The sequence below is a fragment of the Alosa alosa genome, chromosome 10 (genome assembly GCF_017589495.1).
Source record: "Alosa alosa isolate M-15738 ecotype Scorff River chromosome 10, AALO_Geno_1.1, whole genome shotgun sequence".
Classification (NCBI taxonomy): Eukaryota; Metazoa; Chordata; class Actinopteri; order Clupeiformes; family Clupeidae; genus Alosa; species Alosa alosa.
This window is the reverse complement of record NC_063198.1, coordinates 13,964,576-14,035,502: the sequence shown is the minus strand read 5'-3', so window position 1 is coordinate 14,035,502 and position 70,927 is coordinate 13,964,576. Positions and strand designations below refer to the sequence as shown.

The 70,927-nt window shown below is 42.8% G+C and overlaps 5 protein-coding genes across 9 annotated transcripts; 3 read left to right on the top strand and 2 right to left on the bottom strand.

Moving 5' to 3' along the window:
• Positions 1-12,870: 12,870 nt before the first annotated feature.
• Positions 12,871-17,468, top strand: gpr37l1a (G protein-coupled receptor 37 like 1a). Its single transcript, XM_048253790.1, has 2 exons — positions 12,871-13,873; positions 14,513-17,468. Exons 1-2 carry the CDS (start codon positions 13,208-13,210, stop codon positions 15,464-15,466), a joined length of 1,620 nt encoding a protein of 539 aa, XP_048109747.1. The 5' UTR covers positions 12,871-13,207; the 3' UTR covers positions 15,467-17,468.
• Positions 17,469-21,659: 4,191 nt separating this feature from the next.
• On the bottom strand, positions 21,660-34,638 carry arl8a (ADP-ribosylation factor-like 8A). The gene is made up of 7 exons (XM_048254387.1): positions 34,177-34,638; positions 30,912-30,992; positions 28,626-28,699; positions 28,010-28,103; positions 26,418-26,485; positions 26,249-26,319; positions 21,660-25,961 (listed from the first exon to the last, which is right to left on the bottom strand). The coding sequence occupies exons 1-7, from the start codon at positions 34,297-34,299 to the stop codon at positions 25,912-25,914; spliced, it is 561 nt and encodes a 186-aa protein (XP_048110344.1). The 5' UTR covers positions 34,300-34,638; the 3' UTR covers positions 21,660-25,911.
• A 672-nt stretch (positions 34,639-35,310) lies between these two features.
• On the top strand, positions 35,311-42,430 carry c10h6orf89 (chromosome 10 C6orf89 homolog). 3 transcript variants are annotated; one of them, XM_048254385.1, is made up of 8 exons: positions 35,311-35,369; positions 35,871-36,388; positions 36,670-36,835; positions 38,484-38,632; positions 40,008-40,159; positions 40,396-40,531; positions 40,874-40,997; positions 41,120-42,430. In XM_048254385.1, exons 2-8 carry the CDS (start codon positions 36,200-36,202, stop codon positions 41,200-41,202), a joined length of 999 nt encoding a protein of 332 aa, XP_048110342.1. In that variant the 5' UTR covers positions 35,311-35,369; positions 35,871-36,199; the 3' UTR covers positions 41,203-42,430. The 3 variants fall into 3 exon arrangements, with proteins under 3 accessions (XP_048110342.1, XP_048110341.1, XP_048110343.1); XM_048254386.1 differs by having other exon boundaries at positions 35,329-35,435; XM_048254384.1 differs by having other exon boundaries at positions 35,320-36,388.
• Positions 42,431-42,731: 301 nt separating this feature from the next.
• Positions 42,732-52,933, top strand: znf76 (zinc finger protein 76). Of its 3 annotated transcripts, none has more exons than XM_048255775.1 (14): positions 42,732-42,793; positions 45,011-45,110; positions 45,427-45,510; positions 45,755-45,832; positions 46,482-46,672; positions 47,098-47,169; positions 47,369-47,485; positions 47,689-47,890; positions 48,193-48,372; positions 48,714-48,911; positions 50,378-50,484; positions 51,015-51,176; positions 51,378-51,488; positions 52,001-52,933. In XM_048255775.1, exons 2-14 carry the CDS (start codon positions 45,038-45,040, stop codon positions 52,103-52,105), a joined length of 1,680 nt encoding a protein of 559 aa, XP_048111732.1. In that variant the 5' UTR covers positions 42,732-42,793; positions 45,011-45,037; the 3' UTR covers positions 52,106-52,933. The 3 variants fall into 3 exon arrangements, with proteins under 3 accessions (XP_048111732.1, XP_048111731.1, XP_048111733.1); XM_048255774.1 differs by lacking the exon at positions 42,732-42,793 and adding an exon at positions 42,811-43,001; XM_048255776.1 differs by lacking the exon at positions 42,732-42,793 and adding an exon at positions 42,812-43,001 and having other exon boundaries at positions 50,381-50,484.
• Positions 52,934-64,881: 11,948 nt separating this feature from the next.
• On the bottom strand, positions 64,882-67,574 carry btg2 (B-cell translocation gene 2). The gene is made up of 2 exons (XM_048254275.1): positions 67,115-67,574; positions 64,882-66,387 (listed from the first exon to the last, which is right to left on the bottom strand). The coding sequence occupies exons 1-2, from the start codon at positions 67,260-67,262 to the stop codon at positions 66,017-66,019; spliced, it is 519 nt and encodes a 172-aa protein (XP_048110232.1). The 5' UTR covers positions 67,263-67,574; the 3' UTR covers positions 64,882-66,016.
• Positions 67,575-70,927: the final 3,353 nt, after the last annotated feature.

Below are 70,927 nucleotides of genomic sequence, written 5' to 3'. Positions count from 1 at the left end.
GAACGATCAAAAGCTAACATACATGGAAGCTGGGGTAAAAAAAACAGATAGCGGGATCTGCTTTGGATAGTAGTAACGATCAAAAGCCAACATACATGGAAGCGACTTCAGGCCGATACCCCTGCGACATTATTATATGGGAGGATTCCATGCTGATCTGAAACAGACATCGGGCAGATGTAGCCTGTGTGTGCTGTCTGGGTGGTAGTTTACTTACAAGACGATTTATGCAGACAGTATCTTCACGAAGTTTAGATTTATGCAGACAGTATCTTCACGAAGTTTAGCGTTTGCAGCCATCTTGAATTTAGTCACGATAAGTCTAGCGATAAGTAAGAATGAACAGGTATGATAAGGGATCAGATTCCAAAAATAATTCCGTGGAAATGCATGGATTCCAGTTGCTGCTACTGGAAGAAACTGGAATCCATGCATTTCCACTGAATTATTTTTAGACTAGACTAAATTCAAGATGGCTGCAAACGCTAAACTTCATAAAGATACTGTCTGTATAAATCGTCTTGTAAGTAAACTACCAGTGCTTTTTTTTCTCAATGTCTCGTTTTAAATGTCACGGCCCTCGGAAGTCTACCAATGAAGTGTGGAGCTACATTGAGCCTCGTAAATGGTGTAAAACAGTGATTTATTTGCATGGCTAGCCCGATGCCGAAGCACCTCCATTGAAAAAGCTGTTGGTAGCATCGGCTAACTAGCGCCAGATTTTGGAGTGCAGGGGACAAGCCAAGATGGGCTATGAGACATACGTTCACACTCGGTATCATGTTTCAACACACTTTAGGTCAATATCACACCAGAATTCTCCTTTAAGCTGTGCTGGTCTCACAGGAGCCAAATATGACATCACTGCTTCATACTAACAAGGAATCACAGACTGGAGACAAGACATGCAAGCCCAATCAAAAACACAAACACAAAAAAGGCTAAGCTCTAGGAGTTCTCTGGCTAAACACTGCCCACTCTAAGGGGCAAATTCTGCAGGCTTGGTTGTACTGAAGACTTTTATTTGTATTATTTAACATCTGTCGGACAGTGAAGGCAAAACACAATGGCGTTCTTCTGCATTGCAAGCTTGTGCACAGACAATTGGGCCTCAGATAGTTCAACCTATGTGCCAAGACAAGAAGGTATTTTCTTGGTAATAGACCATGCAATTGGTTTGCGGGAAATAATAAGTGAATAATGAGGAAGCTATGTCCCCTGTCAAATTGATGTCAATACCAGGATGGGAATGTATAAACAGTCAGATCAATTACTGTATTTTCATGTCATGCCAGTCTATCAGGAAATAGGCTGTCTGAAATGTCTTTGGCAAACTGCATGACATACTGCAGAAAACCACAAATCCAAAGGAATGCATGTCCCTATTATCATGTTCATAAACTGGCCTTTTGCTGTAGGCCTACTAAGTAACCTCTTTTTGTTACATTTAAAGTGCGGACTGAATGTATCACCCTGAGTGAACAAATCAGTTTGCGAAATCAAGAAACTTGCTAATTACAAATACATCCAAAAGTGTACCCAACTGAGATTATTTAAAATAGATTGCTATATAATATTTCAGAAAAATACAAAGCCACAACGCCAGTGCAGTGTTACATGAACTTGTATGACCTGTGCCGTGTTGATGATAGTGTTCCTTTGTTACTAGTGTAACCTACCATCATGTTGCTTGCTTGTGTAGGCCATTGGCTCCCAAAGACTGGGTCGGCAGGAGATTTTATTTGGGTCGCCAGCACAATTTATGTTGTGTAATAGGCCTAGCTTATACCATTTAACCAGGAAAGCCATCAGTTTTCTATTGGGATGTAGTTTGTTTACCACAGTGACGGCCCTAGAATAGCTCTGAAACTGGGGGCGAACGTGTCGCAGAGGGGGCAGCGTGCATCTCACCGTACCGATCAACTTGCACGACACTTCATTTTGTCGTGTTGCATAGATGTCGCGCTGCCTCCCCACGTTCAGTCGTGTGTGGGCGTTTTGTTTAAAATGTCAGTTACCAGCTCATACTCAGTTCGTTTTAACGTATCTTAAGTGTTTTTCCACAAATGGACCACAATTTTAGGCATGTACTTAACAGTATACAACACATTAATAATACATTAATGAACTGTAAAATTATTTACAGTAAAACAGTGAAATTTACAGTTTAACTAATTTTTTTTATAGTTCTACCATTGCCTTTACAGTTCAACCACGAATATATCATAACTTGACTATGAACTCTCCCATTACTATGAACTTCATGGTCGCACGTCTGATGCAGACTTTAAAGTTTACAGTTAATAAGTAAAGATGATGGTTGACTGCAATTCAGTTTATAGTCAGACTGTGGTCTTCATAATTATGAGGTTTACTATGAAGTTTACAGTTCAACTAAACATTTTCAACTTCAAAAGTAAATCACATTTCTGGGATAATACCATAGACTGTATGAAATAAAACATGAATTCCCTCTTTGTATATCCTTCACATTCCTGTGCTACCTCTACTTTTAAGCCTATGTGTGGTCATCAAATAGACTGCTATGTTTACTTACTCACATGTTACTTGTATCGACTAAAGTTTAACAACATGACAGAAAAATGAACTTTTGATTAAAGAACAGTGTCATCCATTATCGCTCATCATGAACACATCAAAATCGGTCATGGCACTGTTAATAAATACTTCATGGTTGAACTGTAAAAAAAACATAAGTCGACAGTGTTACTATGAACTATCATAGTGAATTTTACAGTAAAACCATCAAATTACCACAAACAAATCAATGAGAATACCAGCACTCTTTTTATGGAAGCCATAGCTATGTAGCTATGACACCATGTGTGCAGGAAGACCATCTTACTCAATTTAGCTCTAATATTCTCAGGGTCCTTGACTCTATAGCACCTGCCAAGGTTAAAAGTAAACCTAAAACACCATGGAGGAATATCACAACAGTAGCAAATCAGAAGAGAGAATGTAGGAAAGCTGAACGTAAATGGAGAAATACTAAGCTTGAGTTATGTAGGGCCAGGCAATCTTCATTAATTGTAACATTATGAACACATTAATAACTCCCGTGCTCTTTTTGCCATTGTTGATAAGTTAACAAATTCCCCAACATCACAGAGCTACCTCAAGATTTCAAGTCAACAAAAAAATGTAATGATGTTGGTTCTTTTTTTTTTCCATCACAAAATTGAAAATATTAGAGTTCACCACAGGCCTAGACAAAATGTAGCCTCCTTATCTGTATTTACTGCTATTGATGGCCAAACCCTTGAAAAAACTGTGCTGCAACTTAGTTTTATCTACCTGCTGTCTTGACGCTCTGCCTAAACTTCTTTAAAAGTGTTTTCAGCTGTTTGGCATTTGAGCTTTTGCAAATTGTGAACCGTTCTCACCTCATTTTCCTAGCAGCACTTAAGACTGCAGTTATCAAACCTCTCCTGTTGTGTTTGCTGTCAAATGTGACCGATTGACAATTATTTTCAAAAATATTGTTACCTTATTCTGACTACCATGAGTTGCCATGACTTAACACAGGGCATCTGAACACATGAACAATTTTTGATAATTTTCATGACAATTTGAGTGTTTTATTTAACACCCATGTGTATTCCCGGTCTCAAATATGACCGGCCATTAGAAAGTAATCTGTGAGAAAATGGTCAGTGTATAAAATTGAATCCAGACACATACTTATTGATTAGATGGACTGTATGTGTGCTTCTGTACATTAAAACACACACAAACACACCCTCCCTCTCCCTCTTTACTTCCCCAATAGAATATTCCCCTTTCTGACTTGCATGAGCTCAGGTCAATGAGACCTACAGGCCATAAACAGCAAATGGAAGTTTAATAGGTTATATCTATAGAACACACGTTCATACAAAGGTCTATCACACCATTAGATGATAATATATGTTCTGCTATGGATTTATAACAAGTTATAATGCAGCGGTCATTTCTGACCGGGAACACAAAACTAGTAAACATGAAACGAACATTACAGGAGGGTTAAAAAAAGAAACCTGGATTAATCTATACTTAACAATTACAGGCCTATTTCAAGCCTCCCCTTTATAGATAAGGTCATTGAAAAAGTAGTTTTTAATGACAACCTACAATCAGGCTTTCCTCAACATCATGCTGAAGCAGCCCTAGTCAAGGTCGTAAAAGGCATTCACCTGAATGCAGACTCTGGTAAAATACGATACATACATTTAATAAATTCAAGTCCTAGTAGACAAGGACTACTTTGTTTCTATCAGCACCTATGTATCAGAGAAAACCACCATGCCATAAGTGGTTCCACAGGGATCTATTCTTGGGCCCCTTAACCTAACTGTTTAACCTGTACATGCTCCCTCTCAGTGTTGGGAGTAACAAAAGTAATGTAATTACTGTAATATATTGCTTTTTGCTGTAACGCGGTAATGTAAGGCATTACAAAAAACTATTGGGTAATATTTTACTCGGTACAAACTTAACTAACGCGCATTACAATGCATTTTAACCTGAAATGAAGTGGTGTTATGTTTTGATGCATATTCGCAACTGCGCAAATAGCAGAAAGTATCTCCTGTTACTGGTTGAAGATGACTGTGGCTGGCTGCAACTGACTCGATGGACATAAGCCTACGCTCATTATTTTCAATTTATCAGAGACAACTAGCATATGAAGAACAGTTAAGTGCACTTTGTGTGTGAAACCGAAAGATCTCTATACCTCGCGAAATAGCACAATTAATTTAATGACACATCTAGAGCGGTGCTACGCTAATCTTTTTGATTCTTGATAAAGCATAAATGCTCTTCATGTCAGCTTCGTGCTGTGAACTTGAATTAAAGAAAATGAAGGGATAGAAACGTAAAAAAGATGGGGACTTTACTTGCGACTCCACTCAAGACTTCAGACTTGACTCGGACTCGAGCTTCGAGACTCCTGAACAAGCTGTATTTCATGCAATTATTGCTTTTTTAATCTAAATGTATTCATGTATTTCTATTTTATTTTACTGCTACATATACTTTGTGAAACGTATAACGAGCGGCATGGCCCCTTTGCCATAATGTGCAATCTAACGTATGCGCTATGTGCGCACACTCACAGATATAAATGCATTGACCATGGTGACAAGAAGTCCTCCCGGAGTTGTGCCTTTTATCATTACTTTCGGTTACAAAAACTGCACTGAGGAAATAAGCGAACAACTACATGCAAGGTGTGTGGCACCCGGATAAATTATGCCTATTCAACAACGTCTGATTTCATCAGGCATCTCCAAACGCACCCAGATAGGTCAGTCACTTAGGCCTAGCATATATCGTCACAGGTGACAAGCTAACCATCGCAAAGTGTTGTTCTAATGCTGGGAACAGGCAGGGATGGGCAAAAATACATCAGAATGTATTTCAAAATAAAATACCTAATACCCTCATTTTTAATGTATCAAAATAAACTAGCCTACAAAATGCAGTAACCATATTATGTATCAAAATAAAATACTGTATTTCTGTATTAGAAAATACTCAATACTTGTTTCAATGAAGTATGGAAGCACTGCAAAAAAGCTTTTTAATATCCCAAACATTTAGCCTATTAAAACTATATAGTAAAAAACACTACAATTTGGCTCGTCATACCAAATAGTATACCGTATATGCAAGTTCATGTAGTGTGATCAGAAGAATAATTCAAGAATTTACATTTAGTCATCTAGCTGATGCTTATCCAAAACGACTGACAGAGCTTTCAATTAACCACATTATAACCAATAGGCCAAAATCATAATTGTGTATCTGTGCCGAATTTCGTAATTCAAGTCCAGTGCAGAACTGAATAAGAAAATCATAAGGCTATGTATCTTGAACTTCCAGTATGTGAGAAACTTGATATGCCTGAATATCTCCAACTTCAAGTATGCAGCTATAAGGAAATAGAATTGTTATTTAAATAAACAAGGTGAACTTGTCCCTACTGTAGAATGCAGAAATGGATGCTACAAGGAAGGGAATTCAAACACACTCAACACCTTACATAGACCAGGACAACAAACACCAAGTTATGGGGTGTACAAGTGTGCAAGTGTTCAAGTGTGCAGGTGGAGAGGTGCAGGCGGCCATTGTGGGTCCAATGTCCAGGATGTTATGTAGCTGAGGGGTGGAGGGGGAGAGGAGGGAGAGTTCAGCATCCTTACAACTTGGTGTATGAAGCTGTTAGTGAGTCTGGTAGTCTTGGGGCGCGGAAGCTGTACCTTCCAGAGGGCAGTAGATCAAACAGATTGTGAGCGGGTGACTTGCATCACTCGAATTTTGGTCGCCTTTGGCGGGTGAGAGGTGGGGTGGTGTAAATGTCCTTCAGGGAGGGGAGTGAAGCACCAATGATCCTTCCAGCTGTGTTCACTATGCCTGCAGGGCTTTCCTGTTGTATTCAGTGCAGCTTCCGGCCCCACAGCGATACAGCTGGAGAGGATGCTCTCAATGGTGCCTCGGTGAATGTGGTCATGATGGCTGGTGGAGCACTTGCTTTCGCCCTGAGTTTTTACGAGGAAGTACAGGTACGGCTGAGCTCTCTTCGCCAGTGATGCAGTGTTGGTGGTCCAGGAGAGGTTCACTGATGTGCACCCCCGTGGAATTTGGTGCTGCTCGCTCTCTCCAACCACAACACCGCCGATGGTCAGTGCGGCAGGTGTTGGGTGTGACCTCTCCTCGAAGTCAACAACAATCTCTTTGGTCTTGCTGGACGCTCAGCAGGAGGTTGTTGTCCCTGCAACCACGATGGTCAGATGGTCGCTCCAACCTCCAGTCCTGTAGTGAGTCATAAATTAAGCCCTTGGTGATATAGACCCACCAGAGTTGTGTTGCCAGCAAATTTCACTATGTGATTTCGTTGCTGTAGGTTACCCGAGTGCAGTCATCGTCAGCAGGTGAAGAGAAGCGGACTGAGCCGCGCAGCCTTGGGGCCCCTGTGCTCAGTGTGATGCTGTTTCTGAGGTATTGTTGCCAACCGCGTTACTAATTGGGGCCTCTGACAGAGTGGAAGTCCAGTAGCCAGTTGCAGAGGTAGGTACTGAGTCCTAGTTTGTCAAAGTTTGCAGATGAGTTGTTGTGGTATTATGGTGTTGAATGCAGAACTGAAGTCTATAAACAGCAATCTCACATATGAGTCTCTTTTTTCCAGGTGGGTGAGGGCTGGGTGGAGGGCAGAGCAGATTGCATCCTCTGTAGCCCGCTTTGCCTGGTATGCAAACTGGAAGGGGTCAGGGTGGGGGAGAATGGCTTTGATATGTGACATGACAAGCCTCAAAGCACTTCATGATGATGGGTGTCAGTGCCACAGGGCGTAGTCATTGAAGCAGGATGGGAGCAGTTTTCGCCGGTACAGGTATGATGGTGGCAGCTTTTGAAACATGATGGGACGATGGCTTGCTTCAGGGGAAGTGTTAAAGATGTCTGTGAGACATCCTTAAGCTCCCCCTGAGTCCTTCAGCGCCACGACCTGGGATGTTGTCTGGACCTGTTGCCCCTTCAAAGGTGTTGATAGCAGCAAGTGTCCTCTTCACGCTGTCGGCAGCAGGCACAGGGGGCTGCTCATGTAGAGAGGGGATGGGTCTCTGTGGGTGGGTGCTGTTTTGTGCTTCAAAGCCCGAGCAAAGAAGTTCAGGTTGTTGAGCAGAGGGATGTTGCTCTCACAGCTCCCAGGGCGCTGGCTTGTAGTCCGTGAGGGCCTGAATGCCCTGCCATAGGCTTTGTGAGTTCCTGCTGTCTTTTGAAGTGGGTGGTTATCTTGTGAGTGTATTCCTTTTTGCTTCCTTTGATGCCACGGGACAGGTTGGCTCTCGCTGTTTTCATGCCAGCTTCATCCCCAGCTCTGTAGGCTTTTACCATCTATTGATGTCATTGTGGTTCATTGAGATATGACATTTTTTCTGATAAAGATTGGCATGGAGACAATAGGACATGGTTGCCTTTGTCGGTGTCCTTATGTGAACTTCACACCAGTGCTTCAGACCAGAGCTGATGCTTCAACAATAGCAGTCACTGAAAAGCTGTGAGTGTCTGTGAACACAGCTGTTCTCATTTTAGCTGATTGCGATAAAAATAAACCATTGTTGCCTAATTACCAATTATTCATTACACCTGTGTGTAGTATCTACTTTTTTTTAGTGTTTTTCACATATAGTATTTTGCAGTATTTCTAAAATACAAAAATACACACCAATAAAGTATTTTGATACAAAATACAGAGCCATTTCCTTCAACCCAATAAAATACAAATGACAAAATACTATTTTGTATTTGAAATACAAATACATATTACATGTTTCATCAGAAATAATACCCATCCCTGGGAACAGGCAGATTACATCTTTATAGTTGGCAACATATGATGACATACTTAGGTTAATACTGTATTTCACCAGTTAGGGCACCAAAATGGCCAGCAGTGGCACTGTGTAGCCTATCTTAACAAGTTTTAGGTTACAATATACAGGTAGTGGGCGCTCTGTTGATTTTAATGAGTAGGCCTAAGCCTAAAGTTACAGCATTTCTATCACAATTGACCAGACTTCGACCTTTTGTCTGCTTTAACAAAATTCTGGCTATGATTGTTCCTTGTATTGCATCATGAGCCATCACTGCGCCTACTGCATTCTGTTGTTAGCCTTAAGCCTATCTCAGGTCATTATGTTATACCACATCACCCTCCATTATAGAAGTGCAATGAGCTGCATTGAGCATAATAAACTGCATTTAGAATTCCAAATCCATATTTCTAGATATTTTTATAACTTAAAAGTAATACAATAGTAGTTTAATGCCTTACAATTCAGAGACAGTAATATTATAATGTAACAAATTACTTTGAAATGACAGTAATAAGTAATACATAATACATTACGATTTTGAAGTAACTTGCCCAATACTGCTCCCTCTTGGACAAAGTACAAGGTAACTTATCTATGCAGATGACACCCAGGTCTACCTTGCTCTCTCACCAAATGATGTTAGTCCCATTGAGTCACTGGGCCAATCCCACAGACTTTGGTGCACATTCTCGCGAAATTTGTAAGGGCTTAGGGCTGTCCCAATGCCACATTTCAAAAGGCGTGAGGGTTTGAGTATACACACTTACTGAGCCCGTTTCCAAGAGTCTGCATTGGACTTCACCACAGGTAATTACCCACAGTTCAAAGCGTTGTGACGTTTACCGCGGAGACCAGGGAAATCCAGACATTACAAAGGTAAACAACAGCACGACACACGTGCATAGTGCACGTGTCAGCAACGTCTTTGTATAACCATTGCTAAGTGCTGTCCCAATTCCATTTATACCTATTTGAGCCCATGTGGTCTCACACACTCACTCACTTAGCACCTGAGATCAATTAAGTCTGTGAGTCCTTAGTCCTCAGGGCTCACTTTGGGATTGGCTCATTGTGTCTATGTCTTGAAAAAGTGAATTGCTGGATGCAACATAATTTCTTACAATTAAATAAAGACAAGACAGAGTTCTGTTTTGGAATTGAGATTGAAACTCAGCACCTATTTGGAATCTAGAGCACTTCAAACCAGAACCTGTGTCAAAAACCTTGGTGTAACAATGGATGGAGATCTTAGTTTCAATGAGCACGTCGAAACAATAACTAAATCAGCATTTTGGTACCTTAGAAATATAGACAAGATTTGTGTCTAAGCAGGATTTGAAAACGAATCCATGCCTTCATATCATGCAGGGATGATTATTGCAATACTCTCCTCACTGGCCTCCCCCAAAAGTCTATCAGACAGCTCCAACTAATACAAAATGCAGCAGCCAGAACAAAGAAAGGAGATCACATCACCCCAATCATCAGGTCCTTGCACTGGTTCTACTGACGCTGGTCTGCTGGTAGATGCCCAAGGTCAAAACTAGTGAAATGGCATTTAGTCATATGGTGCCCACTGCTGGAACTCAGATGCCTAGAGATCAGATTTGATCAGATTTAAAACATAAATTAAAAACTCTAATATTTTCTACTGCCTTTGATTAATCTGATGTCTTTTGGTTGAGTTTAAAGTGAATTTATTATTATTATTATTATTATTATTACAGTGCATGAAAATGCACTGTACTGTTCTTCCTAGGCTTCTTCTTCTTCTTCTTCTAACGCAATTAATGCAGCTTCAACCGCTTAACGTAGAAACTTCATTCAAACTTTGTCACGTAGATCTTACTTAGGACACCCGGGCAGTGTATTTTTCATCTTTGTAACTTTTATACTTTTTCAAAATAAAAGTCCTCGTTTCAAATGTTTCAAAATAAAAGTCCTCACTACAATATTTCACTGTTAGTCAAGTCAAGTCAAGTCAAGTTTATTTATATAGCACATTTCATACACAGAGGTCATTCAATGTGCTTTACATAAACAAAACCAAACAATAATGACAAATAAAAGCATAGAGGGCAATATAGATCAAAGAATAGTTAAAAGGTAAAGATCATAATGAAAAGAAAACATAAAACACAAGGTAAAATCATTTAAAAATAAAGAATAATTAGTAAGCAAAAACAAAGGCAAAAGTAGTAAAAAAAAGTAATAACAGACAAAGTAGAATAATTATCAAGGCAGATTCAGAATTTGTAACTCGGCACAGTTAGCAGAAAGCATCTGAGAACAGTTTGGTCTTAAGTCTAGATTTAAAACTGGCTACAGTTGGGGCCTTTTTAATGTCATCCGAAAGTTGGTTCCACAGCTGAGCCGCATAGCAGCTAAAAGCTGCTTCACCATGTTTAGTTCTAACTGTAGGTTTTACTAGCAGGTTTTTTCACCTGGGACCTGAGAGGGCCGAGAAGGTGTGTACTGCTGAAGCATGTCTGACAAGTATTTAGGTCCTGCTCCATTTACTGATTTATAAACAAGCAATAGTGCTTTAAAGTCAATTCTGTGACTTACTGGAAGCCAGTGCAAGGACTTAAGAATTGGAGTAATGTGGTCAGTTCTTTTAGTTTTTGTTAGAGTCCTAGCTGCTGCATTTTGTATTACCTGAAGCTGTTTAATAGTCTTTTTAGGTGTTTTCCACCTCGCAAACTCTATTATCTTTTGGCTATTGCGCAAAAGCCTCTTGTTCTGGGGCCGTATTCACAAAGCCTTTTATCTTACCACTAGGAGTACTCCTAAATCGCACTAAAAGATTTTAGCTAGGAGTTTTCTCTTAAAAGTGATTCACAAAGCCTTTCAGACCTACTCTTAGGAAGGAAAAATGACAACTCCTAAACTAAGAGTGAGTCTTCGTTGCTATAGATGACGTCATTACTCATGCACGAGCTTGACTGAAGTGACCACCTTGATTGGCTGATGATTGTAACGCGGGAATGATTCCAAACATAGACATAATATACATAGACGCCGCATCGACCGCTGCTCCCTACTAGCGCTGACGAGATTTGGAGCCGCCATCTTGGACCGGTCATCCACTCCACTCCGTGTAATCTGTTTGGCCGGTGCAATGAGCTGTCAGCACACTTAATTAATCATATCTCACTGAATACCGAACAGATTTTCACGCGTTTTTTTTTGCTGCAAAGGTCATACATGTAGCTATGATACAGGCCACATTGTTCGAAAATACAAAATACAACCAATAGTACGGTAATGTTAAATCTTACTTGTGAAAAGTAAATCCCCCCGAGTATGGTCCGCCAATTTGAGCAGGAACATGCTGCACAGTGCTGTCATCTTGTGTTTTCTGCTGCAACGCAATGAGGAGTATGACAGGTCCAAGATGGCGGCCGCATTTCTTGTTTCCAGCAGCCAATGCGGCGTCTATGTATATTATGTCTATGATTCCAAACACCTCCCTTACGATGATGAGTGACAGGTGACAGGTCTGAGAATGCGTGCAAGTAGTGCGAAGGACGGAAGATGATGAATAACTGAATAAAAAGGCCTAGCCTAAATGAATAAAGAGTAAGGCAAAACAAATAGCCTAGTAGCCTAATAAAACATAGGCCTACGGATTGATGCAGTAGGCTAGGCTATCTTTGCAACATTATTAAATTAATCTGTCACCATATGCCTACGTTTGGAAAGAGGAGAACATTTTAATTTGATTCACAATGAAACGTTACATTTAATTTACATGTTGACAATGAGTAGTTTTGGTTGTTGTTGGTGGCGTTATAGCATCCCTTTTATGCCTACAATGCAAAATTGTTCCCTCGCGATTGGAAGCTCCTGTTACATACCCATTTCAAAACATCGCGAACGTGAAATGCCACAAAAAGCTGTTTGTGAATAGGTCTTAGTGAGTTAGGAGTCCTCTCGACTTCTTTTAGGCTGTCCCAGACTTAGGTGCTTCTTTTAGGTCTAAAATGCTTCGTGAATTACTTTTAGTGAAAAAAATTAGGAGTCCTAAAGTTAGGAGTGACACGCCCATTATTTTTAGGAGTTGCTCCTAAATTCGCCACTTAGGAGCTACTTTTAGCCTTAAAATTCTTTGTGAATACGGCCCCTGATATTTATTCTTTTCACATTCTTACAACATAGCTTGTCACAACATCAATACACGGCCTACAAACAAGCCTATAAAGCCTATAAAAGTTTGAGAACCTGTGGCCTAAAACAATATTGGTGGTTGCATGTTAGATCTAAAGTGAAATGGGTCGCGATGGTCTGTCCTTTTTAAAAAGTGGGTCCCAAGAAAAAAAAAATGGGAAACACTGGTGTAGGCCTACCTATGTTTTCGCTTCCCACTAACTGTAGATAGGCCTAAGTAGGCTAAGCCAGCTGTATTGCTGTGCCATATCAAGTTGACGATTACTGGCATTGAAAATGCAGTGCACATCTTGATGATAACTTTAGCCTACATTGTCCTTTAGGACCTGTGCTGTGCTGTTGCTTATTGTTGCTCTCAGTATTGAATTCCTTGGTGAAATGGGCAGCTTTCACGTGATCCAGGGAACTTGGCTTGTGTTACCACTGATGAACACTAGAGGGCGTTTGAGCCAGCAAAAATGCGGTTGCCTATGAATAACGGGCTCAAAGGATGGGGATATAGTTGCTTCAAACTTCCGAACATCTCGTCTTTGGGCTTTGGGGTCTGACTTTCTGGAGCTTACAGGGTCGTAAATTATTCGTCGGCTGTGAAAAACACTCTCTGAACTCTGTGGTTGGTCGTTTTGATGGAATTGTTGCATTATTGAGTAGATACAATGTTTTGCCCTATTTTGTTCCTTATTTTGGGATTAACGGAGCTCCGTTACGCAAAACCACTGAAGGAATCATCAGGGTACCTGACTTCTTTGGACATGTTACCAAGTGGATTAGCGGGCTCTAATGCGATGCACATTTCAATTCCTGACGCCAAATCAAATCCAATAGGAGATATGGTTGGGACAAATCAAGTTATGTTATTTCGGGAGGCAAACCTGAAGAGAGTGCCCAGGGGGGCGAAGGATGGAACATCGAAGTTTCCCTATAACTTCAGGCACCCAAGACCTTACGACCCAGACGGTTATTTTACAACACCTAGGAATGCACATTTCCCTAATAACACTGACGGGGATGGAAAAAATAGTAGCAATTCTATTCGAATCCACAACCCTCTGTACCCCGTGACTGACAGTTCCTACAGCGCTTATGCAGTGATGCTCCTGTCACTGATAGTGTTTGCTGTGGGTATCATAGGTAACTTGGCGGTGATGTGCATCGTGTGGCACAACTACTACATGAAAACTGCTTGGAATTGCATTCTGGCCAGCCTGGCCTTTTGGGATTTCCTGATCCTGTTTTTCTGTCTGCCCGTGGTCATCTTTAATGAACTGACCAAAAGGAGGTTAATGGGAGACCTTTCGTGTAGAATTGTCCCTTACATGGAGGTGAGTTTCATTCATATATTAATGTAGCCTATGTAACTATGTTTATATAAGTTACATATGTTTAGATACATTTAATACTCTCTGGTAGTATATCTTTCCTATGGGGTATGTTGCCCTGCCCCTTCGTTTTCCTTTACTAGTCGAGACTTTGTTATGCTAATTACCCATTCACCACATTATTTGTCTGGAGGGAAGACTAATTAATGGAGCCATTACGACTTTAAATGAGACCAGATTTAGGTCAAACGGTCGCCAAGTGACAATTGTGTACTTGTGCTGCCCTACATAAATAAACAAGGCCAGATATTTACAGTGATGCCAGCAGGAGTACCTAATCAATAATGAGTGGTTATTTACTCCTGTTGTACTTTGTTTGGTTGCCTATAGAAATTGGTTTGATTTGAAACTAATCAAGTGTGTTGATAAAAAACACACACACACTTGAACAGGCCTCTCCTAGGCCACCACATAATGGCTGAAAACACAAAGTAGGCTCGGCAGTCTTATGATGGATGATGGACTGTGTGGTTTGCCCCACCTGTTGGTATGACATGGAACTCTCCAGTCTCTCCAATTCTCCTCTCCATCCCTACCATCATTCATGTCTTCACTCCTCTCCCTTCCTCTCTCTCCATCCAGGTAACCTCACTGGGAGTGACCACCTTCAGCCTGTGTGCCCTGAGCATTGACCGCTTCCACACGGCCACAAGCCCACAGCCCCGGCCACGGATGGTGGAGCCCTGCCAGTCCATCCTGGCCAAGCTGTCGGTCATCTGGGTGGGCTCCATGGTGCTAGCCATCCCTGAGCTCCTGCTTTGGCAGCTGCAGCAGGACGTGGCGCCAGCGTCTGGCCTGCCGGTGGACTCGTGCGTGCAGCGGCCCTCGGTGGAGCTGCCGGAGTCGGTGTACTCGCTGGTGCTCACGTACCACGAGGCACGCATGTGGTGGTACTTTGGCTGCTTCTTCTGCCTGCCGCTGCTCTTCACGCTGGCGTGCCAGCTCCTCACACGCCACGTGACCGAGGAGGCACGGCAGGCGGCGTCCACCGCAGCAGGGCGCCCGCTCTCGCCCTCCACCACGTCGTCATCATCCACGTCGTCCTCCTCCTCCTCGCCCAAGAGGCAGCAGCAGCGGCGGCAGGAGCGCCAGCTGACACGCACGGTCCTGGCGCTGGCCGTCGTGTTCGGCGTCTGCGGCCTGCCGGAGAACGCCACCAACATCACACTGGCCTATGCCGGGCTGGAGGTGTCTGTGGCGACGCTGGCTCTGCTGCAGCTGATCGGCCAGTTCCTGATGTTCGCCCGGGCGGCCGCCACGCCGGTCATCCTGCTGTGCCTGTGCCGTGCGCTGGGCCAGGCCTTCATGGACTGCTGCTGCTGCTGCTGCGACGAGTGTCTGCCTGACCGCTCGTCCTCGTCCGCCTCCTCCTCCTCTTCCTCGCACTCCACAGCCGCCACTGCCACCACCTCCTCCTCACCCACATCCTCCGTCCCTGAGGACAAACTCAAAATTGTCTCAGGCACCACGCCCGCCATCCTCTTCGACAAAGCCAAGGACAACTCTTCCATACTGGCCCTAGGCACCCCCTGCTGAGGGGCCCTCCTTGTGGACCCCGTCCCCAATGACTTTGCTGCAGGGACATCTCATGACCTACTGTCCCATCTGTGGGGCTTGAGGTAGAAAATAATGAAGGAAGATGTTGAGTCATTTTATCATGGAGATTATTCTTTTGCTGAAACTTTCAATGGGCCTCTTTTATCAATCGAACATAGAAACCAGCACAGATCTGAGCACAGGAGTCACCTTACGAGAGGGCTCACATGGGATTCATGAAATGTATTGTTGCATCATGAAAATGAACGGGTGTTGGTTAATGTGGAGGCTGAAAAAAAAACGTAATTTAAATATCACGCCCCTATATTCTCATTTTAGAGGCCACACCCCCTAGAATTTATGACATGCATAATACGTCCAGATGAGAACATTTTCTGACCTTGGGATAGACACATTTTATATATGACCATGGAACACTGGAGACAAGTTGAAGGACAACATAATCTTTTGTGCACACGAAAACAAAATGCATGATTCATGTCCTGACTGTTTTGATTCATGTCCTGACTGTGCTTTTCTTGGTTTTAAAGTAATTCTGACACATGATGGGTATCCTAAGCATTGTGTCAACATAACAGGCTACATGAACGCTACAAATGTGCAGTTCCAATCGATTATATTCTATGATTAGAACTCCCCAGTCCTCCACTAATTTACTCTGTTGCACCCCACACCATACTGACTTGACTATGTTGTACGTTCCTTTCGTAAATGAGGGCCATTGTGTTTGCTGATGTGACCCTTTACTGTACATAAACCATAGTTTACCTGTTGAAAGCCGAGGGCTCTGTCCAGTATTAGTGGTTTAACCATCTCAGCTGACATGCAAGCTCTCTGATGCCCTCGTTGCTATACCAGCACAAGACAGATTCTGAAATAAAACCCAAGAAGAAGGAGAGTGAAGAAACCACACTACAATGGGGAGCATAAGAAATCCCCCTTTCCTCCATTTTTCTTTCTATGTCAAAAGCAAGCTGTCCAAAAAGAAAGATTACGAGTCTTGAAACTGAACGGCTTGTGTGGCCTTTATTATGAAGTCGTTTTTTTCTCTCCTTCTTTGAAAGGACTTTTGACATGTGGAGTTATGTGGGCCTAAATGAGTCCAGTGATGGCCTTTCATCTGGTGGTTTGACTCAGTAGATGGCCTTTGTCTTCTGTTATGCTAACCCTTTTTTCTGTGTTGCATAATGAACAAGGATGTGATGTAGTATTCTTTATTCATCAACACATGACATTGCTCCATCCACGGGCTGGAATTTTGTATGTTTACTGATTTTTAGTTAACTCAATGCCTCATAGCAATACATACAGTTATTACTGTTTATGTGGGTAACAATATGTATGATGATGCTGTGGGACTGATTTAGTATGTCTTACTTTTTTCTACTCAGAGCTGAAAAATATGAATTGAATTAAATAGCATTTTAGAAATATTTTCATGGATAGAAAGATTCATAGTTTAACACCAATTTTTTTGTAAAGCAAATAGACACGTCAGTTATAAATACACAAGTCACTATTACGGCATGCTTTGGCTAAATGTAGGTAGCTGGTATAAAGTGAATAAACTAAATTAAGTCTGTTGTTGTCCACTCTGCTCTGGAAAGATATGTCTTTGTAGAATCTGTTACCAACCTGTTTCTTCTGACATTACCGTGATATCTTGAATGAGAATCTGAAATGTGACATCTCTATAATTCAGTCATTTAAATCATGTAAAATTGAGTGCATTTGTTTTGAATTTAAACTTTTTCAGCAATTATCAATAACAGTAATCAGAATGATTTTGCAGTTTCTTTGATATATTTCCAATGAATGTTTCTACACTGGAAAAGTATTGTCAGTAGGCTGAATTTGGAGAGATTGGCTTAAAAAGTTTTGAGAATCATGAGCAAAAAAACCCCAGTTAGACCTTTATTTTTTTATTTGTATGTTTACACTGGATTGTACTGATTTGGACCCAATAAAATAACTTGTTCAAGTTGCAAGTCTTTATGTAGACAAAAGGGTGAACCACCCATCAACAACAGGGAACAACCCAGTCACTCATTCAAACCATGTCTGTTTTCTAACACATGATGTTTTCTCTCTGCTCCTCTCTTTCTTTTTCCCTCACTCTATCCTTGTCTCTCTCACACACAGATGCACAAACAGAAGTGAAAGAGGGTTTGGTGTGTGTGTGTGTGTGTGTGTGTGTGTGTGTGTGTGTGTGGGGGTTGGAGTTGGGATGCTGGGAAGTTTCTGTGCCTGGTTGGCTCAGGGTGGCTCAGTTCTCTCGGATAAAATATTTGTCCTCCCACATTAGTCGCTCAGCACACCACAAGGAATCGAGGTTCTCATAAGGACACTATTGTTCCTGACCCCCCCTCCTCCTCCTCCTCCTCCTTTGAGCCCCCTCAGTGAATATCAATACCCATATCCAGCCACTGAGGGGGTTGCTAAGCTACTGTCACATTCAAGTGTGTACTCCAGAGACACTGAGTGGGACCAGAGCAGCAAGTGTGAATACAGACCCGCACTCTCTGCCCCGCTGCCCCAGCCGTTACCGTGACGACGGGGGGCTTTTTTTCCGCTCTCTTTTTTGGTCCCTTCACACCCCTCCCCTGGCGGGACACTTTGGCTCCGTCTTCCACATGCACTTGTTGCACGTGAGGCCTGGACACCAACTGGCCCTATTTAGAGCAGTTTTGCTGAGTTCATTAATATGAGGGACCAGATGCCGCCTCTAAATGAAATCGAGGTCGTTAGCTCTTCAGGGCCTTGGTCAAAAACCATCAAGTGTGTCTGTAATGAACTGCACAGCTGAGTACACAAACATCTTTGGCACCAAAAGCTTGACCTGTGAAGTTTTTTTTTCTTTATAAAGGAGTTCTTGGTGGTCTTTCGGCTTGTAATTCACAATAAGGGTGCTGGCAGTAATTTAATGCAGTAGATGAATGAATGTTTAAATGATGGCTTCTTTCCCAGTGCAGTTTAAGTGCTTAGTGTTCATCATCATGGCTTGCAATTACCAGATGTGTAATGCATGCTAAAATGGAATGGGGGGATTTTAAACCTGGTGTAGCATAAAGGCTAATCCAGGGTAATTGTGAGTTGAATATTCAACACAGCACTGCTTACCACTGTAATGTCATGTGTCTCCTCTTTGGACTTGAGAGGGTTTAAGTGGTCAACTGCTGTCCCTTTCTCCGCTCATGTGAGCGAGTGAATTACATTACGGACTCGCACACAAACAGGTTGGAAAGAGCGAGGCCTACGTCTGTCCTTCAGAAAGCCGCTATCTGCGTAACTGACAAAGGAAACTCATGCTCCTCCGTCTCAAAAACAGCCCGAAAGAAGACAGAATGTGCCCTGTGTTTTGACGGCCACAGGCATACAGATTCACTCTGTGAGGCCGGAAACAGTGGGCCCATCCGACTGGCAAGGAATGGCTTCAGTGACACTTTAATGACGGCCACTGTCTGAGCCAAAATTAAAAGGGACTTATTTTATACTGCAACACAAGGGACTAGCCAGCCTGGTAGTGTGTACCATTTATGCACATCTGTGGACCTATTTATATCTTTGTACTATAAGGGAAGTAGTCAGTGTATCTGTAGTAGTAGAGCTAGACAGAAGGGTATTTAGTTTTGGACTTTTGGCCAAAGGAATAGTAAAGAAGTTAGTTGAAGCTGATGACAGAAGGGTGACATGAAGAATACCTGTCTCTTCATTATTTGAGGGAATGAAGCATGGCTGAGAAGAAACAAGCACTTCTACATAGCCTTGTTCTGTGTTAACTGAACGTCCATTTTTGATTATATACTTTCAATGACATCTAATAAGTTCATTAAGACTTTTTTGCTGAGTGTTATTGATGGTTGCTCATTCGTAACATTAGGACAAACTCTGTGCTGGTTTACATGGCCTGAATCATATTCACCAGTACCCAACTGTGCCATGCCTTAGCGTGATTCTGTCTAGGGCACAGACATCACTGCACTGTGCGCACATTGCTGCATGTTTACTTGTAGGTTCATGCATTATGTATAGAAGTGAGTAGGTGAGTGCGTGTTTACTTACCATATTTCATGACCCTTACATGCTAGAGGAGATAGGGTGTGTTCACCTCTTTGATACTTGTGTGTACCCGCCAGTGAGAGGAATTATGGACTCTGTGTAGGCCTATGTATGTGAATAAGTGTGTGTGTGTGTGTGTGTGTGTGTGTATGAATGTGTAGCAGTGAACAGTCCCCCTCTGAGGGGGCAGATACTTAGAGGACAATGTTTATCTTGTTCCTGTCCAAAGCACAGGGGGGGGGGGGAGAGTGAGGGAGGCGACGACATATAGCCCCCAATCCTGAGAGACCCTTTTGCGCCGCCATGACAACGGCCTTGACAGCCAGCCCCAGCCCTGGGAGCAATGCAAACAGCGCCGGAGTTGGTCCAGCACGCCGCAGGCCGGGTCCGCCGCCGCTAAGATCAGAACCCTCTACACAGAGAACCCCTGTGGACCCGTCTGTCAACGCTCCATCACTGCACACTTCCTGCTTCCTGTCGCACTGTTCTCAGCATCAAAGGGTGAGAAGGCGTGAGAAGAAACAGCATGGTGGTGCTGGTAGACATGGCAATCATATTAAAAGGCCTCCTCATCAAGGCATCCCTGCTCTCAACAGTCTAGTCCCTCCAGACAAACACACACACACACACACACACACACACACAGAGAGAGACAAAGGCTTGCTCAGCTTGAGAGGTTTCGTCCAAAATCAACATCGGTGGGACACCCTTTCTTGAAGCTCCAGCGTGTATCAGCAGGCTTTAAATGAAAACCCTAGGAATAGGCAGGTTAAGAAAAGCCTTCACACATTCTCACCACACAAACAACTTACTTCTATTTTAAGCTGTAAACAAAAGGCAACTAAATGGCCACTTCATCAATTAAGTTGCATGTTCTAGGAATCACCAGCAGTTTTATTTACCAAAAGAATAATGTGTTTTAAACAGTTTCTTTCATCATAATTATCAAATGCAATTGAATTTTTTTTCCTTTTTTTTTTACGAATTGTGATACCTCAAACGAGTCATTCCCAGCGTAATACCATAAAGCCAAGACCCAGACACAAAGATGAAAGCTGACGTGATCATGAAAGCCCGTCTCCCCGCCACAGATTTTCCACCAGAGTCGTCACAGTGTTCTCAGCAATGGCTCCCTTTTGTGACTCAAGATTTTTCTCAAGCCACACTGCGTCAATTGTGTGTGTAGGGAGCCTCAAATGAAGGATGAAAGGAGAGGAGACAACTCGACTCTGCCCCAGCCCTTCTGCCTCCCACGTCTGCGAGACTCAAGAACAAGTCTGTCTCTATTCGGAAGATGGGTACTGCCCTCTACTGGTCAGGTTCTATTCTGCCACACACCCTCGTACATTCACATGTAATCAGTTGGCAGACATCTTTTTTACTGAAGACGACTGAAAGTCAGGGAACCCAGCTGAGATTAAGCACACTAATACTCAGTTCAAATCAATCTGGCTGGACAGCCATAGAAAGTGTAGAAGTAAGATGTTTGTTTTTCCACATTATTCACTTCAGAGGAACAGTATGCACAGAAATATTTGGTCTTTTTCCCCTGATATGAGCAACATGTAATGACATTCATTACATTACAAAGAATAGTTGTATATCTTCCAATTTCATATTCAGTTTATCTCCCCACATTTCAGTAGGAGCGAGATGTATTAGAAAATGCTGGAAAGCTTTACAAAGGCATCATGAAGCGGACACTGAGGGTTTCCACTGGGGTCTGTAATCAGCACCAACCATGCCTGCCTGTAATTAGCATGTAAAACGGCCAGGTTGTGTGGTGCAGTAAAGAAGTCTCTGAAGAGATACAGCATACCTGCCTGCTCATTTTTGTTTGCGAACAGCATACTCCCAGTGTATTTGAGCAGCAAATTAATTAGTTTGACATTTCCTGAATATCTTTGCCAGTTCTCACACACACACACACACACACACACACACACACACACACACACACACCATCATCATCATCATCATGCCCAGCTTCACTTCCCTTCTCCTACCCATAAAACCATGATTAACTGGTATTAGGCTGGTTCACAGACACACACACACTCTCTCTGGTACAAGTTCCAAGAAATCCATTCAGAAAAAAATGAACGGTCTTCCATTGAGTGGGAAATCATTTATTCTTCATCTTTAAATTATCTCAAGATAACAATAGCAACATGTACAGTTCTCACTGGAGGGACAAGGGAATATAAAGAGAAGTTAAAATAAAAGTCACCTGTTTTCATCAGTTGAAAGTTTCTTCAAAGTAGTTATACAGAAACACTTGTTATCATGTCAACAATTCTTTAAAAAGTTATTTTCCAAAAGAAATAGAGTTATAATAAAGATAGTAAGGAACAGCCTATTTTTTATCATTAATACATAGAATACATACATGTTTCTTCTTTTCTAAGGGGACCAAATAGTGTATTATGAATAGGACTGATATTTCATGCTGCAGGGCATGGGTTCACATGAGGCCCATGATGCTAGCACTTGATAAAAACCAGTAGTGTGCTCAGAAGTCCTCCATGATCTCAGAGCATCCCAGTTATCAGATATTAGTAACACACAGTAAAAACGCCAAGCCTTTCAAAACCCATCATGGATTACGCTCTGGAGGAAGGGCATCGCTGTCTTTTTTTGTTATTGTAATTTCTTATCTTTTTGCAAACTGCTTATTGAATAGACTACCACCTCAAAACAAATGAAAAACAAGAAAGAAAACAGGGAGAGAAATAAAGGCCAATGTGGAGCTCTGCTGAACTCACCAAGAATTAGAAAAGGGAGTCAAAGAACTTCTGAGAGACAAGGAATGGACTAATGTCAACCATAGACTGTATAAATATCAACCTGATGTTAACTGCATAAAGAGCAATGCTAACAGTGGCCAATGTTGCCACCTAAAGGTGACTAGGATATTTATAGTATGGGGTTCAAGCCTGTAGGTTTGGCTTTGCAACATCTTCTAACATCCTAACTAATGGCAGAAGTATGACCCATTTTCTTTTGCTCTGACATCACAGAATACCAATAACCTATATCAATGAATTATTTATGGACAAAAATTACATTGAATTCAACATCAGTTTTCTGGAGACGCCAAAGCTATGAAAAAGGCTTTACAAATGTTTCACGAGTCCTGAAAATGAGAAGAAAAAAAAAGTCCAAAATCTTCTATTTCACCAGGAGTCTCTATTCTTCCCCTCACGGTGTTCAGGAATCAGAGAGAGAGAGAGAGAGAGAGAGAGAGAGAGAGAGAGAGAGAGAGAGAGAGAGAGAGAGAGAGAGAGAGAGAGAGAGAGAGAGAGAGAGAGAGAGAGAGAGAGAGAGAGAGAGAGAGAGAGAGAAATCTGTGCTGAAAGATAGCTCTTCTTGCCATCTCAGGCCAAACTTAGCCCCAAGGCCCTGCTACCATGAGGTGACAGACTGCCTGTCGACATGCAGCACACAAGTGGCCTTTCCTCCACAGGTGATCCCCATACTACCCAAAGGATTCCTCAATCATTATGAGAGGGGATTCCTTTGCAACTGAAAAGGACCCCTTCACTAATGCAATAAAAAGAGGTGATCCCCATGTATCCCAACAGATCCCTCCACCAAACAGAAACAGGTTATGCCTATTACAACTCACTCCTTCACCAACAAAGCTAATAAAACAATTTATGCTTTATATATATACACACATATGTTTGTTTTTTTGCACACAGGTTTCACAAAAACTGATAGGACTTGAACAGACAGGCAAGTTTGTTTTGGTTCCAAGTTGCTATGTACAACATCCCATCGGAGAGAGCAAATAGAAACTCTTCAAAAACATGCCAAAAGGTTGTTTGTTTGTTTGCTTGCAAATGTACATATGTATAATGTAACGGAAACGTACCTTCAAAAAATGAAACTGACACAGTACACCTTCCAACAGCTTAAGCAATCAGTACAAAAGGAAGAAGAAAAAAAAGGCAACTGGCAAATTGAATTTTGGGGCCTTCACACAGAATTGTGCGTTTCCATGACTCCCATAATGGCATGGTCAGTTAAAACCCAGAGATAAGACAGCTGAACCCAAGCCAACACAGCCAGGTGTATTAGTGTGTGATGTATAAAGAGCCTGGCAGACAAGGGGAAAAAATGGTCAAAATGAAAAGAATGCAGTAAGCACTGTTGGAACTGCTGGTGTCTGGTGTAGCAGGGGGTGTACAGATTCTGATCCAAGAATCACACACACACACACACACACACACACACACAAATCCAGGAATGCATTCTAGCATTGTTCATTTAAGACATCTAATGGCGGACCGTGCAACATATACCTTATCCTGAACCAAATCCAAACGAATTGCATACCAATAAGAAAATATATCAAACTAACACAGGTCCACCATCCAACTAGCGGAGTCTCCCCCCACTCTTCCCACGCTGTCAAGCTACCAAGCATAAGATCGAAAGGTATTAACCTTTTCCCAAGAAGCAGTGCAAAGCTGTTGGAGGATCCGAAACCATGATGTGCATAGGACCACAGAGCATCAAAAGAGGCTGAACTGCCCCCACCCCCTCAACAGGAATGTGTGAAACAGAAACAACGTGCTGAAAATGTACACTCAATTCAACTCCGCATAAGCCTCTGAATCTGTGCTCTCAGAAATACGTTCAAAACAGTGTCCAATCAGGAGAATAATACAAGGGGTTTAAAATGTTGGGAACCTTCCAAAAAAAAGGTTAAAAAGAGCAAACTATGGCTTTAATGAGGGTATATGTAACAACAGATCACATGATGCAGATAAAAAATATTGACTTTTATAATCTAATCTATTCCAATAATGGACAAACATGCTGGTTCTGATTATGATCATCATCTTCATCATTCAATTTTGAACCAAATGGTCTCAGCACTGTACACATCATTTCATTTTGATGCTGTAAATACACAAAAACATAAGCGTCCGAGTGGCCGAGAGTTACTCTCACAAGATTTCCACCACAGCTAAGCTGACCACTTGTGTGCTTCCTGCTCCTGTGGGAGGGCTATTTTAAATACACTTAACATCTTTACTGACTGGGCTACGAGCTGACCTGGTCTACACAGAGGGACAAGACCACACACAGTATCTCATAACGCAAGTCTGGTCAGGTCATAAGAGCTGTCAGCAAATCACTTCCTTCATGATACAGGTATTACTAAATTTTGCTTACAGCTTGGTAATACAAGACAAAGGCAAGAAGATACATAGTTTGCACATTGAATTTCCAGGTAAATTCACAACATAAAATGCCAAGACGACATAGCAAGGACAGGTGGGGTTGGAGGACAGGGGCGTCATTGCATGCAAGCATCTTGCTGAGGAAATCGAGCTGATTTTATGGCTACTGTGTTTTGCAGATGCATTCAGAAGATAGAGCAACTAGCACAATCATTACTGGTCTTTTTCTCAAGTGTGTATCCACAGCTCTTCTGTTGGTAAGATGAAAAGCTGCACACTGAGGCAAGTGGTGTGTTCAGCCATCATGGCCAGCTTCACTTCCCTTCTCCTACCCATAAAACTATGATTAACTGGTATTAGGCTGGCTCCCCCATACACACACACACACACACACACACACACACACACACACACACACACACACACGCACACACCTCAGCCAAAGGTCGGACTTCTCCTTTTCAGGAAATCAGCGGTGGCAATCACAGTCATCAACCAAGGAGCTGAAATCACAAATTACTATCCGTGACCTAACTCTGGCCACCAATAATATGACCAACCACTTTGAAAAAGTGACCCATCCAAACAGCCACTATATCCAGTCACAGGTGGTAATGCTGAAGAAAAGCATGCCATATGGATCTCTCCACTGTGGCTGTTTAAGGTGAGACAGAGCCAACAATGAAACCCTCTGACCAACATGTGACATTTTAGATCCCCATCAAACAAACAAACGAATAACAAAAAAAGGTCAACAAAAAAGCGCAAAGAAGGTAAACAACAAGCCGTTATTTGATCAGTGACAGTGTCAGTCACTTGTAAAAAAATGTGTATGTAAAAAAAAAAAAACCTACAAAACCAGAGAAAAAAGCAGTGCAAATCATATTTTTTACACAATGTCTTTACAAGAATAGAACTTGGCTGAATGTGTAATTGGGGGGGGGGGGTGTAGAGGAAATGCGAGGGGCGGTGAGGGATTACTATTTTTTTTTTTGTTTAGAACAGTAAATTTGAGAAGCCAGTGAGTGAGTGTATGTGTATTTGTGTTCATGTAAATGTATATGTGTGTGTGTATATTTGTGTGTGTGTGTGTGTGTGTGTGTGTGTGTGTGCACCAGACGCTGTTCCTCCAGGGTTAGGTCAAGGTGGGCTGGATGAGGGCTGGGGGGCTCAGCTTCTCCTGGTCCTTGAGTGCTGGATCAGCCACTGTAGTGTAATGTCTACAGGGGCACACAATACAAATCAACACCAAACCCTTATACAGTCAAAAGACAAACCAACAGCGAAAGTCATGAGGCGGTAAGAGGCAAGTAAGCTCATTGAATAGCGTCTATGAATAAAGTTGTGATTCAATATCCTGTCGGAAGACTGTACAAAGCTTACAACCTCCACAATACATACATAATATATAGAGGCCAAATGAACAGGCAATATTTCAGGTAAATGTGGTGTTTAGCACACATTCACATTAGGGAGGGACACCCTTTGTCTGTTAGTAAACTCTTACCAATGTTGTCCTTCTCCTTGCATGAGATCGAGTAGCAGCAGATCTCTCGGTCCTGAATGGCGGACAGATTCCTGGAGGGCGCAGGATTGAGTTTTAAAATCAATTTTAAAATCCTCCAATAAAAATGAAGGGTGGAGTTTAACATGCAAAATGATGAAAAAAAACTCACATTCTCTCAATCAGCTCCTTCTCATCCAAGGCACCTTGAAGATCTCTTTTGTTTCCCAAAACAAGTACCTGTAGGCACGGAGTAGAAAAGGCTTCATTGCTAACAGGAACATCCATTTCCATCTTCATTAAAAAAATGAAACTCAGCCAATGGTTTTGGTCTTTGGTATTACACTATATTAGGTCAAATATGATATACTCAGTGATGCAACAGTATATTATCCATCAGATTTTCATTTAAAGTGACTATATATATATATATATATATGACTCAATTAGTAGCTGTCCTCCTGTTAGCTCTCCTGGATACCAACTTTAGGCAGCTCCAATAAATCCTGATGAGGATTGACAAAAAGCCCTTGGATGGTTTGCATCGTTGTGCACCTCTGAACAGTCATAAAGCCTTTAAGACCTTTGTGAGTCCCTCAGCCACTGCCCTTCGGCCAGAATCAATAGGCCTCCTGCCTCCTGCCCCTGCCTCCTCCGCCCAGCGATGCAGCTGCCCCTTTAATGGCCTCCCATGTCTAGTCACAGACAGACACGTCGCCCAGCCAGCCCTTTAGCGCTACGTGCTAAGTTTGATGTGACGAGAGGGAGAGAGAGAGAGAGAGTGAGTGAGACTCCTCTACAAGCCGTCTGACCCCACCCCTCTCCCTTTCCACATACACATATAATCATACCTAGACGGTGACACACAGGCACCAATAAAGATTCACACACAGACAGCAAAATAAAAACACACACACTTGCTCAGTAATTATCTTCTCACTACTAACATCCATCCATCTTTCTTTCTATCTATCTATCTATCTATCCATCCATCCATCTCTCGCTCTCTCTCTCCCCCCAGTTCAATAAATCAGACAGCACTGCAGTGGTGGTCATTACTCAACACACACACACACACACACACACACATTCATTATTCATGGTAGGACCCATACGGGACAGATGCCACCCTCGTCATAACTTGGAGGGAGGGGCTCCTTGTGAGGCCTCAGGTGCTGCATATGGATCTGCACTAAGCTCAGCCCACAACCCTTTAACCAGCTGGACACACAAGGGTCTTCTCAGAGCATCACACCAAAATTAACACACACATTATTTACAGGGTGCAGTAGTATCCCATAAACAATATACACCAATTAGCTGGATGCAACTTGGAAGACATGGTTAAAACTACCATTAAAAATAGGTCAGCGTGTCTTTTCGCAATGTCCTCCGACCAGAGAGTGTTAAGAGCCACTGGCCCCTCAATGCGGTCATCAATGATGTCATGCATGCTGAACTGCAAGTATTTTCACCGTGCTCTGAAGTAGGCATTATATAGTCTAATCTAATGGCCCCTTCAGCTATAAGAAACTCTTTTTAGGCTCGAGAACCCCAATAGCTCTTTGGGTTGAACTGTCTACATAGAGCTTTCCAACTTCAAAACCTTTCATATGCCACACTTTTCTGCAACGTAGGTCACTTGTTCATCACTATAAACACTAGGAATGTCCCCAGAACAGGGCATGACACTGCTTTGACTGAAGTGCTAATGAAAACAGGGCTGTAAATTGGTGGTTTGGTCGTGGCCTGAGCGGTACTTACTGGAATGCCCTGCAGCTGGGGCTTGTCTAACAAGTTGTGCAGTTCGTTCTTGGAGGCCTCAATCTTTTCAGGGTCGGCAGCATCAACCATATATCTGAATGACAGGAAGCATAAACCAAAAGACAAAGATTATATCTGAAGAAAATATTACGACATCAAATAGGCCCAGAAAGCAAGAAATGCTATACAGTATGTGTGTCTCTCTCAACAAAAGACATTTAGAGAAAATGACAGTGCCCAATCGAGAATATGTGCTGTACTGGACAACTACTGTAACAGTTTGTTCAATGAATGTGTTCAGCATAATAAAAAAAACTCGATATTGCCATCATGTGCCTAAGCTATACTACAATCCTTCTGAACAGTAAATAAAGAATTCTGTCAACATTAAGTTCAATGTTCACTTCTAGAGTACTGTTACTAGTAGGATTTGTATTTTGATGGTGATATGAAATTACACAGTATATGCTGGTATATGTATTACTTCTTGATGAAAATAATTATACAAAAAAAATTCAATGTTCACTTCTAGTCTGCCATTGCAATGCTTAACATTGCTATATCGTGGCCTGTTAGAGTGTGGTAAACAAGGGCAGGTGACAACTGCAGTACTCACACAATAGCACTGACTCCACGGCAGTACCTCTCCCACATACTCCTGAATCGAGGCTGGCCTCCGATGTCCCAAAGCTGCCAGGAGGGAAACACACCAATTAGAACTCAACATGCACAGCGCAACACTCCAGACACAACACTTGGGGACAGGCGTGTGTCGCTCTCAAACCTAAACATATACCGAGAAGACTTCTAATATGCATATACAGTACATACATACTGTATAAAACAACTACGCTGAATGTTGAATGTTAAGCTATGCCAGAGACTTTATAAACAAACTCTGGCTATGTACAAGGCTGGCCAGGGGGTATTCCAGAAAAGAGATTTAACAAACACTGAGATAAAACTTAACCTCTGGGTTGTCTGAACCTGTGGCGACTAATCCCGAGCTGTTGGTTCCAAAACACCGGTTACCAGTTAGTTCAATCAATCCCACGTTAGTTAACCTAGAGTTGTGCGCGTTCACAACAAACTTATAAAGACATCATCTATTGAGAGTCGAAACCATGAGTGAAACCAGCGAAACGAAGAGCACCGTATTTTTCAGAGGCGGAGTAGCAAGTTCTCCTCGAGGCTTACGAGGAGGAGAGAACTGTAATAACAAAAAAAAGTGCACTTGAGCCAAGGAACGAGACCTTGCTTGGCAGAGAATAGCCTAACTGACCGTGTACATGCGTAAGTTTAGGATAGCCTATTAATGTCAAAAGCACAATTAAATAATTCAGTGGACATTACGTATTGACTGCTTTGAATGATGCTTTCATAAACTAGCCTACCTTGTCACAGATTGAGTGGGCCATAGACTCATTGAGAATCCCAAATGTAATTTTCTATTTTAACGCGAGTTCTGCTGTGGGCCAAGTAAACCTTGTTTGCTCTCCAGCATCGGAATCAGGGTAAGCTAAAGGTGATGACTATCCTAACACACATAGTCATCACCCCTAACACACAGCAAGGGGTGATGACTATCCGAACACACATACCTTGCTGAACTATTTTTTTTGTAGCCTATATTTAAACTTATTTATTAATTTTCTATGTTTTCCCTTTTTAGTACTGTACTTGTTTTAATATCTTCAATGTGTCTGAGATGTTGTCTGTCCATCTGTCTTGTATCTCTGGTGAGCCAAAGACAAATGTCCACCATGGTGTAGGCTAGCTAGCCTACATTAAAGATTTATTCTATTCTAATCCACGATGCGTAAAGTTAGAAATGTAGGGATGGAAAATGCTTTTCAAGTGGCTTCAAGGATTCCACTGGAAAAACTGTAGCGCTCTCGCAAAAAGGGTGTGGTGTCGTGGTCTTATCGCCCTCTCACGGTGAATATAGCACGGATGATGTGTTTCTTTTTCAATCGGACCTTCATCAAAATGAAACGCCATTGTGTGACAAGTGTAAAAACAGCGGCCTGGCTAAATAACCGAACATAACCTGAACAAAACCTACCCCCTACCAGGTTAAGTTCAGAGCCTATGTTACCATAGTTACTTACATAGCCTGATCATTTTTGAACGTTTTGGAACTGAAATCTCAAGTTTACCACTTACTCTGGGTTAACATACCCAGTTAAGTTCAGAGCCTACCATAGTGACTTACATTGCCTGATCATTTTGGAACTGAAATCCCAGGTTTACCGCTTACTCTGGGTTAACATACCCAGTTAAGCCAGTAAACCTGCTTTCTGGAATACCACCCAGAAGATCTGTCCTACCAGTGTGAGCAGATGACAAGCACCAGTATCAGAACCACTAAATAGAATTTAGTGGAGACCAAAGGGACTGTCTTCACTCATGCCTGACACTTACGTTCACTTAATTCCGTCAAATGAATAACAAGGCCTCATACATGATATAGATCACTACGGTTGTGATAAACACTGTGATAAAATCAGACTGATGTTCAACAGGATGGACTTGGACTGTGAAGTTAAATGTCTCAAAAGAAATTCACTAATATAGGAAGCAATGCACTCACACTTCCTGACTTGCTGGTTTTAACTTAACTAGGTGCTAAATCCCTCATATAGTGATGATGTCTGAAGTAAGCAAGGACAGCACTCTCAGTTGTTTTTCAAACGTTCAAACTTTTAAACGATTAAAAGTTTGAAAGACAACTGACTTTATCATTAACTGACTCATACATTATCATAATAAATTCAGCCATGGTACTCTACACTACAAACCCACAACACACACACAAAATCAGGAGCAATTATGTTAGAAATGTTGTATTCAGGTTAACAGTCTTGTGTTTGTTTGAATCTGGACTGGCTGACGCCCTGACCTTGATTGTGACGTTGCCCTTGGTGATCTTCCTCATGTTGAAGCCCACGGTAGGGATCATGTCCTCGCTGAACTGCCCCGACTGCAGAGAGGAAACAGTAAAAGCATGCATTTGTAAATACACAAAATGTAATGACACACGCACACACACAAGGTTTCTTTTTAAAAACTAGCTCACGCTGTTGTACAAAACATTTGAAAAGATACGGATAAAAATGAGTGACTGAACCGTCTGAGGCTGCTCCTGCTCCTGTCTCACTCACACCTCACACACCCACACACCTGCCAAAGGCTGTTACCCTCCAACGCCATCAAAGCACAAGCCTTGCAATTTGTGACACAAGACATTTTCCAGTCCATCAGTCCTACACTGCAGAAACTGAACTACCGTATTCTTAGAAAGACAGGGGGAATCACCGATTCCACAGTGAATGATCTGTATTCTCAGAGGGTTAAAAAATGTCAAGCCACGCAATGTATATAGAGAATTAAGGACATGACTCCATGATTCCAGCATATCAGAGTGCTGTGGAATTCTGAAGCACCTTTCACACCAGAAACAATAACTATAAAGATAACCGTTACTACACAATACTGCTTAACATCATTATGGTTTATAAGTGGACGTTGTCATTTATATTAAGTAGAGTGATTTGTTTTTTGACGTTATAGTTATATTAATGTTCTTGGTGTGAAATGCCCTTTACATGGAATCAAACAACCAGTTGCTATTTCAACTTTCATTTAAGAACTCTTTAATGTAATGCCTCAGCTGTTTTTTCTTTCATTATTACTTTCAATTCAAGCCTTACCTTATCCAATCCCATCTAAAGATTACATGCACATATCTTCCCAGTCTGTCTGTGTCTATTAATAGGGTCTTCATTAAATTACCCACTTTAAAAAAAATCATTAGTCTTTACTGATGGCAGTCAAGCTATTTCAGGCTTCTGATATTCTTACTCTTAAAGAGGAGTCAAAAGTAATTTGTCATGTAATGTGTCACTGAACTACAGTCCTGGTGATGGATCCTCTGATAAAAGGAGGCTTGGCAACTGGCAAGATGATGTGATTTCGAACGATGTGAGCCAGCAAGGAATTGCAAGTAGAGGGTGGGGCAATGAGCAGGTTGAATTTATGTCCTTGCCAAAGGTGTGAATTTATACACAGATGACCTTCCACAAAAATCTGGCTAGCATTCTCCTCCGGTGCAGGTGGAATACTCATTAGCTGCGGCAGACAACTTGACCCATGGTGTTCAGCAAAGCTAGACAGAGTGGTGGGTGACTAATTGTAACATCTTACAAGATGCTAAGACAGGGTATTCCATAACAAGCTTTTGTTGGTCAACAGAGGAAAGCGTGAGACACACGGCCACAGGCCCAGTAGTATAGGTATCCGATGGGACATATCCTCACAAATGGCTGTTCTTTCACATACTGCACCTCAGTACCATGTTGGGATTTCTAGTGACATTTCACAGATCACAAAAAAAGTGAAAAATCATATTTCAGTGATGATTGATGATGGTAATGAAATTGTTATGATGACCTAATTAAAAAGCACTTGATGCCAGTGGATCCAAAACTGGGCATAATCACACTGAAGAATCTGGAACTCAGGTTCAATGCATGGGAAGTCAATTATGCCAATTCCTTAACCACTATATTTCAGTGAAGTAGTGATCATTTATCAAAGTAATAACTGAATAAAATAAAACACTTCGAATAACATCTTAAGGAAAACAAGAACATTCATCATACTAATATGACTGTAAAGCCCACCTCAACACAAATCCAAAGTGATTAAATTGTGACTGACTCACTAATGTACAAATGTCATGATTCAGCAGACTCAGCTGACAACATCCTGCTTGCCTTACCAGACAAGCTAATTGGGGCCTTTCTCAGAAACACAGAATGAGGAGGTGTAGTTTGTTCTGGAAAAATATGAGAACTAATGAAACCATGAATTGAATCAGGGTAAATAATAGTCATACCACTATGACTTGAGTCGTCACTTGATCTAAGGATAGACCAACTACATTACTACAAACTGTGCCTAACATTGTAAATTACCCTCACATAGCCCTAAACGGGCATAATTGGCTACCAGCCAAACACTCAAAATTATGATGGACATGTACATGAACATTACTTTTAAAACAAGAATGGCATATATAAAGTGGGCCTTTTGTTTTGCTTTTAGGCTACTCATCGCTCATCAGTCAGTGTTAGCCACAGGCAAAGGTGATATCAAAAACTTGACTGCTTAGGTCGGTGTGAAAACAAACAGAGAGAGAAACCAACGCACAAAACAGACAACTCTACCCTTTTGATGCAAAAGGAGTTGCATTAACATTCGAACAGAAAGCTCTGTAGGTCTTTGGCCTTGCTTATAGACAATGTTTATGCTAAATGTATTAAACGTTACGCTGTTAAGTACGAAATGAAGTAGCCTAAGCATATGCCACACACAGGTCTACCAAATGAATAAGAGTCATGCCAAAGAATGGTGACGCTAAGGCTGTCTGAGGTTGGCCACCTCTTTGACCAGGCAACAAGCTACAGCAGGCCCAATCACTGCAGAAACCCTGTAAGGCTGCTGGATAAGGTGTTAAAACCAACGACGCCACTTAATTTATTCTGTGAAAGGTCCATGGCCTATGTGACACTATCTAGCCGTAATTTACATGATTTACAACTTATAGGTCAGCGTCAGTCTCGAAAGAGTCTGCCTCTTTAGCCTAATGCTAGCTGTAGTATTACGAGCGGTCACTACAAACTAGCTTAATCCACACAGCACACACCAATTCAGTCTTGGACATTCCTGACCGGATTTAGGCCAATGTGGCCGACAAATGTCGTTTTTGGATAACAGATGCATTTAACTACCAAGCAAATATTGAGAGGACTCCATTTTCATTCACCCAACGTCACACGCGATGCCGTCATAACGGGTCTCTGCACATCATATGATGAACTGGGGCTAGCTCTCGTTGCTCATTTACGCACGCTTTAGCAACACTCTGGGCCCAGAGAGTCATCCCGCATTGTCTTTTTGCAGTTACGCTGTAGCAACTTCAACCACATGCAAAACAAGCAAAGATGACATCGTATTTACGGTGTAATAGTCAGCTTTCTTGCTTCAGCTAAATACGACACTTAGCAATTAACTGGGGGCGCAGCGTCAATCACGGGACCGCTACCTCGGAAAAAATCATGATTTACATTATTACTATAAGCAGTCATAAAATGGTCACATACCGCAATCACGTTTACAAAGGTCGTCTTCCCCGAATACTGCAAACCAACCAATGTTAGTTCCATCTCCTCCTTCCAAAACAGCGCTTTAAACCAGTCCAGAAGCTTGTTAATCAAGGCAATCATTTTGTCGCCGCTCGTTGGAAATTGCTAACGAAATATCAGCTGACTACTTCACCGTCGCGGCGCACAGTAGGAGAAATGTTGCAAAATAGCCTTCCTTCCTCTTCCTGGGAGAAAATTGCACTGAAAACGGCAATAATCGTTATTATTGCCTTGTAATAATCGACACTATCGTAAAAGGCCCCCTTGCTCTGTTTTCTTGCAGTCTCTGTTCCTCCCTATGGTTTGTCCTTCCTCATTGGGTGGGGTTTCAGATCCATGCACAGCTGATCCTAAACAATGCAGGGAGAAGGGCGACTGGTAAAAGAAGGCATGCTGGTCTGGGTGCTCGTCTTAGTCTTCAGATTGCGCCCCCTATCGTAGTCGCACTTTATGGAGTTTGTTGAAATAAACGTCTTGTCTAACCTTTTTAAAGCTATTATTGAGAAACGCTAATCATATGAGGAACATAATTCGACAATAACATTATAGTTTGTACACACATTTTAATGGTCACCCTATAAGAAAAAAATGCATTTGTGCGCCTCTCAGCATTAAAATTTGACTGCACTCCAACAAACTGGCACAGATGGGTACTAAAGGATGGTGGTAATCAAAATATAATAACGTAAGGCGTGCTCTTCACCATATGCAGACCACTTCATTTGACAGGTCCAGGCCTAGGTCTAGCTCTGCGCAGAGTCGTATAAAGGATAATTTGTGCTTTGCCAAATAATAACAATAACCATCTCTTGGTTAGACTGGCCACTGCAACAATAATTCTATGGTTGTGAGGAAAACAGAAAACCATAGAAATCGTATTAAAATAAAGCGCAAAAAGTTACATTTTTTTGCCACATGATGATTCGATTATGTAGTTTCATCGTCAACGACAATAATCTATCAAAAAATATAAGATTAAAAACTACATTAATGTACTAAAACATGACATTTTTGCTGAATTATACACTTTAAAAGGTCTCCAGAAATATATTCAGAGATGGGCAAATGGGAGTAGTCGAATCTGCGGATTGTAAAATGTAAGTAATGTTTTTCGAATCAGTCAGTGGAAGGTGGAGGTGAAGTGTCATCGAGTAAGTTTGGTGGTCACCGCAATGTATTGTATGGGAACTGGTCATGAAGAACAAACGGACTTACTAGTACTGTCATTTAAGTGTACCTAGTTTTGTACATAGAGTTTCAGACATTAACGAAAGACAAGTACTGGCATACTTGAACAGTTGTTTAGCTAGTGTCGTAAGCTAGCTGTGGACTGCTACAGCATCTAGCGATAAGCTAGAAGCTAGCTGTCGATACTGACACTGTTATTAGCATTTAGCTAATGTTACCTGGCCAGTTTCGGCTAGCGTTAACGTTACCAGAGCCGTCCCTTATTAGCAGCTAGACATTCTCTGACGTTACCTTATGTTACCTTCACAAGACATTTCTTTTAGACTAGTAATTCATCTATATCATCTGTTGTAATTACACTTAATTGTAGTAATGGCTTTGAGATTGACTTTTAGACAGTGAGGAAATGTTAAATTGTTATAATGAATGTCTGACGTTAACTGAACCAGTTTATGTCATCACAGAAGTCATCGACGATGAAGGCAAAGGAATTTTCACGTGATATGGGATAAATGTGGCTTCTCCAGCTTCTGAAACGCTGCTATTGACTTTTATTGAACGGATTCCAAAAGTGTGCTGATATTGGTTGATCTATATGTTTATAACTATCGCAAGGGGTACATATCTGTAATTGCTGTGCCTATCCGTTGAGAACATATCCTAATAGTGAGTCCCGTCCCTTCTAACACGGAAACGGAGTTTATGGCATGTCTATCTCCAAATACATTTTGTTATCCTCATCCTCCTGAAGCTGATTAAAATCTAACGGCTAACGAGCACCAGTGTGATCGCTATGGGCACAACGTTGAGTGAACCTTGCATCTATGACAAACTGTCTGAAAGCATCGACATTTTACGGCAGTCGGGATATCGTTATGGCATGTCCGAGAGGGAGATTGAGAAGTTCATTAAACAAGTACTGGAGACCAACGAACCACGGAGGGAGCCACCCCAATTCCCCATTCTGCGAGCCACCATCAAGGTAGGAATCCAATCCAGTGCTCTTGTAATAACATAAGTGAATTAATCAGTGATGATATACTTTGTGCTTATGTTTTGATATTGATATAATTCCTAATAACCTCACAAATCAACAGGTGTTAAGTCAGTTAATAGCCAATAATAGTAAATAGCCCTTATTTTCATCGAGTTTGATCCAATATGTATAATAGACGCAGGTTTGTCAGGTTTGCTCCACACCTTCAGCGGTGCTCCTTCTCTGTGGTCAACCCACAGACAATTAAATGGTTTCTGTGTTTCCAGTTTGTTGTAGCTATAGGTTTCCTGGTGGTAGCTGTGTTGGCTTTCACCTACCCCCAGCATCCTCGTCAGTTGGGGTCACTAGACTCAGACAGCCATAACTGGTCCTCCCCCCTCAGTCATGTGCGGCTACTGTCACTGCCTATTGCCAAGAAGTATAACCTGCAAGGTAAAGTAACTGCGTATCTTATATATTGCATAATGATAGAATTATCTTATTTGTCTGTGTGCAGAACATAAATTAATACCTTGAAAAACTTGATGTCATGTTTTGCCATATAGCCTTGGTAATAATGGATGCTTTGACTGCAAGAAACAAATAAACACTGGTAACTTGTAACTCTAAGTAGTAGCTGTGCAGCTTAAGACTTCCATGTCAGGCTTATCGTTCTCAGGGTTCACAATCTCTGTAAAGCCCCTTTATAACATAATGTCTTGTTTGTTCAAAAAAATACACATGTGTGAGGCCATCCTTAAAAATATTTTCGTTTGCCGTAACCCGACCGACCCTGTCAATTTAGAACCGACACAAACATTTATTTTTTTTTTCCCCTTTAGTCCGACCGACTTGCCGGTTGTAAACTTTATGTTAATACCGACCGATTGTTTTTTTTTTACTCTAAACAACCAATACAAATGCAATAAAATAATATTTATTTTAGTAGGCCCAAGTATTGTGAATATAAATTGCCTACATGCAAACGTGGCTCACTTAAAAAAACCTGTGGCGCCATCTCTACACCATTGGTTTTACGCGTATGTCACACTATGGCCTACGCCGTTTCATTCACACAAACTGATAACGCTTTTACTTGGCACGGTTCTGGAAGAACTGTGGCCAGATCTTTCTCATCCCTTCTCCCCTAGTCTAACGGTGACCGTGTCGGAGTATTGAAATTGGTTGTGGTCTATTCAGCATTTCTCAAAATATGGGTCCGCAACATGGAGACTGCTGGTCCGCTGGAGTCGGTGGAGGAAATTAGGCCCGTGCTTCATCTGATAATTTGCTGCGCAGTTGATCAAGAAACCCGCGGATCGACGAAAAAAAAAAAACAAACGTTTCTGCTATCGATGTCATTAAACATGGAGCCCTACAATTAAGTGGTGGTATGAGCATTCATTCAATGCGCTGTCTGCGCCGAGAGAAACTGCAACTAATCGATAACGTTGGTATCAAAGCTCCGCTTCAATCTGTTGGAAGGCTATTTATTTATTATTTAATCCAAACTTAATAGAACGACGTTGTTTTTTTGGAACTTCCTTAGAAACAGAGCAGAGACTGTATAATACACTGTATAGCATTGAGTATTGTATAGTCAAATTTTAATATAACGTGGCCAAGAGCTATTGTAGCCTTCTTTCTGGGTACATGTAGATGAGCCTTATGACCCAAAAGTCTGCCATGACCGGGCCTCAGGTCAAAGAAGTTTGAGAAAGGCTGGTCTATATAACCTGCATCAGAATGAGGTTTGCAATGTTATGCCTGAAGGCACGGGTTGAAGACCCAGTCAGTTACGCCACGATATGCACATTTGTGTAAATTCATTCCTACGTAATCACCATGACCAAAATTGTACTTTTTTTTTTTACTTTGAATCTTGAAAAAAAAAATATTCACCTACCTACCGACCCATTTTTATTTTTTTTTGGCTGTTACTGCAAACAAAAATATTTTTAAGGATGGCCTGAACAAGGTACACACACACATGCGCACACAAACGCGCAGACACACACACAATCACACTCACACAAACAAACACACACAGTGACAGTGCAGCACATCTCATTACTATAATGGTGCTCAACTGTATTTGCAGGATTTCATGAGTGGTGGAGTGTTGGGGCCTTACATCAAGCTCTGGTAAACTGCTCTGGCTGTGCAGATGTCTCTGCCGTTACAGAGCTCTCTGAGTCTCAAACAGACTTCAGTGGGCTACGTGCCAGACCCCAGCCTGTCTTACTCAAGGTGAGTTTGCCTCTGCTGTTGGTACTGCGAGAGAGATGTCCTTCTCATGTTGAACATTGGTTTATACAGTATGGAGTATGCAGTGAATGCTATACATTTTTGATGGTGAGATAAGAAGGGGAGATGTGACAAAATATTAGGGCAAACAGAGGAGTATACAATGAAAGGAGATTAGTGGTATGTTGAGCCTTCCAGAGGTGTGTACAAATTCCACAAACAGAGACCAAAGTTTGTGTTTGTTTAGCTTGACAATGTGTTTACAGTTTAAAACAAACAATTGACAGTTCTTGTACAACGAGACATTCATATTTAAGTCAGGAACATTTGCCTCTGGGGAAGTCTGTCATATCATCACACTTTTGGACTGCATCATAGATTTGAATGAAGTTTGGCATGCATAAGAAACCCATGGAACTGTACTTGTACGTGTCTTGAATCAATATTAAGTGGGCTAACTGAGTTTGAACAAATCTGGGGGAGGGACTTTGACTTGCTATATCTCCCTTTATGTAGGTCATAGGGCAATGGTTCTCATATTGTTTTAAAGATTTATGTATTGTACTATCACCAAGTTGAAAAATAAGACTTCTGAGTTCTGAATGGTCATAATAATTTCAATTGAATTACAAAAACTAATTAAATATGTCAAATGTTGACAAAAGTTAGATTAGATAGTCTTTATTGTCATTGCCACTTTTTACAAAGGTACAACGAGATTGAAAGTGCTGTCAACTCATGAAGTATACATAAAAACAATAAATAGTTTTAAAAAATACACATATATAAGAATATAAAAAGAATATAAACATATATTGCACTGGATATAGAATGGTTCTGTACAGATTTCACAAGGTATATAAGTATAAGTATATATACTCTTTTGATCCCGTGAGGGAAATTTGGTCTCAAAAGTTAGTTCACAATGTCAATTTCTCCAGAAAGTTTGTTTCTTGAGTCTTTGCCGACATACCATTACTTACTGTACTGTACCTGTGGTACATCACAATTGGGTCATTCCATATCAAATCACTATTTAGGTGGGGTTTTTTTTGTTTTTGGGGGGGGGTGTCATTGTTGCAGCCACCAAAAGATTTGCACAAACCCTGCATTTGTAAACACTTAAATCTCTTTTATAATCTGAGTGTTGGCATCTCGGAGGCATAGATCCTCATTTTACTGTATACTACATTTCCTGTACTGCAGTCTCACTTCCACTCTCGTTTGCAGTTTTGTCTTCAGGGTTAGCCTACTCTAGACTTTTTGCTTTTTGTGAACTATTACTGTTTAGTTACATAACAAGTAGGCTAATATGCATGTGTTTGTGTGTGTGTGTGTGTGTGTGTGTGTGTGTGTGTGTGTGTGTGTGTTGCGGCAGGGCGGCGAGTCTCTGACCCTGCAGAAGCATCAGCTGGAGCAGCTTTACTCGGCCCATGCGGCCTCCATGAGTATCCTACTAGAGGAGCAGGACAGCAGTCTCTCCCATGAGGAGCGATTTCCCCAGGGCCCCGCCAACTTCACCCTGCTCTGGTATACACACATTCCCTTGTCATTTACACACGTTTTGGGTCACTGGTAAATGTAGATGGTAAAGTCTTCGAGGTACTTTGAACAAAGAGGTCATATACTCCCATTTGAGAGAGTTCTTGAAGAACCCTTGAAGAATCCAGAACACCCTCTAAATTACTCTACATGCAGTTATGAAGGGCTGATTTGTTTTTTAACCACTATCTCTCTGCGCTCTCATCATCCTTGGGTGGGTGCAGGAGGTTCGCCACAGGGGCCAGGGAGAAGGTGTTGCGGTGGCTGTTCCCCAAAGCAGAGCTCTGTCACCTGCTGGACAGTGCAGGAACTATGCTGCAGCGCTGCCAAGTCACTCACAGCACCAGTTCCCAAACCAGGGTGAGTGGGCCCGAGGACACATCCAGACACACACACACTACACTGCAGCAGAAATCAGATAGGACACGTTTCTGACCAAAATCAGTTGGTAGAGGGAACGTTTAGTTACTGTGCTGACATAAGAATGCGCACATTAAAAATGCCAATGGCAGGATACTGCTAGCTGGTATGAGCAAAAATGTCTGCTGAACTAAAGAAACTGACATTTTCATCCTGTTACATGATAGGTTCTGCTCTGTTTTGTAAAGGGGTTTCATACAAGGTGCATACTGAATACAGTATGTAGTTGTTCGGGACTTTGATATCAGTGTATCAGTAATGCGTTTTTTCTGTGTGTTTCAGGGAGTGGAGGTGCTAGGCTGGCTGGTAGTGGGAGAGGGCCACCCCACGCTGCGGGTGCTGCCTGTCCACCACTGCCAGAAACAGTGCAACTCCTTCAACCTCTGGCTCGGCCCTGGAGATATGGGTGAGTGCAAACCTGCCATGCACCGTTATGGTTCATTAAAAGGGCATTAGGTTTTACTTTATTTTTTAGTTCTTTGAGCTGGCCACCATGTTATAAAAATGGTCTTATTTGAAATCCTCTAGTGTATGCTGATCCACGCTACTGGCAGATGGAGCTGTTCCCTGGAAGAGGACAAAACATTGTGTGCGATGGCTCGGCCTTCTAAGAGAGGAACAAATGACTTGGCCGAAGCCCATCGGAATGGGAGTGAATGTGGTGTTGGAACAGCCCCCGCCATAGATGACAGGCTCTGTGCTCCTGCTGCATAGAGACCTCCCCACAGGCGCCCAGCTATCAGGAATAGCACCACCGTTTGTTTATCACGTGCCTCTGTGTGTGAACCTGTGCGTTCATCTGTAGGGACTGAACTAATTGCCAGCTTTGCCTCAGCTTTGCCTCAGCCTCTTGAGGGTCTTTTTTCATGAGAAGTTCTCGTTATGATTTCTTGGATGATCTCAAAGGTCAGCGATTCTCACCAAACCCCCGAGTACCTACTAGTGGTGAACCACCACTAGACACAGCTCTCAGGGGTCAAGGAACCAGCTATGAGGAAATCAAGAAGCCGATTCAGAGCCCTATGTGTTCTTTTTGTTTTATGTTCTTCGGTTATTTGGGTCAGGACCGCCCAACTAGCCTGCAGTCGAACTCCTATGAGGATATGATGAATTGGATTTATAACAGCCAGGATGAAGTGGTTGTTTTGTGCTTCATAGGTGTTAGTGACTGTCTGAAAATAAAGGCCTCCATGCTCTAGTGTACAAAATGACTTAATTTAATTCCAGATGGCATTAATGACATTGTATCCAGAAATGCTCTGTTATTCAGCAACCGTTCACATTCTTATTTATCTCTCTGTCTCATTACTTGTGCCAGATTTTGACACCTGGTGGATTGTCGTTACACAATGCCATAGATGATATTCTCTTTATTTGCCTGGTCTGTTAGTCACCTCTGCCTTTGGTGGCTTTGCCTGTGAAAGCACTTTATATTGGTCGTGTCTTGCTGACAGTCACTTTTTTCTCTCCTTATGGAACTCATATTTGTTCTTCATAAACAAACTGTTGCTCTGTCACTGTACATTGTATGCCTGTAGTCACTTACAGGTTGCATATTTACACAAACTGGAATTGTTATGTGTTCCTGTCTTATCACTGCAATCTTGAATAACAGTCTGCTTCGTCCTTAGCTGATAAATTCAGCTTGGTCTTTTACAGGTGATGTGACATTGGACAGATTAAACGCCATGGACACTAATACTTGTTTTATTTTATTTTGAGATATTTCGTCAATGTTGATTTGATTACATGTAATCATGGAGGCAAGCCAATGAAAATATGTTTTGGGTTTATCTTGTCAATGTGTCACAGCATAAAGTTTTGTTAGGTATAATGTAACTGGTGTGTTTCTTTGTTTATTTCCATTTCCCTGGTACTTTGATTTATGGTATAAGCTGTTCTGAAATTAGTTAAGTTAAAACCTTTCTTAAAGGTAAATCCAGTGTTCAGGCTATAAAGGCTACGTTCTGTTATGGAACGCTAAGAATATGATTAAATATTTCATGTTTCATGAATATCAATTGCTATTAAGTAACCGATTTATGAAGTCTTATATTATTCTCCGTATTTCTGTGCAATGTCAGTTTCAAACCTGAATACATTAGCATAACGTTACGACTTTGTAGCTATTTCTATAACTATTGCTATCATACAGATTCCGGGGCGAAACGTTTGTGCCTGGTGCATGGCGGGCTGCTGGCGGTGAGTATCCCAGTTTGCGCTGCAACTTCAGAGACCAAGGGAGAGATGGGATTGAAAAATGGGGGACAACGGACAGGATAGTTTCTTGTGGATCTGAAGTGCAGAATTTGCAATTATTTTAACAGGTTCATAGTACTGAAAGAATGCCGATTTGAACTAGACGCTAAGTGGTATCGAATGTCGACTGGATCACGGAGCCAAATGGCAGGTCCGTGCGTAAACTAACATGGGGAGACATCAAGGCCTGTGCTGAAACGTTAGCTAACGTTAGGTAGCTAGATAACTTGGAAACACCCTCCGGTTTGAGAATTGAGTTTTGTTGGCAGTTTGTTTCCTGTATTATCAGATCAGAAACATAGAGATGTCTTACAAACATAATGTATACGGTTATAATTGCACTGAACAGTGTTGACAAATTATCTATTTTGCGAGTGTTTAACTTGTTCGGCGAATGTAATGTTAAACTAGCAAGCTAGCCACTGGCTAGCCAACTGTTAGCTCGTGTTATTTCCATCAGATGTCCAGTTGCGATTATAAAAAAACCCAAGGAAAGGCCTCTCGGTTCCATTGGCATTCGTTGTCAGTTGTCCCTTTGATCGTATTCCATTACATTGCTAATCTAGTGCGGCCTGCTGATTATCACCAGTGGGTAGTTAACTTCGCTAACTATCGCTAGCTGGCCTCGGTAACGTTAACGTTGATGTTGAGGAAATTGTTACAGGCAAGTCCCAAATGCTTTCACATTGACTGGACAGAAATTGTAGGAAAGTTGGTTGCACTTGAAAAGTAGGGTTACTTTATGGTGAGATTTTGAAGACTCTTCAATTGATCAAATGTCCATAGTTTGGACCTTGGAAATATGTCTCGTCTCCTGTTTGACACATCAGCAACACGTTGGAGTGTACGCACGCAGACATAAGCATGGTCATGATGCAACGATGCTGCAACGATGCTAGAAACAATGTATCGGTTTGGGCAAAATAAGTCATAATGTGTCTGTTTCAGGTCCGGTAGGCACATCCTTACAGTTAGGGTATGAATTTTATTTGAAGTATGGTAGGCCTCATGTTTCTGATCTTGTAAATGCAAAATTAAAAATATACAATTGTATAGTAGTGTGTAATATATATACTTTTTTTTGATCCCGTGAGGGACATTTGGTCTCTGCATTTAACCCAATCAGTGAATTAGTGAAACACAAACAGCACACAGTGAACACACAGTGAGGTGAAGCACACACTAATCCCGGCGCAGTGAGCTGCCTGCTACAATGGCGGCGCTCGGGGAGCAGTGAGGGGTTAGGTGCCTTGCTCAAGGGCACTTCAGCCGCAGCCCACTGGTCGGGGCTCGAACCGGCAAGGCAACCCTCCGGTTACAAGTCCAGAGTGCTAACCAGTGGGCCACGGCTGCCCCAACCTTGTTAGGGAATTGTAATAAAATATGTATGCATACATTTGGCAGATTTTTAAAAAATAAAGTCTATTAAAATACTGGTATGCCTTCAAACAACTACTGACTACCTCATCATAATGGTCAAAATAAAGACACATTTGTGCTGCTTTAGAAAAGATGAGTAATCCCGTGTTGTACAAAGACGAATGCACTGTGTGTTACTCTATAATAACATTTTGCTGCCATGAAGGCGGACATTAGCCTTATCGTTTTGTTTATGCAAATTAGTTCACAGGCCAGGTTATCTTAAATAATACATTGTCTACATGGCAATGGGTACATTATAACGGGATCACCACCAGAGTTCAGTTATGCACAAGCAGTCATCCGAAACAGCACATGAGATGCATAGTTCAGCCGGATGTTGCTATGTATATGTATTTGTTTTGGGTTCAATAGCCGGGAACCCAGGAACTGTATTATTTATTAGCAAAGTGGGTTTTTTTTTTAAGTATTCTTTCATGTGTTTGAATTTAGGTCAAGTGATAGGATGGAATAGCCTAGTAACAGGACAGTAGAAATAAACTTTACAATGCTTCTTCCATGAAAATATTTGTAAGTTAAAATGTATAACGCCCAGGACACATCATAATACAAGTTGACCCAATACTTGTTTACGAATTTACATTATCTGGGAACATCTACCTGGGATGGAGGGGGGCACTATTGTAGTTTTTATGGTGTCTCTACCATATGCATTGCCTGTATTTGTGTGGTATAGCCTATGTATTAGCAACTAATGGGGGGCTTTTCCTGGACCTGCAGGTAAAGTGACAGCGGTCCCTAACAAGGATGGAGAGTTTGGGCCTTCAGGCAGTGGCCCTAAGTGATGGCTCCACTGCATACATTCAACAGGCCATCAATGGTAAGATCAGGCTCACCATGTCTATGAAAGGTTATGTGGGATATTTTTTTTGTTTCCAGATTTGTAGAAATGGCTTAGTTTCCACACACTGCCATCATGGTCATCAAGGCTACTCAAAGTAACTACACTGAACCAATGATTCAAATTGTTATGACAGGAGAATGCCACGGTGTTGTACTGAAGATTTTTACGTTAAAAAAAATAAATGCTAGACTCAAGACATGGAAAGGTCCAGTTTCACTCACTTTTATTCTGTTAAATTTGTGCTTGAAATAGTTTTTTTTTTTTTCTTACACCTGTTTCTTTACGTTCTTAGATGGCAACCTTGTAGAGGGAGACACAATCCAGCTGGAGGATGGGACCACAGCGTACATCCAGCAGGTCACTGTGCAACAGAAAGGTTGGTCATGCCACCCGCATAACCTTTTTATTTCTCATGCCTGTGTGTTGTCTTGAATCTGCTATAGCTATAGTGCTATTATATCTACTTTGTTGTTATGGTTTTCTCATTTCTTTTTCTCCATAGATGTACTTGTGTGACAGTGAAAAACACGTTTTCTTAATTGTAACATGAATGCCATAGGTACATGAGCAGTTTCTAAGCTAATGGCTGCTCTAACTGAGACTTTACTTGCTCCTGTCAGATCCCCCTCCCTTTGAGGATGGCCAAGCTGTTCAGCTAGAAGATGGGACCACAGCCTACATCCACCACACACCTAAAGGTTCCGCTGTGACATGTTTCTAGCTTCCGGCATATTAGCAGGATCTCTCCTTTAAAGGTGCTCTAAGCGATGTTTGGTAACGTCACGTCTGTTGACATTCAAACAAAACAGAGCACTAGCTCGCCCCCTCCTTCCCTCTCCCTCCTGTGCAACTGAGACTACGTTTACACAAAGCAGGGTATTTTCCTAAACGAATATCTGGCCATCTACGTTTGCAAATAAAACTGCATTTACACGAGACCGTTTTTTTTTTAAAATGTGTTTACACAAACCTGTGTACCTTCCAAAAAAATCACTTTGGCCGGAGTTTTTTTGGATAACCGTTTTAGAAAGGCGAATTCTCCGTTTGCGTCTAAATGAAAGGATCAAACGTAGGGAAATGTCTTCGTTTATAAAAATACACATGCTCGTGTAAACGGGGTCTGAAACTCTCCTGAATGTGCAGCTCATCAGTTAATGGTTGGAAAAGTGTGTTATATTTTATGGTCCAGGCTGCACCAGGCTGCAGGGGACAGGCAGCTGTGAGGAGATGTTTGCTGTATGTGACAAAATTTTTTTTAGTTCTCAGTTCTTAGAAACTGCATGACATCGCATAGAGCATCTTTAACTGTTATTTCCACCACACCTCCCTGACCCGTGTCCCTTGTAGATGGCTATGACCCCAGTGCGGTGGAGGCAGTGCAGCTGGAGGACGGCAGCACAGCATACATCCACCATCCCAGTGGCCTTCAGGCAGGGAGCACCATCCTCACTGTACAGGCAGGGGGCGCTCTGGAGGAGCTCACGGCTGAGGACCAGGTGGACGCCGACACCATCGCCTGCTTGGAATCCTACTCCAAGGTGCCTGGCCACACGCGGCTCATTCCTGTCAGTTAAACTCCGTTGCCCATTAAAAACTGTGATGGGGAGCATGAATCAAGACACAGACAGGAACGTCTGTCATATGCACTCAGAAGTCTGTTACAGCGGTCATGGAAGGCAGTCGACTTAAACATTTTAGTAACGCACACCTAGCCGAGAGTGCAAAAGCCTTGCAAGGCTCCAGAATTAATGATTGGCTGCTAGATGTTTATTTTTTTTTGTTCAATTATTTAAAGTCTGAACTTTACAGGATTTTAGAGCTCCTTGAATACAACCGAGCATGACTGAACTGAGCATTCTAGTGTAAAGCTTGCCCTAGGCCCTAGTAGAAGGAAGGAATATGCCTCTGCATGTTTACGACATTCTCAGGTTCTGAAGCTTCCCTGTTTTTTTCCCCCCTTCAGATGGCGACAGAGATGCCGACTAGCAAGAGGATGGGCAGTACCAATGGGCATCAGGAGCATACCACTGTGCAGGTGGGTACGGGGATACTGAGTTTGGGAAGAAGCCAGCTTTTTATCATATTCATCACTTTTGATTCCTTTTTCTAATGAAAATGTCAGTACAAAAAACATTTTGGTTTGTGGTGTGTGAACTTTGTACCAAACATTTCAAAAAGAGCTGGGTTTAGCTTAACAATCTCTCTGATCAGCTTTAAATTGTTGTGCCCCTTAGGTGATGTTTGAGGGGAAGACGTGGGGTTCTGCCAAGGTCCAGCAGACGGCTGAGAAGAGTTTTCGCTGTGAATTTGAGGGCTGTGGGAGGCTGTACACCACAGCTCATCACCTGAAGGTACAGATCTCACACATGCACACAGACACAAACACAGACACACACACACAGCTTCACAACAATTTCGTCAAAGGTGAGGCTTACATTCCCCAACTTGATGTAGAAGTATGTATCAAGATGAATCGGCATGATTGCACAATAGCAGGCTCTTGCTGTCCAGGTAGAGGTCTGACTGGCTGCTTACATGTCTACTCTTTGCGAAGGTGCACGAGCGAACGCACACAGGCGACCGACCGTACCGCTGTGAGGTCCTGTCCTGCGGCAAGGCCTTCGCCACGGGCTACGGCCTGAAGAGCCACCTGCGCACGCACACAGGGGAGAAGCCGTACAAGTGTCCCGAGGACATGTGCTACAAGGCCTTCAAGACGTCAGGGGACCTGCAGAAACACGTGCGCACTCACACAGGTATGAGGATGGGTGGATCAGGTGACGCTGCCATGGTATGCGTAGTCTACATGGCTGGTGATTAATCACTTTGGACTTTCCTGTTGGTTCTGGTGAGAAGTTTATATGATATCCATAGACATGATTCATGGAGTTGGCATAAAAGAGTATTGTAGACCACAAATACGTATTACCATGTCTTCTTGTTACCCACTCTGTGTGTGTGTGTGTGTGTGTGTGGGGACAGACACACACACACACATATTTGCATTGAAAAGTATTTACACACAGACCTATATCTCTTGTACACCATCTGTCTGTAGGTGAGAAGCCGTTTAAGTGCCCGTTTGAGGGATGTGGACGCTCCTTCACCACTTCCAACATCCGAAAAGTCCACATCCGCACGCACACAGGCGAGAGGCCCTACATGTGTCCAGAGCCTAGCTGCGGACGCGGCTTCGCTAGCGCCACCAACTACAAGAACCACATGAGAATACACACAGGTCAGAGCTACGGTCAACCCCCCTTTACTGGCTACGAGTCAGAAACATACAAACCCAGATCACAACCTTATAAAGGAAACATTACAGATAGCATACAAAGGAAATGGTTACCAGAACAACTTTTTGATTTTTGAATTGCTTTCAGCAGCAGGATTAGGCCTACATTACTATGCTCACAGTGATTCACAACAACATAATGGAGTAGATTAAAATGCCTAGAATAGAGCAGAAACGCTAGCATCTGGACCGATGTGAATTACAGTTGCCAAGAACCACACACAAAGCAAGTGAGTAAGCAAGCAAAACATCTTTTTTTGGGGTTTCTGTTGCCTCTACTGCAGGAGAGAAGCCATACATGTGCACAGTACCTGGCTGTGGCAAGCGCTTCACTGAATACTCCAGCCTGTACAAGCACCATGTGGTGCACACGCACTGCAAGCCCTACACCTGCAACCACTGTGGCAAGACCTACCGACAGACCTCCACCCTGGCCATGCACAAGCGCACCACCCATGGAGACTTCGAGGCCACAGAGGAGGGTGAGACCCAGGGTTTGGGACGTGGGGTGGGGTGGTGATGAGAACATGTATTTGGTGGGGGGAGTTTCTCAGTATAAAGCTGCCGTTTGCATGTCTATTTTAAGAGCGGTATCAGGAAACAGGGATGCCTAATTGGTATTGATCATAGAAAGCGCCTCTGTGGGGGGAACCTGGCACCGTGCTCTCTGGTTACGACCTCTAGAATGGCATTCTGAATGCACTCGGCCATGTAGTTGCTGTCACCTCAGCTATTCTGAAGCCTTTTAGGGTATCTGAATTATGACTCCTAAAGCTTGTGTGAGAGTGCACACACAGACACACACACACATGCATACACATACATACATACAGTTAAGAACAAAATTATTCATACCCCTGGCAAATATTGATGTAATGTTGATTTTCTCTTGACCAATATGTTTGTTCTGACTGAAAATGACACTGACACATGCCAAAATGTTGTAAGACAATGTGGTAGAAACATGGAATCAAAAAAGACAATGGAACCTGGTGAACTTCTCAAAGTAAACGGTAACATTAAAACAAGGGGCTACATTGAGATTTTTGGTGGAAAAGATCAGGCAGTCTGTCGAGAGACCTGCCCCAATGGGCATCATTGGACCAATAAACCACATAATGATCCAAAACCAAGCCATACATAATAATTTTGGACTTGCCATTTTTCATAAAAATGTTAAAAAAAGATAAAAAAAATATAATTTTTTGATTCCATGTTTCAGGGGTATGAATAATTTTGTTATTAACTGTACATACACACACACACACTCACATTTAAGTGGAGTCTCTTGATTCCTTTTTATCATTAACACATGACTTGCTGTTAACTCATTGAATGCCAAGCTGTTTTCGGAAGCTTTGTCCTAGAGTGCCAGCAATCTAGACCATTGTAGATGATTTCTGTACAGCCACAGCATATTCTGTGTTATAGCTATGAACACACATGGCTCGTTTAAAAGGTGAGACTTTAAGCCCTCAGTGGGTGCAAACCATGTATTTCTACACGCCTCTGTTCCTGAGAAATCCCAAGCTAGACAGTGGCTAGTTTTCATCAAAATCGCTGTTTTTTTTTTTCTAGAAATGGAGATATAACTCCTTTCATGAAAGTGTTGCCTGTAAACTTTCCGGGAAGTGATCAGCGAGACCTGGCAAGACTGCCATCTAGTGATAGACCCACGAAAATGGCCTGGTTTTGAGATGACGTGCATGCGTCACTGATTCGACCCAAAGCGGCAACCGCTTGAAAAACCGCTTTTTTTTTTTAAAAAAAGCTAAAAATGTAATATTACGTTTTTGGCACTCAATGAGTTAAGCATGAGATTAGTCCCATGATCCCTGAATAGCCACCTATATGTAGGGGGAATGTGTGGAAATGAACATGCTTGTTTGTGCACATGTGGGAAGCATGTGAGAGATGGCGATGATGTTTATGATCTCCGTGTGATTAGCAGATAGCGAGGCAATGGAGCAGCCTCTGAAGCTGCAGCAGGCAGAAGGGTTCGATCAGAAGGAAGGCGTGGTACAGATGAGCACAGACGGCATCATCGGGTCTCAGGTAACGCCCAACATGCGTGTTGTCACTGGACGTTGGGGCCCCATCGGGGCTTACAGGGACAAAGTTGCTCAGTCTAGCTCCTGGGCCTTCACACTAGTCTGTGTGTTGGGTTTGTTCGCCATGTAGAGTTTCACTAGTTCAATACAAAGGCCTTGATATTTTTGACGTGCTTGCATCTGCTAGATAGAAGGTTGTATGGAGCCTCAGCAGCTCTACAGGGAGTCAGGCATGACACCGGGAAGTTCAGTATACATTCATGAATTTCCCCCTGTCTTGAATTTCCCCTTGGTGATCAATAAAGTAATCTATCTATCTATCTATATCTATCTATCTATCTATCTATCTATCTATCTATCTATCTATCTATCTATCTATGATGGTGTTGAAGACTATAGCGCATGGGTGTGAATGTGGAGCACTAGAGGGATTTTTTTTTTTAATCATGAAAGACGTAAGGGTGTTTACGATGACATTTGATTGTGTTTGCTGAGTCTGTTCTGTGGATTGATTTGATCCGTTTGGTTTCCCAGGTCAGCCTGTCAGCTGAGGAGCTACAAGCTCTTGGCACCGCCATCACCATGGTAACGCAGGATGGCACCACCATCACTGTTCCCACGCACCAGGGTGACATCATGGGCACGACGCAACACCATGTTACCATGGTTTCAGGCGACGGCAAAGAACTGCAGCCCGTAAGACTTACACAATCGCAGCAATCAGAGCACACGCACATTCAGGATGGGACGCAGCATGTCACCGCTGTTTGTTTGCCCTTTTCCCAACAGCTGACGAAAGCATAATTAAAACGCTAGATCTCCATGGTAACCTCTTTGTAATCTGCCAAATGTTTATTGTGTTCTATTTTAAATGCCTCTCCGTCTCTGTATTCTCAGGTTGCCATAGTAACATCAGAAGCAATTATGAGCGGTGGGTCACAGGTGTCGCCTCATTACCAACAGGTGGCGCTGCTGGCCACTGCCAACGGCACGCAGATTGCTGTACAGGTGAGTGGCCTTGGGAACTTGGTTGGAGATGGTTTGTCTGCTTCTTCTTTGATGCTTAGCACAGAGCATAGCAGGTTCTGTTACTGGATGTCTGTGGGATAGAAAATGTTTTTGTTTCTTCGGTAGAGATGCAAACTATTTTTTGTTTTTAGAAAGGCTACCCAATTTACCAACAGTCTGATGGTTAAGTCCTGATGCAATAATGTGTTGATAATTCTGTTTCCGGGTCCAACCAGGCCCCAGAGCGATTCATTTTTCCCAAAAGTAAAAAGTGGGAAAGAATTTGGTTCGACCACATTTATAAACAACATCAGTGTTAATCATTCAAATATTCTGTGTGTGTTCGTGTGTGTTCGTGTGTGTGTGTGTGTGTGTGTGTGTGTGTGTGTGTGTGTGTGTGTTGTGTGTGTGTGTTGTGTGTGTTGTGTGTGTGTGTGTGTGTGTGTGTGTTCGTGTGTGTGTGTGTGTGTGTGTGTGTGTGTGTGTGTGTGTGTGTGTGTTTGCACGCCTAGCTGGAGGAACAGCAGACGCTGGAGGAGGCTATCAGCATGGCGACAGCTGCCATCCAGCAGGGCGGTCTGTCTCAGGAGGTCGGCAGCACCGAGAACGGCTGCTGAACCTTTCCCGACCTCCACCAACACCACCACCATACCCGCTGCCTACCCAGCCCACCATCCACAAGTCACCAACGCTGGTGACCCTTGAGCACTGAGGACAATGTCTCCAGGACTAACAGGGACACAACCTCATTCATAGAGACAGAGAGAGAATTGCAAAAGGGAGTGAGTCAAAGAGAACGAACTGCGAGTGGTGACATGGATAGAACTTCTGGCCTCCTTAGATCTGATTAATAACAGGTCTGTCTCTTTTTGGTTGTTGTTTTGTTTCGTTTGTTTGTTTGTTTGTTTTTCTTGTTTGGTTTTATCCGGTAGGGCCTTACTCTCGAGTCCAGCTGGCTTTCAGGCCAGCTGCTGTCAACTGACTGTCAGCGCTGAAAGTGGATTTGAGCCTGAGTGCGATTTTAGCCATCAAACACTTGGATGTGCATATGATAAACGGGTGTTTCTTCAGAGTGTGTGTGTGTGTGTGTGTGCGCGTGAGTCTGTGCGTGTGCTTGTGTGTGTGTGCGTGAGTCTGTGCGTGTGCTTGTGTGTGTGTACGTGAGTCTGTGCGTGTGTGTGGAGGGGGTATTTGTGTGTGTATGTTTGTGTTTTTGTGTGACCAAGGAGCCTGGAGCCTCTTGGTGGTTTTTGTTTTCTTTTGAAGGATTATTAGCTGGCCCGTGACTGTAGATCATGCACATGTCTGTGTGAAAGCGTAATAGCACAATTGCGTTTTGCTGCAAGTGGAAGGGCTGCCCTTTTGAGCCAGTATGAATCTTTAATATATCTTCTATTTAGGCCAGTGATGTTTACATTTGCCAATAAATTAGCTTTACACTTTCAGATGCTTCTCTCATTAATTTGCTCTCTGGTAGTATGAATTGGCTTGAGTTACTTATACATGACAACTGAGAGTTGGATTTATCTGACAGGTCATTTATTAGGTTTAAGAGCCAGTTTGATTTAATTTGCTATATGCATGCAGTACCTTAATACAACACATGGGGGCAGAGTTCCACAAAATAAACACAATTTCTGAACAGATGTGGTTTTGAAGGAGGTGTAATAGTTGGCTGCAGTTTTACGTAGCACGCAGTAGGGGGTTCCATGTATGTGTAGATGACAGAATGTTATTGAGTGTTCTTTGTGGTGTGCTTCCTTAAGATCCATCTACTAAGTATCCCTGAATTCCAGTCTAAGAATGTGAGAATGGTTCCCTGTCAGCACTGTTTATACATAACGTCATGAGTGTTCTGGTAGATGACATTGGGGATGCCCACTCGTAAAAAATCCAGAGGAACTGAGAAAGGGACAGGGACAGTATTGTCAAAGTTTACAGAGGAACTGGGAAAGTGTCCAAGACAAAAAGGGGAACCTAGATCTGTCTTCAGTGCATTTGCCTACTAGTTTCTGCCCACTCCCATTAATCTGTTCCAGGCCATCACTCAGGCTAATAGTGTGTGAATAGTGTGTCTGCCTGGGTATTGTTGTGTCTGTTCTATATACCGCAGGCCAGATGAAAGTCTTTTTTTTGTCTTACTTGAAGAAAGAAAACACTCACTGATTGCCAACTTCTGCCAGACCTCAATAGCTTATGAAAAATAAACATGTGAACAGAGTGTGTGGTCATTTGGAACTAGGCCAAATTGAGCGGTTTGGATCATGGTGACCTGAAACAGATATAAACATTACGACCAACCAGCACTAAACCAAAGGAGCTCATTTTCTTGTATACACAACAGTCTTTCCCACTCCCCTCCCCTCCCTGTGGAAGCCTAGTCTACCTCGACAACAGCCTCTGATTGGCTGAGGTGCCATGACGACACTCGGTGCCAGCACCAACAGCTGCAGTGAGAGAGGCAGGAAGTGGTTTCTGTGGCTGAGGTCTTGAGAGAGGCTGGAGGAGAGTGCAGGCGTTTCCTCCCTGTGCGCCGCTATGCACTCAGCCCCAGTGCTTCAGTGGAAACCACGGCGGTCTTGATGGCCTTCGCCTCGATTGTTCCACTGTGCACCGCCGACCGTAAGCTATTTCCCGTCTGTGTCATGTCAGGAAGTGAGGAGAGGAGGTACAGCAAGCGAGGGCCTACGCCTTGCTGAGACTCGCAGCGCCTCCTCCCCAGCACCTCGCACCGTTTCTGCCCTAACGAAAACACACCCACTAACTGCACTCTTTAGCAAGCTTATCTTTACAGCCCGAGTTGATAGCAGTGGGTGGTTCCAGTCATAACTTTGCTCTTAGAGTAAACATGAGCACTATTCTTCTACTGGTTCAATCTGATCAACTGTCTGATGGGCCCAGTGTTTTGCTGTTCACCCTCATCCTGTTAAGGCAGAGGGCAAGTCTGAACCTAGTGTAGGCCTACTCAGAATGTACTGAGTAGGCTGGATTGACTGTGTGAGGTTTTACATAGTTTTTATACTGAAATTTATAGCAATTATTAAGCCGTTATTATCTACTAAGCAGCACCTGTTCATTTGCTTTTCCATACACTCTACACCAGAAAATCTCAGGGGTGATAATAACCTTTTATGATTGTCTGCTTAAGAAAAGCAGCAGATCCCTCTTCACAATAGCAGTGATGAGCAGCCATTGTCCATTGCTGAGGCCAATGACAGACATTTAGCTCTTTTCCCCTTCCAAATACTGGGCTTTTTTGTCTGAAATGTTCCAGGGTGTGTCTCCTTTCGGTACCTTAAGGCAGATCAGGTTGAATGGTATCTTTAACCTTTTCAGCTGGTAAAGGGGGGCACCCATGATCTCATCACCCTTGGGGAACCAAAGCCGGGCTGTCTCTTCCCCAAACAGCTCACTATGCTAAGTGTTATCGACCCACATCTTGTCTCTGTTCTGTTGGCTTATTATTGTTTGCCTATGGGTGAGCCTGGGCCACAGTTCCTTGCCTTTTATCGCTCTCTTATCTGGTGCACAGCGCTCAAGGGTGTGGCAAAGACTTGAGCCCAAAGCTCTCACTCAGTCTGGCCACAGGGGAAAAAAATGTTTTTCCCCCTCAGAGGTCAATGTCTTGAATATACCCATATGATCCCAGGGGACTAGCCAACATAATTACTCTAAAGAGGAGTGAGAAAAACAACCCTTGAGCATGATAACCTCCCCCCAAGCAGCCAATGGTTTATCTCTTATTTAATAATCTCATTGAGAATTCCCAGATCATAGGCACATAATGTTTCAATAATCAGGAGAAACAAGGGCAGGGGGTAAAGAGTTTTAATAGAGTGATTTGGAGAGAATAGATATGAGAAAAGGCACTATTCAGTGTATGCAGTCAACTTCAGTGTCAAAATAATGTACAGGTGGTGCATGCATGTGATTCTGTGACAGAATACACTATATCAGATATATCAGAGGAGGACTGTTAAATATGGGAACAATGTGCATTGTTTTTCTGTCTTGAAGGGGGAAATAGGAAACCCTTGGTTGGTGTCCAGCTTGGGTTTAGCACGGACACAAAGAAAGTTTCAAACGGTCTCCATGTCTCAGGGGCTTGATTTACAGAGCTCGGCCAGCTAGCTGCTCATATGGAGACCACACCAGAAGCCATGTCAGATGCTTAATGTCCTGTTTGGCTGCCATTATTTACCCTCTTCTTACTAAACCCACACAACTCACACTCTCAAGAGATATTGAGAAAATACTGCCGTGTTTATACGTGGTTGTGCATGTTTGTATTTCTGTGGGTTTGAGTTTGTCTGTCTGCTTAGATGCTATCTAAAAGTGTGTGGTTGTTTAAGCAGTAGTTTCACCATTCCTTGTGAATCTATGGTACTTTGTTCATCAAATGATATAGTACATCATGCAGACCAGGGTTCTGTGTTACATTGGTTTCTTTGCTGTGGATGTGTGTGTTTTTGTGGGTCTGTGCGTCACGTTGTGTTTGAGAGTTTTCTTTGTGTACATTGTCAGTGTGTGTGTAAAGGGTTAAGCGGGGCAGCAGGGCTTCATTCAGCAGGAAAGGGTTAACATGCCAGGGCCTGCAGAAGGAGCTCCAGCATGGGGCGAGTGTTTGGTTTGCTGCTGCCGTGGGAGGGTGGGGTGGGGGTTGTTTTGGGAGCAGGGGAGACGAGTGGAGTGAAGGTGGGGGCCAAGGGGGGCAGGGCACAGGAGGTTGTGTTTTCAGAGAGGATATGGGCCGGGGCGAGGAGAGAGGAGGGGAGAGGGGACTAGAGTGTGAAGTCCTTTTTACGCTTTCTGTCTGACCACTAACCACACCACCCCCTACTCTCCACACACACACCCCTTCCCCTGCACTTCTCTCAGGGGCGGCATACAAGGATTTATCCCGACAGCTGCTCCAGGCTTGGGTTCCCGGCAGCCACAGAGAACAATATAGGCTTTGTGGAGGAGGGTTGGGAGAAGGGGGAGCGAAAGGGAGGGAGAGAGAGAGAGAGAGAGTATATAGGATATAGGGAGGGAGAGAGAGAGAGAGAGTATATAGTATATAGGGAGGGAGAGAGAGAGAGAGAGAGAGAGTATATAGTATATAGGGAGGGAGAGAGAGAGAGAGAGAGTATATAGTATATAGGGAGGGAGAGAGAGAGAGAGAGAGTATATAGTATATAGGGAGAGAGGGAGAAAGAGAGGGGTAGTAGAGGTACTGGTAAACAGCTGCTAAAATGATTGAATCACATCATAAAATGGGCCTACCTTGTCTTATCTCTTTTAATTACACCCTTGTCTATTGTCAGTTTTATGCCATGCTGCTTTTACGCATATCTTGATTTGTCATTTGACTGGAATGCAACAGGGTTTAGTTAGTGAGTTATCATGTTGTAGAAAATTACCTCACATCAGTTGGTGATGTATTACTGATAGCAGAGCAGATGCACTTGGGTATTAACAAGAAAAGAAAGTTTCAAAGCAAAGCTTCGCTAAGTCCACATATATCAACAGGTAGGTAAGGCTCTTACAGGGGGGACAGGAACGTTTCAAATATGTTTTCTCAATAATTGAGTTTGAGTTGAGTTTCTCAATTTCTTTGATTTAACTAGCATTCCCTATAAATCTAACCACACCTACATCTCATCAACTTAAAAACTCGACTTATGAACATCAATGCCAAATGTCACTCCAAACAGCAATGTTGAGTAGACATTGTCACCACTTCCCACTCCCAAAACAAACCAATCACTTTAATCAATAAGTAGATTTGCTCTACAGCTACACTGGACTGAACATCTCTCATTGATAACTTTTTCTGGAGCAAGACTTTCTGTTAATAATCCTAAAGAGAGCATGTGACTATCAAGCTGTTAAGTCATGTGACACTGGTCATTTGTTTCCCAGGCACAAAAAACATGTGAAGAATTGGTCACCATCAACTACCATCTATATAAAATGGCCACTCCTTGTCATTCAGAAAGGCTTTCTCCTCCACCTCCACCTCCACCCGGCCATCTCCCCTGCTCCACAGCCGCCGGTGGGGGGGACCTACAAGGAGGAGAGAGGTGTGGGCTTGGCAGCCGAGGGGCTCCTTTTGTGATGCAAGGCGGGTATAAATCACTAACCGCACAACACAGCCGAGAGGCAGCCATTTTCACCCGGGACTGGGAACGATGACGAGGCTTTCAGAGACGGCCAGAACGCATGAAAGGGTAGCCGGGGGGTGGGTGGGGGGGTCGGACGGAGGTGTGTCTGTCGTTAGCGCCGCTGCAGAATATCCTGCCGTGGCCTCTTGATCAGTGGCTCCATGGCAAAGGGCCTGGGAGGTAAACATCATGAGTTTGCTGAAGGTGTCAAATGTATCTGACGACATGGAAAAGGAAACAGAGGCAGCGAATTGGCTGAGTGACGATGGGAGATAGACAGAGAAGTGCTGTGTAAAGACCCAGTAAACAAGTATTACTTAGTCTAAAAGCTTCATCAAGTACCATGAGTGTATGTGGGTGGATTTTTGAGGTGAAAGCATTTTGCACTACACACAGACTTTTGGCTATGTGGCTACACACTCTGAACATTCAGGTCTACAGCTTTGTGATAAGGAATGTTTCAAAATTCAGTGTTTCTCTCCAGACATTCTTTATGTTACACTTAGTGTAACATGTTGGTAAGACTTCAGACTGCATGTTCACATCAAACAGAAGCAAAACATGTAGCAACAAGTAGTCTCAGTGCTTTAACGCAAAATATAAATCCTCCCATTTGTTCCCCAAAAACCCCCTGAATGCAGATACCATTTTTTTTTTTTTTGCTGGTGATCAAATGTGAGCCATTGTTCTTTGCCAGACCAATTAAGAGGGAAAAAAGGCAAAACAAAAACCCTAATCCTTCAGGACAGTGTTGTTTGGCATCAGCTGAAGGTGGGGGTTGGGGTGCAGTATACAGCCCCAGCGCCGTGGCTCTTTTCTGCCCTAATTGGGGGAGAATGCATTTGGCCGCAGACCAAGCTCTGGCCTGAGGATTAACCAAATGGTCACAAAGGGGGTCCACCCTCCAGACCAACTGGTGACCTCCATCCCTAACACTGCCCTACGGCACACTAAATAAAGCCTGTGTGTGTGTGTGTGCGCGCGTGTGTGCGTGTGTGTGCGTGCATGTGCTTGCACGTGTTTGTCTGTGTGTGTGTGTATGTGTGTTTGTGCATGTGTGTGAAACCGTATGTCATTTCGTTTGCATGTGTTTTTGTGTGTTTTGACTGTGTGTTTGGTGTTGAGTGTACTGTACTGAGAAGTTCTTCACCCCTCTCACTTCCTCACCTCCCCACGTGTGAGAGAGGAGGAACAGCACTGGTGTGATTTTAATCATAAAGTTGGTGGTGTGAAGAAGGATTAGGCTGTAAACAGGGTGTGGGTGCGTGGACACAGTGGGGTAGAGGGGCTTAGCTGTTTTACATCCAAAAGAGTGTGTGAGTGCATGTGCCTGCCTGTGTGTGTGTGTGTGCGTGTGCGTGAGCGTGAGCGTGAGCGTGTGAGTGTATGTTTGTGAGCGTGTGAGCGAGAGAATGCATATGTGTGTGTGTGTATCTATAATATCTTTTGTTTTTAAGATTTAAGTAGTCTGCTTATTAGTCTGTTTGTGTGTCTATGTTTACAAATGTGTATGTCTGTGTAGTTGTGACTTGTGAGTAAGTGTGTGTGTGTGTGTGTTTGTGCTGTGGGGCTGACATTAGCTGTGGTGTGGTGTGGTGTGGTGTGGGTTGTGGCTCTAAAGCCCAAACACAGACACACAAACAGCAGAGCCCAGGGCCAGGGCGGGCTTGTGTGTGAGAGAGAGGAGGAACACTGAGCCATTGACTCCCAGCTGAGAGCCTGACAGATTGATGTCCCAGGCATCCCAGAGAGGAGGGAGACCCTGGAGAAGGGGGTAGGATGGAGGGAGGTGGAGATGGGGCCTCTTGGAACACTTTTTAAAGTTGGGGAGGGGTATTGTTTGGGCTAAATACATAAGAGTGATCTACATTTGCAATCCACAGGCTTTAGTGAGATTAAATCAGCATTGTTTCCATGTTCTTATGCACATTACTGATGCTAATTGAACACAGATTTGTATGATGCTTTGCACTGAATGACGTGTTATGCTGGAAGCAAAAGTTCAACAACACTTTGTTCAACAACACTTCCAACAAGACTTTGGCAACTATACGGTAGATGAGGAATACAGATCATAAAAAACCAACCATGTATGTTAGACCTGATATCACAATGTATGGGGTTTGTTGATAATACCTTTAGTATTTTATATCACTAACTAAGCAACTTTTGCATGTCGTCACCAACTCCAACCCCTCTGCTTTGTTATTACATAAGTCTCTGAACATAGAGACGGGTGAACTGGCCCCGACACACAACACCGGCTTTTGTTCACACTCAGTGAAATGCACAAAGTATGTTCGCGGTTTCCCCCATCTTCCTTTTCTTAATTTAGGCTCTGTGTAATTGGATTAGGACTGCACACTACTGCAGACACCAAGCCAGGGGTTTTTGCTCTAGGGGCTTTGTGGGAAAGAGAAAAAAAGTTACCCAGTCTCAAAAAGAGATGGGGATCTTGCCTGGATACAGCTGTCGACCAATCACCAGCCAGAAGAGTCTATAAACAAAGTTGGAAAGGGCCTCGGCAGCTGGGAGGTCAAAGGCCAATCAGTTGTTTTTGGTGGCTTCTCAGAGACTTCAGTCGTCGCAGAGTCAAAGGTGGGGAGAGGGAGAGAAGAGAGAGAGTGAGGAGGAGGAGAACAGAGGCCTCAGTCTCCATTTTCAAGGCCCTGCAACAGATTACCACATAGCTGGCTCTGCCACACCTCAGAAATAGAAAAAAACAAAACAAAACTCCACCTGTGATCAAAGCTGCTGCACTCCCATTCACCCCAGGCCAACGCTACTCCTGAAGACAAACACAGCCCGACACATGACGCCTTTATAGGGCTACAGGCCAGGACCTGTAGCAGTGAATGAGTTTGACAGAGATTCGACATGGATGGGTGAGCTCTGTTTCTGCTTCGCTGTCAAATTAAGGCATGGAAAGTCATTGATCCTCAAACGAGAGAGGACGTATCGCAGATAGGATCTACAGTGTAGTTCTTGCTTTGGCTGAGTAGTGTGTTTGTGCAATGAAGGGGGAAAGAAATTACCGTCCCAAGAACAACAAACATGGTGACTTCAGTCCAAGAAGTCACCGCCACATCTGTCTTCTGTCTCAGTCCGATGGCCAGATACCATTATCACTCAGATAGCAGCTACTCTATTTTAGCCATGCCCTATCTCCTCCTTCACTGGAAAGAATGGTTATGGGCGTAGGCAGAAGCATCTGCCTGTGAACGCTGAGGCTTTTCCAGCAGCTGAAAGTGCAAGAGAGCTTGCGAGGAGAGGAAGGAATGTGATGGCAGCTCAGCAAAGCCTGAAGGCCCAGCAGAGCACAACAGGCACACAGCCAAAACCCTCTCTCATGACCGTGAGGGGTACTAGCGTCGGCAAAGCTATCTCTCTCTCTCTGTGCCTGCCCCCAGATAGGCTTCATCATGGAGGTTTACACAAACCTGGACATATTTACGACCAAAACGTGTGAGCCTTCAGTTAAGAATGCTGGTGTTTGGCCGACAACTCCGTGCACCAGGACGAGGACACAGGAGAATGTCATGGCCCTACAATACCACTACCTCATTTGTGAGGTACAGGCACAGGGAGCACTTAAAGAAAAACAACCAGGCTCCATTATAATTATGGGAAAATAGAACAGCAACAAAAATACTAAGCAATTCCAAATACTTTATGTCTACATGCCCTGCTTATCAGCAACTAACGTATGGAATTCTCACACTATTATAGAGTTTTATTTGTCTTAGTGCTTTCAAAGAGAACCCAAACTGAAAAGACCATGAGAACAGCTGACGGCCTTGCTTGGACTGCATTCCTGTTTTATCTCAGCCATCTGCAATGTGAGACCGTCTTAGTTGGCTCAACTAAGTTAAAACAATTCACATGTTGTGTGTGTGTGTGAGTGTGCGAGTGTGCGTGTGCACATGTGTGTGTGTGTGTGTGTGTGTGTGTGTGTGTGCACTTTCCAAATTGAACTAAATGGGATCAGACACCAAAGCAAGTGTAATGTGACCGACAAGGTTATCTATGAAGGGGTAGTCTCAACAGAGATTGTGGAAGACAATAGAAATAGTGCATATGTGTGTGTATTTGGAGAGGGATGCAATGTACAAGCTTACTCAACATTGTAAACCACCCTAAATCCATGTGTGAAAGTGTGTGTCTAAAAATGTCTTATGTTTTGAGACACTGCGAAACTGAACAATTTGTATTGTTTGTAATCGTGTCTGTGGCTGCAATAATGATAAGAAACGACTGCAGCAAATGTTGCCAATGGAGCACCTTTCTTCTTCGTATCAGAGTAGCATGCTACTGTTTCTGTCTGTAGCATGCTCTCTGCAACACACACACACACACACACACACACACACACACACACACACAGAGACCAGCTTACGCTTTTGAATTACGTCAGTGGTTGTATCCAAATGCTGCCCTCATAAATCCTCACACCCACAAGAATTTATCATCCAGAGAGTGCGCACACATGCACACACACTCACACATATACAAACAAACAAATAAAAGTCCCCTTTTGACATCTGACACCCACACCATGTTTACACTCTTTCTATTCTACCCATCTTCACACGTTCTTTATGGCGTAATGTCACCTCCCAAGTCTGCCTGCATCCACACAACTCTATAAACAGACATGTGTGGCTGCAGTTTGTGGGGATCTATAATTATCTTAACATAATTTGATAGTTATCCTGGAAGTACTTATGCACATTTTCTCTAATTCACGTTGCTGTTATGTACAGGCAATGATGACTTGTAAATTGTAGTATGACAATGTGAAATACTGCTTCTTTTGCCATCATGTAGATAATTCAATATAGCATACTGGTTGTTTTGTTTTGTCAAAAGGCACACCCCTTTAAATATGAAAGTTAGTTGACAAGTTGAAACCTTTGGTCTTATTCATTCACTTGGCTCTCAGCCTTTTGGCTCCAGTGAAAGACCTCCACATGGACATGCAGTTTCGACTAATGCAGAAGCCTCATTTCTGTGTGTGTGTGTGTGTGCAGCGCACAAGAGCAGATTTACCATGGAAACCTTCCACGGCTGGCAAACGTTTTATGTGAGCAGCAGCTCTGGCTGCAGAAAGGCCTGAATAAGACATTTAGCTCTCAATGGTGGCCTCTTTTTACCCGGTAACCCTCCATGCAGAGTAATCCAGCAGAGGCTGTTGTCACAGCCTGAAAAGTTGGGCCCACCTCAGAGAGAGAGAGTGAGGAGCAGAGATGTGTATATGTGGGGTGGGGGAGCAGGGAGGGGGGGAGATTTGCTGCTGAATGGAGCCTTTTGCTGGTAGTTTAGAGCAGAGACGACAGGGATACTTCAGGGAAGGGAGGGGGTGACAGATGGCGCTCTGGCTACTGCCACCGAGGCGCAGACACAGAGAAGGAGGGAGGGAGGGAGCGCGAGCGAGTGAGTGAGCAGGCAGGCAGGCGAGAAGAGCAGGAATGAGTAGAGCCTCCCTTTATTGTCTCTCTCTCTCCCCCCACAGCTCTCTCGGTCGCCCCTCAAAAACACCAGATGCCCCTCTGCTGAAATAGGCGGCCGCGCTATGCCAATTGTCCGCCGCTCGCGTGCAGTGCGGGGCCCTGCGCCCTCCCCTCCTGGGTCAACACAGGGGGAGAGCATAGAGGCCTGCCCCACGTCCATTCAGCCGTCCCTCAGCCCCTTCTTGGGCTGCTGGGCACACAACAGTTGGAGCGGGTAGGGAGGCAAGGCAGGGAGGTTCGGGGGCTGGTAGTAGTAGTGGGGTGATGGGCTCCGCAAGTGCCCCCTTAGAAAGGTTTTTACAGCGGCAATTCTCATGGAAATGGAGTCACACATATAGCATGCCTTCACAGCCACCACAGAAGTTGAAAGAGATCTTTTGGACATGGCCATGAAGAGATGGGGTGAATCATAAAATAGAGCCACAGTTCAGATACTACTCCCTTCCTCTGCCATTTGGTGTGTGAGACAGAAATCAAGTCTTCCTTAAAAGAAACCAATGATATGCTAATTGTTTTTAACTATCTAACTATCAAACTATCTTGCCTACATGATAGTAAACAGTACTGCAGAATGTTCTACAGAATCCATTAAGATCTCTGAAGAACTGGCCTAGAACTAGCAGTGTGTGTTGATGGAAAAGGGGTGTGGGCAAATTTCTGGGGAACAGACAACATTTTACTAGTGTATTTAGCAAATAAAACCTGAGTGAGCCTGATGCCTTTTTCATACCAATTCATGCACGTTGTGACACATTAGCCAGCGGCCCCTTTCTTCTCCCTGAGCACACAAACAAAACCTGAGAGACATGGTCCTGCATGTGCCAACATCCACCATAAGCAAAAGTGCTTTATCGGTGGTGTTAATTTTCAAAGCCACCTATCCTTCAGGAGTTTCCTGATATAGGATGTTTACATTATGTAAGCTAGATTCAAGAATCTGTGGACATAATAACTTGTATCTCTGGGTTTATTTGTTGTCAAAGCAGAGATTTGTTTTTCAAGCATTATTGGGCATCACTTGACTGTACCCCTTTGTTATTGTGTGAAAATTGATAACTTTGTGCCCTTTCTGTTGAAAGACCGGATTGTCCTCCTCAAATGGGACTTGGGCCTGAAAACACAATGGGCACCAACAGTCTCCCAACTCTGACCACTTGCCTTTCCCTCTGGATGTCTTTGAAAAGGAATATCCAAGCTGGTCTCTGATAAATGTTTAATTTGTGTCCAACTCTTTTCACCTTGCCCAACACCCAAGCTGCACGTAGAATTCCAGAAGTGACAATCTACGGCACTACGCCAAGTCACTGTAAACAAAAGCAAATAACCACCACAGCAACCTAACAAAACAGATATGCCTACAAGAATGTACCACTCCTTGTAAAACATGCAAAGCTAAGCTGGGTTTACTCAGAGGTGACATGCTTAGACTCGTAACTATTGAGAATTAATTATTGTTCCAATGGGTACAAGTCTAATCGTGAAAGGTCTGATTAATGTCAGCAAGAGAAAATTCTGATTCCTGATCATGAAACTGGAATATAATCCAGGAAGTGGAATGTGTTGTATAACTGCAGCTACAGCTTTCGTACCCCGATTTTGGGAATGTGTGGCCAGTCAAATACTAACACTAAATCCAGAAACACTGCTATAGAGGACTAACAAGACAAACTTCTTGAAGTGCATTACTAACCAAACTTTTGAGTTTGCTCAAGTCAATTCAACACAGAGACCATGACATTAAAATTCATAAAAGGTTTATTGTAATAAAACTGCCCCAAAACTGTACAGATCTCTATATGCACAAATTCATTTAAAAGAATGTACATTTAAAAAAAAAAGCATACTGTGCTTAAAATAGCTTACAAACTACATTTATCTCCATCTAGAAAAAAGTAAACAGGAACAGAGCTGCTCAACAGCCCTGGTGGGAGAAAATGCTACAGAGAATGAGAACATCACACTGGCAGTGAAAACAGGCATGTCGCCAACCAACCACCTCACAGCATTAGTTCACTTTACAAAACAGCAACGTATTTGAAGGAGTGAATAATTCAGTCCTCCTTAAACATTCAGATTGTTTCCAAAGGAAACATTGAGAAACATAACGCCTTCCACAGCCTTGGTGTCTTAGCTTCTGAAATCAAAGTAAATTGAAGTAAATTTCAAGATTTAGAGCAACTCAACGGGACATTAACAAACCCATTTTTTTGGAACACTAACATATTGCACAACAGGATTGGAATGAGAGTTTGGCAAATGATGGTCATAGTTCTAGAGATGGTCACAATTACAGTTAAGGCAGGAGGTACGCAGACAAGCAGCAGTTGCTTATTTTTGAGTCCTCAAGCAGTTCACCCTTGGTCTCATTTGATTGACACAACAATAACAGAAAATACATTGCCAAACAAAAAATGCTGTGGTGCCTGAGAGAATACTTTCACTCCAATTAGCCTATGTATTCTGTGTTCCTGAATATGGGAAGGTGTGGGCTCATTGCACCAAGAGAAAGTTATTGCCAGCCCCAGTGTTCATGGTTTGTACCCGTTAAGGTCCCAGTTTAATTTGGCGTGCAAATATCACAGGATACATGCACACTAGACCCAGACAGTACCAGTAGTGCAAAACAGCGCATGACAATATTCCAAACTCTAACCCTAAATGCAATGAGCCAAGTGGGACTATTCCTCCAAGAATAGCAGTGCTTTTGAAATGTTCACTTACAATTAAATAAAGATTAAGTTAAATAACAAAAAAGGGTTAGAATATCTATAGATGCCCAGATTCCAGGAATTTACTCAATATACTGTGGGTGGTCGACAGCTCACACCAACTCGCATCACCAGTCTTCAGTGTCTCATGATGGTCTCTTGCTTTAGCTGGACACGGTCATCAGGTAGTTTTTTGGAGGGCTAGTACGACCACCCATCAGAAACCGATTCTTGCAATTCAAAGTCTGATCAAATGGGGAAGCACTGTGGTTAACTGACGAGGTACTGGGTGCTGGTGCCTCTGCTTCATACAACACACATATGGAACCATCCTCTCCAATGCGATAGGAGACTTCATAGGGGTCAACCCAGAGGGTTAATTCCCGCGGCAGAAGCGAGAACAGTTCTTCACTAGGCAATCCGATCCTATGTGCGGCTTTAGCAATGATAGGGTCCATTTCGTGGTTAATACGGATGCAGCGGTAACCAGATCCCTTCTGTGGCCTGTCGGGGAACCAATGCTGGTGGTAGTGTTCTGTTTTGGAGACAAAGGATTGCACATTAGCAAGCTGAAGGAAACAGGCATCCTATACAACACTGCATCATGTTGCCTACATTCCATACTTGTGATGCCAGCACATAATATACACCGTAACAGCTTAGACACAAAACTAACGTTAATGGCATGGGGATAAAGCTAACCCCGTAGCCTAATCCAAGCTACTAGCTAGCACGCTAACTGGGTAGGCTAACAGTAGCACTAGCCAAGTTGTTAGGATTTCTTGTGAAACCGCAGTGGTCTCCTCGACGTCAATAATGAACGTTACCCTAATGATATGAAGAGTAATCGAGTAATTAATTAGCCAAAAAGTAATAATTAATTAGCCAAAAAGCAATGTGATCACCACACAAGAGTTCACCGACGGATGTGTAGAAAAACAAATGCTGGTGGTTGGTATCCCGCGCTAGCAACGCTAAGTTAGTATGCTTAGTTACATTAGCCAGATAACATGGCTAACATGAACATGGCTAACAGAATGTCTAATAAGGGGCCAACACGCACAACCAACCTAGCGTTAGCTACCGAGTTGAGTTAGCGAGCTAATGTTAATCAGAGAGCTAACGTTGGCCAGTCAGCCATCCTGGAAGAACATGATTCTTCCTCAGATTTTAAACTCCTTATACATTGGTTCACGTCAATCAGTGAATCTTGAACAGTACGTGTAGCGTTGACACTAAAAACACATAAGATATGTAGCTACCTGATAATGCTTGCTGGAGACAATCTCTGAAAACCTGAAGCTGATGCTCGCTGAGATAGCCCCTTGTTCTCAGCAGTCTGGAAACAAAGTTCGCCGCGGCCGTTACTTCGAGGACCATTTCAGCTTTGGTTCCGTAGCTGTGAGTCATTTTCTTCACAACAATATCTTGAAGGGCAACGTTATTTTGGCAATTTGCCGTTTCAGTTCGATGGTTCAAAAACTTTCAGGTGCCCAAGTGCTGCTAGACGACGGACAATGGATGGCTGTGATCAAACCTGGTAGAGCTTATATTTTATGTTGCTGTCGTCCAAGTGAAAAGTCAGCAGCGTTAGCAAAGCAAAAACTTCGTTTTAGCTGAAAAAACAATTCTTAAGCATTCTTAAGTCTGAGCCCAGAGGATTTTCAGTGGCAGCTATCTTCCCAGCTCCAGCAGCGTTCTGGATCTTGTTGATATCTCTCCCCTCTTTATGGAGCACAGGCAGGATGTCATTTGAGCACTGTGTCGATTGATGTTAACAACATCCAATGACGAGTCAGACCAGAACCCACCCACTATGCGGATTGGTTGGTATCATGGAAAACATTCGGAGTAAACGCTTCCGACCACCTCCAAATATAGAGATTGACGTCAAAGCATAACCAAATAACTTCGAGGTATTTACAAAAAGAATGACCGTAACTTACGACGCACAAATATGGGAGAGATAGGAAGCACATAGTATGATATCAAAACGCCACAACATTGATCACTAGGCTTCAATGGTGCTCTTTGAAAATGTGCATCTGTATATTATTATACAGTTGGGAAGAAAAAAATTAAAATAAATAAATAAATAAAGTTGGGAAGTCTGTTATGTACACATTTAACAAATGACTTCAACCCCAGCCCGAGATATAACAGCAGCTCTTTAACTGCCAACCTAATTAAGCAAATTGTATTATTCGCGTGGAATTTATGTTGAGAACATATACTCGCAGCCAATAACTTCGTCTTGGCTGAAAGTGTCATTCTTTTCCCCACAGTCGGACAGAAATCCCCTTTCGTTCATTTTTATGTCCAAACCATTAAACCTTCTCTACTCGGCGCTAGCGCAGCGACTCCTGGTGTTTGCACGGGGGAGTGAAATTTGCAGCCAAGACAAATAAACGTTTTTCACGGAAGTTTCCTGATCATTTTTTTTCCTTAACTGTGTTATTGCTCGAGAGTGGTAGGCCTATCAGTGACCACCCAACAGATAAGCACGTCTTAACTGTATAAACCAGCATCTAAAACAGCATATAAACCAGCACAAGACAGTCTGTTAGGTAGGCCTATGATGCTGGAGATTTTTAGACAACATCTAATTAATAATAAAGTGTTAACACAACATTAAACTAAACACACGAACACAGTCTAGAACACACGTCTACAAAATAATCCCGAGTCTATCTCATATGCGGGAATCCTTTTGTCTTTATATTTAGTCTACATCATTGCATCAGCATGATTTTCTTTCCCATCAACCTTTCAATTATGCAAGTAGCCCGATGTTTCACTGAGGTTAAGTCGAAATTCATAACTGTATTTAAGAGTTTTCAGGTATGTTGTCAATTACATACCACTTTTACGCAAGCTTTTATTTGACCCACTTTGGCATGAGGCCTAGAAATAAGGCCAGCTGTTCTGGCCTTTGAGTATGCTGCTCCATTATCAGCACATTACTCCTGAAAGACTTCCAGTTTTTCATGGCCATTGATCCATAATGATTGCACACAAAAGGTGAAGGCCTTGTGTCTGCAGTGTGTGTGCAACCAATTAATAAAATGTCACTTTTTTGTCACTTGTTATACATAATGTTATATGTGCTGTGTGAATCGGTTATACAGTACAATCCAGAATTATAGGCATCTCTGCTAAAGTTGACTAAAAACTGGTATAATAAAATTATTTGTTGGTGAATCATTAATCTCACAATGAACACAATGAGTTAAAATCCAACCTTGAAGGGAAGCAAATGTATTTTGAGAAAAAGGATAACCTCATAAATAAATAAAAAATTTTTTAACAAAAACACGTCGCTGACAATTATTGGCACCTCTTCTTGTAATACCTTCTTAAGTCTCCCTTTGCCAATAAAACAGCTTGTAATATTCTCCTATGACACCCCATGAAGTTACAAAATATCGTCCAGATGCCTATAGGTCCACACTTGTGCATTCTCCTCTTTGACACCCTACTGTTTTTCTATGGAGTTTAGATCAGGAAACTGAGATGGCAGTGGCTAAAGTGTGATTTTGTGTTCAGTAAACTATTTGTATTGATCTGGATGTTTGTTTTGGTTCATTGACCTGATGAATGATCCAATCGTGACCAACTTTTAGTGTTTTGGCAGAGATTGACAGATTTCCTTTGAACATTTTCAGATTTGAGGGATCATGATACCATGCACCTTACCCAAGGCCTATGGGTATAAAAACAGCCCCACAACATCACAGCCCCTCCACCATAATTCTCATTAGGCATGGGGTTCTTCTCAGTATAGTCATTCTTGTGTACACTAAACACACCTAAAGTGTTTCTAGCCATTTTCATTTCATCTGACAATTACTGAACCATTCAGAAACTTCTGCCGTTTACATTGGTAATTAAATGACTGGACAGGCTTATACCTGGCATGCCCTCTAAATAATCTATTAGCAGTAGATTATTATTATTATTATTAGATTACACTTTTAAATATTTTTTGCAACAGTGGTTCTTACATGGAATTTTTTGCCTATCTTACCATCCACCATACTGTATGTGGCAGCAAGATAACCATGGGTCTTTGTCCAAGCATGTTTGTCACATTTCCTGTTGATTAAAACCTCATTGTTGTAACTGTAAAAATAGGCATTTTCAACAAAGTACCTTATTTGTATAGACATTCCCTGACTTACAAATGTCTATCTATCTATCTATCTAAAAGTGCTTTCACACAATGAGACGATGAAGCAGATCGAGGCCTTGACCCCAGTCGCACCGATTCTTACCCGTAAGTGACCCCGACCTTCAGCACATAGGTGGACCCTCTCTGACAATGTGGCACACACACACACCCATACACCCCATCCCTGAGGATGTGTCTGCTCTCACACATATGGCATGATCAGGCCGCTGCCTCCCTACTACCCCCTTCATACACACACACACACACACCCTTTTACACGTCCCACAGCACAGAGCTCTTGTCAGTTGATGAAAGCTGACATCTCCCTCAAGCATGTCACATGACTGCCTCCCACGCCAGCATTCTCCCCTCCACTGGGGTTCTCTCTGCATTTCTTCAAAACAACAAAAAAAAAGATGGAAAAGCTGCTCTGTTGGGTTGAGGCTGAAAAGTGAGGAGCATCAGCACTAGCTGGACCTGTGTCTACCATCAGAGCATGATGGTGCTTAGAGCAATGTTGACCTATGCCTACCATCGAATCCCCCTGCACAACTTTCAGTGGTATCTGTTTATTATGCATGCTGTGTTCATTTATGTCTTACTTTCACCCAACTCGCCTTGCATGTGACGTTTAAAATAGACCAAGCCAGGCAATAAATAATGTATGTAGAAGGGCAATCAATAATGGTATGATGGAAGTGCTGACCTCTCCTACGCATTAGCCTTTCTACCCCAGAAGATTTTAAAAGGTCCCCCTTGGCCTTCACGTCTCACCAAACGTGGTCTCGCTAATGCATAAGCAACAAACAGGGAGCGCGTGGTTTGCTTGGCTTGCTCTTTCCTCCACCAGTGTCCACGATTTACTCAGAGACCCGCTTCCTCAAATATGCCGGTGGAAAGAAGT

Coding starts and splice junctions, on each gene's coding strand:
- gpr37l1a (XM_048253790.1), top strand. CDS start 13,208: ATGTTTTGCCCTATTTTGTTCCTTATTTTGGGATTAACGGAGCTCCGT. Junction 13,874..14,512: donor GAATTGTCCCTTACATGGAG/GTGAGTTTCATT, acceptor CTCTCCATCCAG/GTAACCTCACTGGGAGTGAC.
- arl8a (XM_048254387.1), bottom strand. CDS start 34,299: ATGATTGCCTTGATTAACAAGCTTCTGGACTGGTTTAAAGCGCTGTTT. Junction 30,993..34,176: donor CCTTTGTAAACGTGATTGCG/GTATGTGACCAT, acceptor TCCTCTCTGCAG/TCGGGGCAGTTCAGCGAGGA. Junction 28,700..30,911: donor AGGGCAACGTCACAATCAAG/GTCAGGGCGTCA, acceptor CCCTCCTGGCAG/CTTTGGGACATCGGAGGCCA.
- c10h6orf89 (XM_048254385.1), top strand. CDS start 36,200: ATGGGCACAACGTTGAGTGAACCTTGCATCTATGACAAACTGTCTGAA. Junction 40,160..40,395: donor GCCAACTTCACCCTGCTCTG/GTATACACACAT, acceptor GGGTGGGTGCAG/GAGGTTCGCCACAGGGGCCA. Junction 40,998..41,119: donor GCTCGGCCCTGGAGATATGG/GTGAGTGCAAAC, acceptor GAAATCCTCTAG/TGTATGCTGATCCACGCTAC.
- znf76 (XM_048255775.1), top strand. CDS start 45,038: ATGGAGAGTTTGGGCCTTCAGGCAGTGGCCCTAAGTGATGGCTCCACT. Junction 45,833..46,481: donor CATCCACCACACACCTAAAG/GTTCCGCTGTGA, acceptor TGTCCCTTGTAG/ATGGCTATGACCCCAGTGCG. Junction 48,912..50,377: donor CTTCGAGGCCACAGAGGAGG/GTGAGACCCAGG, acceptor CCGTGTGATTAG/CAGATAGCGAGGCAATGGAG.
- btg2 (XM_048254275.1), bottom strand. CDS start 67,262: ATGACTCACAGCTACGGAACCAAAGCTGAAATGGTCCTCGAAGTAACG. Junction 66,388..67,114: donor TCTCCAGCAAGCATTATCAG/GTAGCTACATAT, acceptor TCTCCAAAACAG/AACACTACCACCAGCATTGG.